Consider the following 72,089-nt stretch of genomic DNA (forward strand, 5'->3'; position numbering starts at 1 on the left):
TTTGTGGGTCTATTTCTAGGATCTCTATTCTCTTACATTGGTATTTGTCTATTCTTTTGTCATTACTACACTGTCTTAAATACTGCAGCTTTATAGTAAGTCTTGATGTTGGACAATGCCAGTCCTCTGACTTTATTCTGCTCCTTCAAAGTCGTCTTGCCTATTCTGGTCTTTTACCTGTCCATATATATTATAGAATCAGTTTGTCAATATCCATGAAGTAACTTGCTGGGGTTTTGATTGGGATTGTGTTAAATCTGTAGATCAACTTGGGAAGAACTGACATCTTACCAATATTGAGTCTTCCTATCAATAAACATGGAATATCTTTCAATTTATTTAATTCTTCTTTGATTTCTTTCATTAGAGTTTTGCAGTTTTACTCATATAGATCTTGTATTTATTTTTTTAGATTTATACCTAAGTATTTCATTTTGGGGAAGTGCTAGTATAAATGGTATTGTGTTTTTAAATTGAAATTCTGTTTTTCATTGCTGACATGTAGAGAAGTGATGGTCTTTTGTATACTAACCTTGTATATTGCAACTGTGCTATAATCACTTATGAGTTTCAGGAGTTTTGGGGGGGGGTTTTGTCAATTCTTTGTAACTTTCTACATAGACATCATGTTATCTACAGACAAAGACAGTTTTATTTCTTCCTTCTCAGTGTGTATACCTTTTATCTCCTTTTCTTGTTTTATTGCATTAGCTAGGATTTCCAATTCAATGTTAAAAAGGACGGGCAAGAAAGGACATCCTTGCTTTGTTTCTAATCTCGGTGGAAAAGGTCCTGGTTTCTCACCCTTAAGTAGGATGATAGCTGTAGGTTTTTTGTAGTTGTTCTATTTCAAGTTGAGGAAGTTCTTCTCTATTCCTAGTTTACTAAGAGTTTTTATCTGAATGAGTTTTGGATTTTGTCATATGCTTTTTCTGCATCTATTGATATGATATGGTCATGTGATTTTTTTTTTTATAGTTAGCCTGTTGATGTGATGGATTACATTAATTGATTTTTGAATGTTGAACCAGCCTTGCATACCTGGAATAAATTCCATTTGATCGTGGTGTATAATTTTTATACATCATTGTATTCAATTGGCTAGCATTTTGTTGAGAATTTTTGCATCTATGTTCATGGGAGATATTATTCTATAGTTTTCTTGTAATGCCTTTGTCTGGTTTTGGTATTAGGGTAATTCTGGCTTCATATAGTGTGTTAGGAAATATTCTCTCTGCATCTATCTTCTGAAAGAAATTGTAGAGAATTGGTATAATTTCCTCCTTAGCCGTTTTGTTGAATTCACCAGTGAACCCATCTGGGCCTTGTGCTTTCTGGTTTGGAAGGTTATTAATTATTGATTCAGTTTATTTTGTGGATATGGCCTATTTAGATTGTCTGTTTCTTCTGATGTGAGTTTTGGCAGACTGTCTTTCAAGGAATTGACCTATTTCATCTATGTTATCAAACTTATGGGCATAGAGTTGTTCATAGTATTCCTTAATTATCCTTTTAATGTTCATGTGATATGTAGTGATGTTCCCTCTCTCAATTTTGATATTAGTAATTTGTGTCCTCTTATTTTCTTAGTTAGACTGGCTAGAGGCTTATCAGTTTTATTGATCTTTTCAAAGAACCAGCTTTTGGTTTTTGTTGATTTTCTCTATTGATTCTCTGTTTTCAGTTTCCTTGATTTCTGCTCTTTTTAAATTATTATTTCTTTTCTTCTGCTTGCTTTGGATTTAATTTTCTCTTCTTTTTCTAGTTTCTTCTGAGATTTTTTTCTTTGATCTATGTGTTATTTAGAGGTGTGTTATTTAATCTCCACGTATTTTGAGATTGTCCAGTTCTTTCTGCTATTGATTTCTTGCTTAATTTCACTGTGGTCTTAAAGCAGAAATTGTATGATTTCTTGTCTTATAAATTTGTTAAGGTGTGTTTTAATGGCCCAGAACATGGTCTATCTTGGGGAATGTTTCATGTGAGCTTTAGAAGAACATGTTTTCTACTCTTGTTGGATGAAGCAGTCTATAGATGTTTATTATATCGAGTTAGTTGAGGGTGCTGTTGAATTCAATTGTGTTCTTACTGATTTACAGCTTGCCATATCTGTTCATTTTTGTTAAAGGGGTGTTGAAGTTTCCATATGGTAGTGGATTAATCTATTTCTCCTTGCAGTTCTATCAGTTTTTGCCTCACATATTTTGATGCTCTGTCAGGTGCATACACATTAAGGATTGTTATGTTTTCTTGGAAAATTGACCACTCTTTATATTTATGTAATGCCCCTCTGTATCCATGATAGCTTTCTTGTTTTAAAGTCTGCTCTGTTTGAAATTGATTAGCTACTCCAGCATTCTTTTGATTAGTGTTAGCATGTTATATTTTTGTTCATGTATTTAGTTTAAATCTACATGTGTTTTATATTTAAAGTGTATTTCTTGTACACAACAGATAATTAGGTCTTGTTTTTTGATCTACTTTGACAATCTCTGTCTTTTAATTGGTGCATTTAGACCATTGGTGTTCAAAGTGGTTATTGATGTGGTTGAATTAAAACCTAACATAATTTTTACTGTTTTCTATTTGTTGTTCTTGCTCTTTGTTCTTATTTTTGTCTTCCACTCTTAATATGCATATTGTGGTTTTATTTGAGCATTTTATCTGATTCCATTTTCTCTCTTTTCTTAGCATGTCAGTTATACTTATTTTTTTAGTGGTTGCTCTAGAGTTTGCAACGTACATTTACGACTAATCCAAACCTACTTCCATATACCATTGTACCACTTTGTGGGTAGTGTGAGTACCTTATAATGACAAATAATCATAATTCTTTTCTCCCATCCCTTGTATCATTGCTTTCATTCATTTCACTTAAATATAAGCATACATAAGTGTATGTGTGTGTATAAAAGCATAGATAATCAAATACATTGTTGCTATTATTATTTTATCATTTTGTTATCTGTTAGATTAATTAAGCATAAGAAAAATAAAAGTTTTTATTTTATTTTCACTTATTTCTTCTTTGATGTTCTTCTTTTCTTTATGTAGATCCAAATTTCTGACCTATAGTATTTTCCTTCTCTCTAAAGAACTTCTTTTAACATTTTTCACAAGGCAGGTCTACTGACAACAAATTCCCTCAGTTTTTGTTTGTCTGAGAAAGTCTTTATTCCTCCTTTACCTTGGAAGGATACTTTAGCAGGGTACAGAATTCTAGGTTAGTGGATCTTTCTCTCAACACTTTAAATATTTCACTCCATTCTTTTGCTTGTATGGTTTCTGAGAAGTTGGATGTAATTTTTATCTGTGCTCCTCTATAGGTAAGGTGTTTTTTTCCTCTGGCTTCTTTCAGAACTTTATCTTTAATTTTCTGTAGCTTGAAAATAATATGCCTAGATATAGTTTGGGGGGGCATCTATCCTGCTTGATGTTCTCTGAGCTTCTTGGGTCTGTGGTTTGGCATCTAACACTAATTTGGGGGAATTCTCAGTCATTATTGTTCCAAATATTTCTTCTGTTCTTTTAGCTGTTTCTTCTCATTCTGGTATTCCCGTTGCACATATTTACATCTGTTGTAGTTGTCCCACTACAACTAGTTCTTCTTGAATATTCTAATTTTCATTCCTTTTGGGTAAAATGTTTTTTCTCTGAGAGTTTTAAGGGTTGTTTTCTGTTTCTTAAGTTTCCCTATGATGTTTTTAGGATATATTTATTTTTATTTCTTCTGTTCAGAATTCATAATGTACTTTTGCTGTATCAATTCATGTCTTTTTTCAATTCTGGAAATTCTCAGCAATCACTGTTTGAAATTTGGCTTCTCTGTCATTTCCTCTATTATCTTCTTATGAAATTTCTAATATATGAATGTTGGAGCATCTCAATCTGTCACCCACACTTCTTAATTTTGTTGTTTATTATTTTTGTCTCATTTTATGTTTTTGAATGGGTTCTTCAGTGCTCTTTTCTAATCACTAATTTGATCTCTAACTGTATCTGTTCTATACCATTTTTCTAGGTTATCTCACCTATTACATTTATAAAAATATTTTAGTAAATTTTCTTTTCCAGATTTTTAAACTAGGGTTTTTTCATATCCGCATGTTTGTATTTCATGTCTGCTTTTTGTTTCACAATTTCTTCAAATGGAGTGGATATTGATTTGAACAAGTCAGGTATGAGAGATTTTTGAGGGAATCAGAAAAAATTTGAATAGGGTTTGGGTATTAGGAAATATTAAGAAAATATTGGTAATTATTTTATGCAGTATGATAATAGTATTGTGGATTTGAAAGAAAATGTTTTTGTTTTTAAAGAATTAGCAAAGAATTTAGTGGTGAAAAGACATAATGTCAGATTTGCTTTAGAATTGTACTGTAATTAAAAGAAAAAATAGTGATAGATGAATTAAATGAGTTAAAAGTGTTAACTGTTGGATTGGGGGTATGAGTACATAGGGTTCATTTTGCTATTCTCTCTACTTTTGTATGTGTTCGAAAACTTTTGTAATAAAAATCTAAAGAATATATTTATTCCCTGCCCAGGAAAAAAAATCATGGCTTGCTTCACCTGGTTTATTCAACCACAGATAAACTTTATTTTATTTATGTCAGGATCAGAGTCAAAGTATGTAATAAAATGTTTGGAGGTGAACACGAATTATAAAACAATTCAAGATTTTCTATATGCCCCATCACAATATTTTCTTGAATTCCCTGCCAATAGAGCTTCTTTCATTTGCCATGACAATCCACATTAAAAAAAAAAATGAAGTTCAAGATATTTCTCTATGACCTAATCAATATCTGTATCGCCTTTTTGTGGTGTTCTTGACATATTGCAGTCAATAGCTCTTTGCACAAAACACTGTCAAGAGCCTAACCCTTGTGGAATAAAGGGGGCGACGACGTCAAACACTTTACTCCCTTCTCTCCTATCGTCTCACTTCTTTTTTCTTTTTTAAAATTTTATCAACATACAATGTAGTTGATTTTCGTGTCTCTTTACCAATTCCTCCATTTCCTCCCTCCTTCTCTCCCCTCCCCACCATCAACATATCTTCCCTTTTCCCTTTCCACGGCCGCATTTTTTTTTTAAAATCGCAATTATTTTCTCTTGAGCTTTAAGAAATGAATAAAACTTTTGTTTATCTGACAGTAAAATCTCCAGAGAAGTGACTCAAGCTGAACCGGCTATTTAGTCAAAACAAAAACTCGCGGGTGGGACGCACTGTCTTTCGGGCATTCTGGGAAATGTAGTCCAGGAGGCGCGAAAACGCCCAGGCGCTTGCTCTCAGGGCGTCTGGGAAGTGTAGTCCAGGACCTGTGGGTAGCCGGAGGCACTTCCGCTCCGGGAAGGCGAGGTCGCGTCTGAGATTACTCCGGTGGAGCCGAGGCAGCCCCGGATCCCTGCCACCTCTCCGAGCCTCTCGGCCTGGGCGCGGGGCCAGCAGTGACCCGGACCTCTCGGCCTGGGCAAGATAAGCCGCGGCCAGCGGCGGAGGGCGGAGTTGGGAGGCGGCGGCCGTCTGCGTCCCCTTGGCGGAACCTCCGTCGTTGGGGGTGGGCTCGCGCCCTGCATCGAGTTTAAGGTCTCCTGCGCTCTCCGAGGCTCCCACCCTCCTCCCCGATTTACCAGCCAGCTCTGCCTCTTCCTCGCGGCACAGTATTGGGCAAGTTACTTAATCTTTCCTGTCTCAGTTTCCTTATGGCAATAAAAGATGAGTGCCTTCCCAATGGTGTTCTTGTGAGAGATAAATGAGATTTTATGTATATTTGTAAAGCTTAAGAGCAGTGCCTAGTACGTAATAAAATGTTGGATGCTGCCAACAGTCATAATAATCAGAGAGGCACCTGTTTAGAAGCCCCTGTGAGCCCGGGATGGAGTCGGAGCTCCAGCTGCAGAGCTACTCTTTTCCCTAATCCTTTCCTGACGTGGGGTTGTTCCTGGGTTCCTGGACTTTTCTAGCCCCTTGCTGAGGAAGGAGGAGAGGGTCGCTTCCAGCAGGAGCCTGGGGAGTGTCCTCTGTGTCTTTTCCCGGACAGAGAAACGATCGTGATCACAGATTTGCAGGGTGCCTGACGTCATGAGGCCTTAATAAGTGTTCGGTATTGTTATTACTAATAATATTGTGTTGTTAATTTAAATTCAACACCATTTTTTAGAGTATTTTAGGTTTTTATTAATCATTGTCTTCATGCATATTTGGAAAGAGACTTTGTTGAGGCTCTTCCAACTTAATGTTTGCAAGTAGTTATATCTATTAGGGGAAAAAAATTAATGGTAACTTAATTGTCATTACCAACAGAACAAATTTTATGTGAGACAACCAGTCACAATTACAGACTTTTTGGAGGGTAATGGTAACTCACATGACAGAGCAATCATCTCTGAGTTCTGAGTTTCTTAAAAGGTTCATTTTCTGGAAAGCACATTCCCAAGGGCAGTTTTGTGAAGCAAAATAGCACCTGCTCGTCTGAAGCTGCAGGAAGTAGAAAATACAGGCATTATTATTATTACAATTTACAGGTGACTGAGTTGAGGCACAGAGATTAATAAATTGCTCAAGCTTTACACTGCTAGTTACAGTAGAAAATAAGTAGAAATGTGAGAATTTGAACCCAGGTATTTTGGTCCTATAATGTTACACTGCCTTTCTGCCTCTCATTTCCTCTGACACCCAGGTTCAGAAGGAGAATTAAGAAAGCTACGAGAAGCATTTGGGTTAGGACAGTTATACAGATTGTTCATGAACATAGGTAGCTGTCTGAGGAGGCCTCAGTGGCAGCTGGAATCCAGCTCCTATTCTCACTTAGCTGTGCAACTAACTGCATCTGCCTCGAGAAAGGGGCACCTCTTTCTGTTCACATAAAGTGCCGTGTGTACTAATGACATCCCTAGTGTGTCTCTTATAATGTCTTTCCCTTTCCTTATTTCTTTTCCCAGAACGCTGCCTTTTCCTAGAAGGAAGAGGAGAAAAATGACCAAGTTCCAGGTAAGCTGGGTTTGCCTTTCCGTTTCTTAAAATGACAGCTCATTTCACAAAGATTGGATACATTTTTCTCTTGCTTGGGAAGCATAAAAGGGACCAAAGGCACTCGAGGCACTGTTATATTCCAGGCTGTTGCCTTTTACTTCCAAATAATAGTATAAAAATTAACAGATTTTTTAAAATTGAAAAACAACTCCTACATTATAAACCTGTTTACAAATCATTCCTTTTCATTTGCATTTACAGGTTCATAGTCATACATTAAATAAAATTTTGAATTTTTAAAACAGAATTTTATATCACCTGTATTTTAACTGGTCACATCATTTTCCATAGTTTACCTAATTTTATTTTTACTCATTCTCCATATTTACGTGGTTTATGAATTTTGCCATTTTAAAGACATTTGCAATGACAGTTTTCCTACATATAACTTTTCTTCCCAAATAGGAATTCTGAGAACTCCACCATTTTTTTAGTTCTTAATATTTTAGAGACTCAATTATTTTCTCATATGTGGTGCCTCATTCTGTGGACAGAATGAAAAATGGCTTGGTACAATAGGATTGAACTGATACTAAACTCAGAGAAAATAATTTTAGTTGTTTCAGACAAGAAGAGCTAGATATTTTTCTTCAGTTCTAAGTTAAACCATGTATTACAGTTAAGTGTCTGTTTTATTCATTAGCATGTTTGTATATTTTAAAGAAGTACATAGTTTTAAAAGTCCAGTTGGGGCCAAGCCCGTGGCGCACTCGGGAGAGTGCAGCGCTGGGAGCGCAGCGACGCTTCCGCCACGGGTTCAGATCCTATATTGGACTGGCCAGTGCACTCACTGGCTGAGTGCCGGCCATGAAAAAGACAAAAATAAATAAATAAATAAATAAATAAAAAAGTCCAGTTGCACTAGGGGATCTTCCAGGCATTTACTCCATAGAGCGGCTTTGTGAAGATGTAGATGGTCCTACCTCTATTTTAAACATAAAGAGACAGGTTTGTGAACCTTCACATATCTATTGAAGTACCCAGCTGACACTAACGTTTCCAGTGCCTAAGCCAGAAGTTTCTGGGGTTCAGTTCAGGTGAATAAAGAGACTCAGAAGAAAAGAGTTCTCCATTCAGGGACCTGAGGCCACATTGCATGTTTGCCCAGCATGTCCTGGTGGATGAAGGACTCCAAAAATAACATTGCCACTCACCTGGTTCCCTTGCTTTGTACCCAGATCTTTGCCAGATGTGTCATCTGGTTGTTTAGTGCATATATGCTTAGAACTCCAGCTAAAACAAATGCAGAGATGAGCAGAGTCTTTAGATAAAAAATATTAATTTCCATACAGAAAAGTTTCCATACATAAAGTTGTGAAACAAATAGGAAACAGGAGTGGGGGGGGGATTTATACATGCTAGAAAAAGCCTTAATATTCTTAATAGGAAATTTACTGATGCATAAGATACCCCAGTAGGATTGAGCAAAGGAAATGAACAAGCAATATGTGAAAAAATATATATATATCAAAAGGTAACTTTTTAAAAAAAATGAATGGAAAATTTTTAAAAGAGTTATTTTTATCACTTATCAAATTACCCAAAATTTAAAAAGTAAGATTATGTACTATTGACCAGAATATGGAGAATCAGGGGTTCTTATAATCTCTCACAGGAAAAGTTAATTGGGAAAACAGCCATTATACTAGCAAAATAAAGGTGCGTATTTTTTAACAATGGAATTACCACTTCTTGGAACTTGTCCTAAGGAATTAACCAGTCAAGTTGGCTGTGATCTATGTAAAAATATGTTTTTTTGCAGCATTGGTTATAGTTTTAAAATTTTTAATGATTGAATTATGCTTTATTCAGAATAGATTATAGATCATCACTTTTATGGAATACCATGCAGCCACGAGTGGGATGAAATAGATGGCGGTGATGATGATAATAAATGGCTGATATTTATTGAATACTTACTATATGTCATCAGATAATGTCTGAAGTCCTTTACATGTATTCACTCATTTAATCCCTTCAAGGTTCCAACAGTATAGTACTATCATACAGATGAGGAAATTCAGGTATTGAGAAGTTAGGTGACTTGTCCAAGGTCACAAAGCTTGTAATGGACAGAGCCTTGGGATGTGAACTGAGGCCGTCCATCTCCAAAGCCTGTGTTCTTAACCTCGATCCAGAATGCTGCTGCAGTTGACAGATAGTGGTTTGTTCCTGAGAACACAGAGAGGGAACTACATACCTGCCTCAGGGGTTAGTGAAGGCCTGTTAGATTGGCAGACATTGACAAAATAGTCGTACAACCAGTGAGAGAAGGAGATAGGCACTATCAAGTACTGCTGGTATGAAATTAACGCAAAATTTCTTACAAAATTTGGTACTGTGAGTCAAATAGTAAAATGTGTGAACACTGTGCTCTAACAGTGACAGTTCTAGGCTCTTAACTATATATATATAAGGGTACCTAAAAAGGCCATGGAAAAATGAAAGATAATACAAATCTTTCCATGAACTTTTTGAAGTACCCTCATAAAAGGGGCACCATGTTACATGTACAAGGTATTTTTCTTTTTCTGTTCTTTTCATTTTTTCTCCCTAGCATTTTTGGTGTAATTGTGGAAGGGGAAGAATAGGAACTCTACTGAAAGAGCTGCTCAGGTCCCAGTGGCTGTTGGGTGTAAGATTGAGGTAACATATGCTTGATGTTGTAGGAGGTGGTGACATTCAAGGACGTGGCTGTGGTCTTCAATGAGGAGGAGTTGGGGCTGCTGGATTCTGCCCAGAGGAAGATGTACCGAGATGTGATGCTGGAGAACTTCAGGAATCTAGTCTCAGTCGGTGAGGACAGGAGCCCTCTGGAACTTGACATCCTTGACATCATCTCCTCGAGCAGGGTTTCTCAACCTCGGCACTATTGACATTTTGACCAGATAATTCTTTATTGTGGGGGGCTATTCTGTGCATTTTATGATTTGTGGTAGCACCCCTGGCCTCTACCCACTAGTTCAAGGCTTTGGGACTCCTCAGAGACCAGAGTTTTCCAGTACCTTTGGAGCATAGAGATGAGATGTTTCTGGTCTTTGCTCCAAGGCAAACTTGTCTTTTGTAAATGAACAGTTGAACTTGGCTGCTCCTGACTCTTTATTTTATATAGGTGTTATAAACTTGTGGGATAAAAATTTTGTAAGTTGCATCAGCATTTTTGTAATGAAATAGAGTAACAATATCAGAGTGCCCTAGCAAAAATGGTGCACGTTGTAGCAGTACCTGCAGCTACTTGCAACAAGGGATAGAGACTCTGGAAGGGATGTGGTGAAAACAGATATTGGTTAGAAACAGGTCATTTAATCTTTTGTTTCAATAGTTTATATATGATAAAGTATTTCTAATGATTGTAAATGTATTTCTTACAATGTCTCAGGATGAAAAGTGTTTGATAAACACTGCTAGGTAGGGAAGGCAGAGCAGAACCTTACATTGTGGGATTGGAACCAAAATCTTTTAGTACTCTTTGCCTTTAACGTTTTCACTAAAAACTTATCTTTTCATAGGACATCAGTCCTTCAAACCAGATATGATATCTCAGTTGGAGAGAGAGGAAAACCTTTGGATGAAGGAGCTCCAAACCCAAAGAGGTAGGCATTCAGGTGAGAACCTTGCAGCTGGAGTTATTGTAGGTAACGGCCCAGTTATTCTGCCTCTCTTCAGGATAATCTCTTCTCTACCTAGCCATCAGAGATCCTTTTGAAAACATCAGTCACATCGTGTCACTTCTCTGCTTCAGACCCTCCACTGGCTTCCCATTTAACTCAGAGTAAAAGCCAACCTGTTTAAGGGGCTTGTAAGGCTGTGTTTGCTCATTCACCATTCTACATTTTTCTGCTGTCATTTCCCCCTCCCTTTGTCTCTCCAAGCCTCACTTGTTCCTTAAATATGATGACTGTGGTTCTGCATCAGAGCCTTTTGCTTTCTTTTCTCTGGCCGGAATGCTGTTATCCATAAACCTGCAATATAGCGTTCATATCTCTGGTCAGAAGTCATTTCATGAGAGGTCTTTTCTGACCAGCCTGTTTAAAATATCTTCTTCTCTTCATTTTCCGTATCCTTAACTTTCCTAAACTTGTGTCTAAGCACTACCCTACCAGACTTACTAGCATATATTTATTTTTAAATTGTGTTAAAATATACATAACATAAACTTTAACATTTTAACCATCTTTTAGTATGTGGTGGCATTAAGTACATTTTCATGTTGTGCAACCATCACCACTGTCCATCTCCAGAACATTTTTATTGTTCCAGGTGAAACTCTGGAACAATGACTCCACATTCTGCCCCTCCCTCCAGCCCTTTTTAACCACTATTCTAATTTATGCTTCTGTGAGTTTGACTATTCCAGGTACTTCATTTAAGTGGGATCATATAGTTGTCCTTTTGTGCCCGGCTTATTTCACATAGATAATATCTTTGACATTCATCTATGTTGTAGCATGTGTCAGAATTTCCTTCCTTTTTAAGGCTAAATAATATTACATTGTAGTATATACCACATTTTCTTTATCCATTCATCTGTTGGTGTACATTTGGGTTGTCTTCACCTTTTGGCTACTGTGAATAATGCTGTTATGAACAATGGCATACAAATATCTGTTCAAGTACCTGCTTTCACTTATTTTGGGTACATACCCAGAAGTAGAATTACCAGATCACATGATAATTTGATTTTTAATTTTTGAGGAACAGCCACACCATTTTCCATAACAGCCATACCATTTTACATTCCCACCAGCAATGCACAAGGGTTCCAACTTCTCCACATCGTTGCCAACACTTATTCTCTGTTTTTTTGATAATAGCCATTTTAGTGGGTGTGAAGTGGTATCTCATCATGGTTTTGGTTTTCATCTTTGTAATGACTAGTGATGTTAGGTATCTTGTCAACATCCTTATTGGCCATTTGTATATCTTCTTTGAAGAAATGTCTATTCAAGTCCTTCGCCCATTTTTGAGTCAGGTTTTTTTGTTGTTGTTGAGTTTTGAGCATTCTTTATATATTCTGGATATTAATCCTTTATCAGATATGTGGTTTGAAAATCTTTTCTTCCATTCTGTTTATTGCCTTTTTACTCTGTTGATGGTATCTTCTGATGCACAAAAATTTTTAATTTCCATGAAGTCCATTTGACTATTTTCCTTTTGTTGCCTGTGGTTTTATTATCACATTCAAGAAATCATTGCCAAATCCAATGTCATGAAGCTTTTGCTATATGGTTTCTTCTATGAGTTTTCTTCTATACAGTTTTAGGTCTTTGATGCATTTTGAGTTGATTTTTGTATATGTTTGTAAAGTAGGTGTCCAACTTCATTCTTTTATATGTGGATATTCAATTTTCTCAAAACCATTTGTAGAAAAGACTGTCCTTTCCCATTGAATGGTCTTGGCACCCTTGTGAAAAATCATTTGACCATCTATGCCAGGGTTTATTTCTGGGCCCTCTAGTCTATTTTATTGGTCTGTATGTCTTTATGCCAGCACCACATGTTTTGATTACCATAGCTTTGTATTAAGTTTTGAAATCAGGAAATGTGATTCCTTCAACTTTTTTCTTTTCAAGATTGCTTTGACTATTTGGAGTCTCTCAAGATTTTATGTAAATTTTAGGGTGAGTTTTTCTATTTCTGAAAAAAAAAGGTGGAATTTTAGTCGGGATTGCATTGAATCTGTAGATTGCTTTGGATGGTATTGATAACAGTATTAAATCTTCTAATCTGTGAACATGGAATTCTTTCCATTTATTTGTTGTCTTTAATTTCTCTCAACAACATTTTGTAGTTTTCAGTGAGCAGGACTTTCACTTCCTGGTTAATTCCTAAGTATTTTATTATTTTTAATGATATTTTAAGTGGAATTTTTTAAAATTTCATTTTTGTGTAGTTTATTATTAGTGTATAGAATGCAACTGATTTTTGTGTGATCTATGGCCATATGACCCTGATACACCTGATCTGGTCTGACTTTTGTGTGTTGACTTTGTATCCTGCTACTTTTCTGAATTTATTTATTAATTCTAACAGTTTTTTTTTTTTTGAGTATGTGTGGAATCTCTAGGATTTTCTACATACATCATTTGTAAATAGAGATTTCTTTTTTTCCAATTTAGGTACCTTTTTTAATTTTTTTAAAAAATATTTATTTATTTATTTAGCCTAATTGTTCTGGCTGGTATTTCCAGTACCTTGTTGACTAGAACTGGTGAAAATAGGCATCTTTGCCTTGTTCTAATACTAGAGGGAAAACTTTGTCTTTCACCAGTGAGTCTGATGTTTGCTGTGGGGTTTTCATTCGTGGCTTTTATTATGTTGAGGTAGATTACTTCTATTCTTAGTTTGTTTAGTGTTTTTGTCATGAAAGGGTTTTTAATTTTGTCAGAATGCTTTTTGTGCATCAATTGAGATGATTATGTGTGTTTTTGTCCTTCATTCTGCTAATGTGGTGTATTACAGTAGTTGATTTTCCCATGTTGAATCATACTTGCGTTTCAGGAGTAAATCCCATTTGATCATGGTATATAATCCTTTTAATGTGCTGCTGAATTAAGTTTACTAGTATTTTGTTGAGGAATTTTGCAGCAATATTTATAAGGGATATTGGTCTGTAGTTTCTTGTAGTATCTTTGGCTTTGGTATTGGGGCAATGCTGACCTCATAGAATGAGTTAGAAAGTGTTCCCTCCTCTTCATTTTTTTGGAAGAGTGAGAAGGATTTGTGTTAATTGAATGTTTAATGTTTGATAGAATTCACGAGTGAAGCCCTGGTTCAGGACTTTTCTTTGCTGGGAGGCTTTTGATCACTGATTCAATCTCTGGTAGTTATAGGTCTATTCATATTTTCTGCTTCTACCTGCTTCAATCTTAGTAGGTTGTATATTTCTAGGAATTTGTCCATTTCATCTAGGGGATTTTTAGGTCCATTTTCATCTAGGGAATTTGTAGGGGTACAATTGTTCACAGTACTCTCAGAATCCTTTTTGTTTCTATAAGGTCAGTAGTAATGTACCTACTTTCATTTCTGATTTTAGTTGAGTCTTCTTTTTTCCTAGTCAGTCTACCTAATGTTTGTCAATTTTGTTAATCTTTTTGAGAAACTAACTCTTGTTTTTGTTGATTTTCTCTATTGTTTTTTATTCTGTATATTATTTATTTCTGCTTTAATGTTTATTAGATTAGATTCCCTTCTCCTGCTAGCTTTGGGTTTAGTTTGTTGCTCTTTTCCCAGTTCCTTAAGGTGTAATTTATGTCATTGTTTTGAGATCTTTCTTCTTTTTCAATGTAAGCATTTACAGCTATAAATTTCCCTCTTAGCACTGCTTTTGCTGCATCTCATAAATTTTGGCATGTTATATTTTCATTGTTATTTGTCTCAAGATATTTTCTGACTTAGTTTGTGATTTCTTTTTGATATATTGGTAAAAAGTGTGTTGTTTCATTTCCACGTATTTATGCATTTTCCAGGTTTCCTTCTGCTATTTCTAGTTTTATTCCATTGTGATTGGAAAAGATATTTTGTATGATTCTAATCTTTTAAAATCTACTGAGATTTTTTTTGTGTGGTTTAACATGTGATGTATCCTTGAGAATGTTCCATGTAACTTGAGAAAAATGTGTATTCTGCTTTTGTTGGGTGGAATGCTCTGTATATGTCTATATATTATCTGTTAGGTTCATTTGATTTATAGTATTCAATATAGACTCAAGTCTCTGTCTCTTTGTTCATCTTTTGTCTGCTTGTTCTATCCATTATTGACAGTGGGATATTTCATCTCTTATCATAATAGAGGTGTCTATTTGTTCCTTCAATTCTTTCAATGTTTGCTTTATATATTTTGGAACTCTGATGTTTATAATTGTTGTATCTTCTTAGTGAATTGACCCTTTTATCAATATGTAATGTTCGTTGTCTCTCATAGTAGTGTTGTCTTAACATCTGTTTTCTCTGGTAATATAGTCACTCTTGCTATCTTTCTGTTAATATATGCACAGTATCTTTTTCTATCCTTTCACTTTCAGCCTATGCGTGTTGTTACATCTAAAGTGAGTCCCTTGTGCAAAGAATATAATTCGGTTCTGTTTTTAAAATCATTTTGCCAACCTGTGTCTTTAGATTGCAGAGTTTAATTCATTTATATTTAATTACTCATAGGGAAGGACTTCTGCCATTTTGTTATTGTTTTCTGTGTGTCTTATTCCTTTTTTGGTCTCTTATTTCCTCCATTATTGCCTTCCTTTGTATTTAATTGATGTTTTGGTACTAACACATTTTGATTCCCATCTCATTTCCATTGTATATTCTATAGATATTTTCTTTGAGGTTACTATTGGGATTGTGTATAATATTGTAAAGTTACAACGGTCTGTTTTGAATTTATATCAACTTAGATTCAGTCACTTACAAGAACTGTATTCCTTTATAGCAAGCATATATTTTTGCTTGCTTGTTTATCATCTGTCTTTCCTCATTGGATTGCAATCTCTGTGAAAGCAGAATTTTTATCTATTCACTGCTGATTCATGGTTTCTTGAACAAGCCGGGTACATTGTAGGTACTCAGGAAATATTTAATATATGAATGAATGAATGAATGAATGAATAGGGGCTTATATATATATATGGACTTCACAGTCACCATTACTCTTGTAAGCAATTAATAGGTGAAGTATCAACAGTATGATTGAAGCACAGTCTAGCACATTTCTAATGAATTCCTAACTTAATTCTAATGTCCTGTGTGCATCTGATTATTAGACAACTCCCTAACTGGTGAGACCTGCCTCATCAGTGTTACCAGCCAGCCAGTTACCTTGTCACTTCCATATCCATCCTATCCTCTATCCCTCTGTCCTAATACTTAAACAATCACATGACCTAAGTAATGTTTTCTGATAGAAATTTCAAATTGGACAGTTATAGAAATCGCTGATGAAGCTATGTGCATAAGGAGAATCCCATGTGGGAAAAGAGAAGAAATTACAGAACGTTGATCCTTTTGTGATTCTGAGTAAGTTCCAGTATAATTTTCATACTTATGGTAATACTTTTTGTGAAGCAGATTCATTGTGTACTGGTTACCACATCAGCCCACTGCATCTTGGGCTGCAATTTCTACTATTTATACTACTTATACAAATACAGTTGAGACAGAACACTCACACAACAAGTTAAGTGAAGCAGCTTTATTTCTCACAGTCAGTGAGGAATAGTAGGAGCCTAGGATTTATGGTGAGCTGGTCCTTCAAGTCTCAGAAAAGCTTCCTTGGGAGGCTGGAATCTTGTCTGCATGGGTCCCACTTGCACCACAGCTGAGAGACCCCAGAAGGCAGTTTGCCCTGGATTTCACACGCCAGGGGCAACATGACACTGTGAGCTAAAGTGTTGAAGGACATTATGTTCTAGAAAGGACAAGAACAGAGTCCAGACTGTTCTGGAAAGTTCTTCCTTATCTCAGGAGGTTGCATTTCTGGCACATTCTACAGTTATTGTGAGAACTACAAGTGAAAAAAGGGGGAAAACCTGGGTCACCAAGGCCATCTGGGAACTTGTCTTCCACTTTTAACCAACATTTATCACAGGTAATATAATAAGCACTTTATATGCATTAATCCTCACATAGTCCTGACCACCTAGGTGATGTAATTCTCTGGTGTATTTTAAAGAATAAAACTCATGCCTGAGCAAAAAGTTACATAGCTTGTTAAATGGGCAAGTAAGGATTTAAAGCCTGTTTACTCTTTCTAGAGCCCTTGATTTAATGCCTGTTAACATTTTGGTAAATACCTGATCCTCCAACTTGTCATTCTCCTGCAAGTGCTACAAAAATGGAAGAAATAAAAAAAAAGTATAAAACAGAAAATTAGTTAATTCTAAAATTGTGTATGTCCTCTATTAAGATAATCATGTAGTAAACCACCAAACGGAGGGACATATGTAATAAAAATTATTTAATGGGATACCATTTATAATCCTATAGTTCAGCTCACTTTTAACATTTATCCTTACATTTTTTGTTGAAAATTGAACTGACAATTTAATAAGTTAATTCTCTGCCCATCCACCCCTCCCCGCTACATACACACAGTCTGTACTCAAATCTTTACCCATATTTTAAAAATTGGTTTATCTTATTGAATTGTTAGAATTCTTAATATATTCTGGGTACACACAGCTGTATCTTTGCAGGTATTTTATACCAGTCTTTGCTTTGCCTTTTCATTTTCTTAATGGTGTTTTTCCAAGAGTCAGTATCTTTTAATGAGGTTCAGTCTATCAACCTTTTTATTTTATATTTTTTAAATTTTATTTTATTTTCTCAATATACAATGTGGTTGATTACTGTGGCCCATCACCGAAACCTCCCTCCGTCCTCCCTCTCCCCTCTCCCTCCCAACAATGTCCTTTCTGTTCACTTGTCATATCAACTTCAAGGAGTTGTAATTGTTCTGTCTTCTTCCCTCCCCCCTACAGGTTATTTGTGTATTTATTTATTTATTTTTAACTCTCATAAATAAGTGAGAACATGTAATATTTCTCTTTCCGTGCCTGACTCATTTCACTTAATATAATTCTCTCTAGGTCCATCCATGTTGTTGCAAATGGCAGTATTTCATTCTTTTTTTATAGCTGAGTAGTATTCCATTGTGTAGATGTACCACATTTTCCGTATCCACTCATCTGATGATGGACATTTGGGCTGATTCCAGCTCTTAGCCATTGTAAAGAGTGCTACAGTGAACATTGGGGAACAGGTATACCTTTGACTTGATGATTTCCATTCCTCTGGGTATATTCTCAGCAGTGGGATAGCTGGGTCATATGGTAGATCTATCTGCAATTGTTTGAGGAACCTCCATACCATTTTCCATAGAGGCTGCACCATTTTGCAGTCCCACCAGCAATGTATGAGAGTTCCTTTTTCTCTGTAACCTTGCCAGCATTTATCATTCACAGTCTTTTGGATATAAGCCATACTAACAGGGGTGAGATGGTATCTCAGTGTGGTTTTGATTTGCATTTCCCAAATGCTGAGTGATGTTGAGCATTTTTTCATGTGTCTTTTGGCCATTCGTGTATCTTCCTTTGAGATATGCCTGTTTAGCTCTTTTGCCCATTTTTTAATTGGGTTCCTTGGTTTTTTGTTGTAAAGTTGTTTCAGTTCCTTGTATATTCTGGATATTAATCCTTTGTCAGATGTATATTTTGCAAATATTTTCTCCCACTCTGTTGGTTGTCTTTTAACTCTGTTAATTGTTTCTTTTGCTGGGCAGAAGCTTTTTAGTTTGATATAATCCCATTTGTTTATTTTTCGTTTGGTTGCCCGTGCTTTTGGGGTCGTATTCATGAAGTCTGTGCCCAGTCCTACTTCCTTAAGTGTTTCTCCTATGTTTTCTTTAAGAAGTTTTATTGTTTCAGGGTGTATATTTAATTCTTTAATCCCCTTTGAGTTGATTTTAGTATATGGTGAGAGGTATGGGTCTAGTTTCATTCTCCTGCATATGGATATCCAGTTCTCCCAGCACCATTTGCTGAAGAGGCAGTCTCTTCCCCAGTGTATAGGCTTAGTCCCTTTGTCAAAGATCAGATGGTTGTAGGTGTGTTGGTTGATTTCTGGATTCTCTATTCTATTCCATTGATCAGTGTGTCTGTTTTTATGCCAGTACCATACTGTTTTGGTTATTATAGGTTTGTAGTATAGTTTAAAGTCAGGTAGTGTTATGTCTCCAGCTTTATTTTTTTTGCTCAGCATTGCTTTGGCTATGCGTGGTCTTTTGTTATTCCATATAAATGTCTGGATAGTTCTTTCCATTTCTGAGAAAAATGTCATTGGAATTTTGATGGGGATTGTATTGAATTTATATATCACTTTGGGTAGTATGGACATTTTTACTATGTTGATTCTTCCAATCCAAAAGCATGGGATATCTTTCCATCTTCTTGTATCCTCTCTATTTTCTCTCAGCAGTGGTTTGTAGTTCTCATTATAGAGATTTTTCACCTCCTTGGTTAACTCAATTCCTAAGTATTTTATTTTTTTGGTGGCTATTGTAAATGGTCAGGCTTTCTTGATTTCTCTTTCTGCATGTTCACTATTGGAGAATAGAAATGCTACTGATTTTTGTGTGTTGATTTTGTATCCTGCTACTGTGCTGAAATCATTTATCAACTCCAAGAGTTTTTTGGGGGAGGCTTTAGGCTGTTCGATATATAGAATCATGTCATCTGCAAACAGGGACAGTTTGATTTCATCTTTTCTAATCTGGATGCCCTTTATTTCCTTCTCTTCTTGATTGCTTTGGCTAGTACTTCCAACACTGTGTTGAATAGGAGTGGTGAGAGTGGGCATACTTGTCTAGTTCCTGTTCTTAAGGATATCATTCAGGATGATATTGGCAGTGGGTTTATCATATATGGCTTTAATTATGTTGAGATACTTTCCATCTATACCTAACTTATACCTATCATGAATGAGTGTTGAATTTTATCAAATGCTTTTTCAGCATCTATAGAGATGATCATATGGTCCTTGTGTTTGATTTTATTGATATCGTGCATCACATTTATTGATTTGCGTATGTTGAACCAACCTTGCATCCCTGGGATTAATCCTACTTGATCATGGTGTATAATTTTGTGTATGTGTTGCTATGTTCTGTTAGCTAGTATTTTATTGAGGATTTTTGCATCTATATTCATCAAGGATATTGGCCTTTAGTTTTCTTTTTTAGTTGTATCTTTACCTGGTTTTGGTATCAAGGTGATGTTTGCTTCATAGAATGAGCTTGGGAGAATTGCCTCTGTTTCAATCTTTTGGAATAGTTTGTAGAGAATTGGTGTCAATTCCTCTTTGAATGGTAGAATTCTGCTGTGAATCCATCTGGTCCTGGGCTTTTCTTTGTTGGGAGCCTTCTGATAACAGCTTCAATCTCCTTTATTGTTATTGGTCTGTTCAAATTTTCTCCATCTTCTTGGCTCAGTTTTGGTAGTTTATGTGTGTCCAGAAATTTATCCATTTCCTCCAGATTTTCAAATTTGTTGGCGTATAGTTGTTTATAGTAGTCTTGAATGATTCCTTGTATTTCAGAGGTATCAGTCGCAATATCACCTTTTTCATTTCTAAGTTTTGTTATTTGGGTCTTCTCCTTTTTTAATTAGCTGTGCTAATGGTTTGTCAATTTTATTTATCTTTTCAAAAAACCAGCTGTTTGATTCATTGATCTTTCGTATCGTTTTTTGGGTTTCAGTTTCATTAAGTTCTGCTCTGATCTTAATGATTTCTTTCCATCTGCTAACTTTGGGTTTGGATTGTTCTTGTTTTTCTAGTTCAAAAGGTGAATTATTAGGTTGTTCACTTGCCATCTTTCCATTCTTCTGAAGTAAGCATTTAATGTGATAAATTTCCCCCTTAGTACTGCTTTTGCAGTATCCCACAGGTTTTGGTATGATGTATCATTGTTTTCATTAGTTTCAATAAATTTTTTGATTTCCTGTTTGATTTCCTCTTGGACCCATATTTCATTAAGTAGAATGCTGTGTAATTTCCATGTGTTTGTATAGTTTCCAGAATTTTGTTTGTTATTGATTTCTAATTTTGATCCATTGTGGTCTGAAAAAATACATGAGATCATTGCAATTTTTTTGAATTTGTTGAGACTTCATTTGTGACCTAACATGATTTATCCTGGAGAATGATCCATGTGCTGATGAGAAGAATGAATATTCTGAGGTTGTTGGATGGAATGTTCTGTAGATATCTGCCAAGTCCAATTGTTCTAGAGTGTTGTTTAGATCTTTTGTTTCTCTGCTGATTCTTTGCCTAGATGATCTGTCCAGTATTGATAGTGAGGTGTTCAGGTCTCCCTGCTATTACTGTATTAGTGTTCTGTTTCCTTCTTAATGTCTAATATAGTTTGCTTTATAAATCTTGCTGCTCCGACTTTGGGTGCATATATATTTATGATTGTTAGGTCTTCTTTATGGATGAATCCTTTTATCATTATGTAGTGGCCCTCATTATCTCTTTTTATGGTGTTTAGTTTAAAGTCTATTTTATCATATATGAGAATAGCTACTTCAGCTCAATTTTCATTTGTTTGCATGGGAAATCTTTTTCCATCCTTTCACTCTTAGTCTATGTGAGTCTTTATAGGTGAGGTGGGTCCCTTGAAGGCAACATATAGTTGGGTCCTCCTTTTTAATCCAGTTAGCCAGTCTGTGTCTTTTTAATGGAGAATTTAATCCTTTTACATTGAGTTGTTATTGAAAAGTGTTGATTTACTCCTAGCATTTTATTGATTTTTGTTTGGATGTCTTAAGTGTCTTTTGTTCTTTTCTTTCTGATTTACTGTTTGTCTTCTGTATTTGTCGGTTCCTTGGGTTGTAAATTAACTTTTTTTTTCTCTCTTCATTTGTTTTACTAGTGGGTTTTGATTTTTCTTGAGTTTTTATGGCAGTGGTAGTTATTTTTCAGGTACCAAACCCAGTACTCCCCTGAGAATTTCTTGTAAGGTTGGTCATGTGGTAGTGAACTCCCGCAGTTTTTGTTTGTCTGAGAAATATACTATTTGCCCTTCATTTCGGAAGGATAGCCTTGCGGGATAGAGTATTCTTGGCTGGCAATCTCTGTCTTTAGTATTTTGAATATATCATCGCATTCCTTTCTGGCTTTTAGTGTTTGTGATGAAAAGTCTGATGTTAGTCTGATTGGGGCTCCTTTATAGGTGATCTGACGCTTCTTGTGGCTTTTAAGATTCTCTCTTTGTCTTTGAGTTTTGCCAATTTGAATATAACATGTCTTGGGAAAGACCTTTTTGGGTTGAGTACAGTTGGGGATCTTTGAGCTTCCTGGATCTGAAGATCTGTGTCTTTTCCTATACCTGGGAAGTTTTCTGCCACTATTTTGTTGAATATGTTTTCAATGCAATCTCCTTTTTTCCTCCCCTTCTGGAATACCCATGACTCGGATATTTGAATGCTTAAGGTTGTCTGATATCTCTCTTAGATTTTCTTCAATGTTTTTAATTCTTTTTTCCTTTTTTTTTGTCTTCCTGTGTTATTTTAGCCCATCTTCAAGTTCAGAGGTTCTCTCTTCAACTTCTGCAAATCTGCTGGTTAAACTCTCTGTTGTGTTTTTTATTTCATTGAATGAATTCTTGAGCTCCGCAAGCTCTGCTACATTCTTTTTCATGGCATTGATTTCCTTGAACATTTCTTCTTTCAGGTCCTGTATACTTTTCCTCATTTCATCATGTTGTCTAGCTGAGTTTTCTTGTATCTCATTTAGTTTCCTTAGAATTATCACTTGAAATTCCTTGTCAGACACTTCAAGGGCTTCTTGTTCTATAGGATCTAGAGCTTGAGAGTTATTACCCTTTAGTGGTGTACTTTCTTGATTTTTCATATTTCTGGTATCTTTCCTTTGATGTTTATCATTGTGGCGGGGGATTTCATGGTCCATTGGCTTGACGCTATTGTCTGGCTAGTATGCTGCTGGGGCTGCCAATTTGGCATGGCTGCCTCAATGTCTGCTTGGTTGCCCACTGGTGCCTCGGGTGCGTGGTCACCTCGGGTCTTGGGCCTCTCCAGGGAGGTGCCTCTCTGGTCAGTACGTCCTTGGCCAGGGTGGAGGTGAAGTCGGGCAGCGGCAGCAAGGCCTACCTGCTGGGTTGCACACTGGCACCACAGGGTGCATGGTCTCCACAGATCTTGGGCCCCTCCAGCTGGGTGCCCCTCTGATTGGCGTGCACTCGGCTGGGCTGGGGATGAAGTTGGGCAGTGGCAAGGTGTGCCTGCTGGGTCACATGCTGGCACTGCAGGGTGCGTGGTCTCCACAGATCTTGGGCCCCTCAGGCTGGGTGCCTCTCTGATCGGCACGCACTCCCTATCAACCTTTCCTTACAGTGTTGTTTTGATTTGAATGTGTCCCCGGTGTTTTGGAAACTTAATCCTCAATGCAACAATGTTGGGAGGTGGGGCCTAATAAGCAGTAATTAGGTCATGAGGGCAAAAGAGCAGGTTAGTTATCACAAGAGGGGGTTGTTATAAAGTGAGTCTGGCCCCAGTGCCTTTCTCTATCTTGTGCACTCACTTTTGCCTTCCACCCTTCTGCCATGGGAAACCAGCACAAGACCCAAACCAGATGCTGGCAGCATGCTCTTGAACTTTCAGGCCTTGAGCACTGTGTGCTAAAAAAGTTTCTGTTTGTTATAAATTACCCAGTCTCAGATATTCTGTTATAGCAACATAAAACAGCTTAAAATACGTGTATTATTTTTTTGTGTGTCTTAAGAAATATTTACCTATCTAAAGGTTGCTTTATATAGTTTAAATTGTGGTCTGTTTTTAGTTAATTATTATGTATGGTGTGAGGTAAAGGTAAGGTTCATTTTTTTCCATAGTGATGTCCATTTTTTTCCAGCTCCATTTGTTGAAATGACCGCATTTTCCACATTGAATTACCTTGGCACCTCTGTTGAAACAAATTGGTCACATATGGGTCTGTTTCTGGACTCTGTTCTTTTCCATTGATCTTTATGTTTATGTCAGTACCACCACCCTGTCTTGATTACCATAGCTTTGTAGTAATTCTTGAAATCAGGTATTGTAAGTTCTCCAGCTTTTCTTAAAAATTGTTTTGGCTATTCTAGGTCTTTCATGATTCTATATAGTTCTAAGAATAAGGTTTCTACAAAAAAGTCTGATGAGGTTTTTTGATTCAGAATACATTGAATCTATAGACTAATTTGAAAATATGACAAGACTGAGTCTACCAGTCTATCAATACTATTATGTATCTCTCCATTTATTTAAGCCTTTTAAAATTATTCCCAGCAGTGTTTTACAGTGTTCCATGTAGGGATAATATATCTTTAATTTCTGAGAAGTGTTTCTTTTTCTTGATGCTACATAAATGGAATTGTGTTTTAATTTTATTTTTCAATATTTGCTTCTACCATATAGGAATAAACTGATTTTTATATATCAGCCTTGTAGCTTGCAATCTTCCTAAATTGACCTATTAGTTTTAGGAGCATCTTTGTAAATTCCTAAAGATTTTCTATGCGTAAAATCATGACCTCTGCAAGTAAAGATAGTTTTACTTCTTCCTTTCCAATCTGTATACGTTTTGTTTCTTTTTATCTGAATGCAAGTATAAAGCATTTGGTCTTTTACATTGAGTATAGTTTAGACTTTTTATAGGTGCCCTTCTGTTCCTAGTTTACAGAGAGTTTTTATCATGAATGTATGTGGTACTTTGTCAAATGCTTATTCTGCATTTATTGAGATGTTCATATGATTTTCTCCTTTATGCTGTTAATGTGAAATGCATTTATTGCACATGTTAAAACAACCCTGCATTCTTGGGATTAACCCCACTTATTCACGATGTAGTACCCTTTTTGTTATGTTTCTAGAACAAAATTTGCTTTTTTAAAAAAGATTTTTGCATCTGTGTTGAAGAGAGATCTTGATATGTAATTTTCTTTGCATTTGATATCTTTGTCTCATTTTGACATACTGGCCTTAAATGATAACTTGGGAAGTGTACCCTCTTCTATTTTATAAAATGGTTTGCATAGGACTAGTATTTTTACTTCTGTAAGTGTAGTTTATTGAATGCATCAGTTCAGTTGTCTAGTCATGGGAGTTCCTTTGTGAGAATGCTTTTATTTTTGAATTCAATTCATGACTTAGATTTTCTGCTTTTCTTTTAACAGATTTGATAAATTGTATGTTATGGGGAATTAGTCCATTTTATCAAGGTGTTGAATTTATCCCCTTATTTTAATGCTTCTAAGATTTATAGTATCTTTCGTGCCTGATGTTGGTAATATTTGTCTTTTCTATTGATTAATCTAGAGGTTTCTCACTTTCATTTGTTTTTTCAAAGACCCAGCTTTTGGTTTCCATGACTTTTCCCTATTGTTTCTGTTTTTAAATTTGACTCTTTATTTCCTTCCCTCTTACTTAATTTCCTCTGCTTTTTATGGCTTCTTGAGATGGGACCTTAGGTTACTGATTTTAGACCTTTCTTGTTTTCTAATATAAACACTTAAATCTATAAATTTATGTGAGTACTGTTTAACTGCATCCCAGAAATTTTGATATGATCTTTCATTATTTAGCTGAAAATATTTTCTAATTTCCAATGTGATTTCTTGTTTGATGTATGGGTTCAATTTTGTGTGTTCAATTTCCAAATTAGGACTTTTCTAGAGATATCTTATTGTTATTGATCTGGAATTTATTTCCACTATGGTCAGAGAATATAAATTCTTTAATATTCTGGTCTTTTGAAATTTTTTGTAACTTGTTTTATAGCTCAGGATATGGTGTATCTTGATGGATGTTGCATGTGCATCTGGAAAAAAGTACTTTCTGCTGTTGGATGCGGTGTATATTGTGGTTCAGATCTTGTATGGCTTTATTAATTTTTAAAATAGTCTAATTGTTCTATCTTGTTAAAATCTCCAACTCTGATTGTAGATTTGTTCATTTAGTTCTGTTTTTGCTTCACGTATTTTGGAGCCTTAATTAGACACATATACATTTATAATTGTTATATCTTCTTGATATATTGACCCATTTGTTATTATAACATGTCTTTCTCTGTCTCTAGTATTACTCTTTTGTAAAGCGTGTTTTGTCTGATGTTAGTTTAGCCACTCAAGCTTTCTTAGGCTTTGCATGATATGTTTGCAAATATATCTTTTCCTACCCTGTTTAACTATTTTTCTTTGTATTTAAAATGTGTTTCCTGTTGGATTTTGCTTTTTACCTACTGTGAGAGTCTCCATCTTTTAATCTAACGTAGTCTGTTTACATGTATTTATTCATATGTGTCTTTACCTTTATCTCTTGCTTTTTTTCCCCCTAATCTCTTTTTGTTGTTGCTCATCAGTTCTTTTCTGCATCTTTTGGGTAAATCAAATATTTTTTACTATTTCACTTTGATGTCTCTATTGGCTTCTAAGAGCTGCTGCTTTTTCAGTCCAGGCCCTTGGAGTCTTTCCTGTTTCTGCATAATTGAGAGATCTGCCAAGGATTTGGGCAAACTGGATACTCAGAGTTGGGGACTGACCCTCTGTCGTTCCCTTGCCTTTGCTTTTTCTCCCCTAAATTTCTGATGGTTTTTCCAGGCCTGAGTTCTGACCTCTGACAACTAAAACTGTGTGTGGGTTAAGGGATGCACTCAGTGCGGTGAGCGTCAGACTCGCCTCACAGATCTCACTCTGTGCGGGTAGTGGTCAGCCAGAGATGTGGGCAGAACTTGTACTTAGGTGGATCTCACACCTTCTGTGACTCTCTTGCTCTAGCATTTCTGCTGTAAATTTCCAACCATCTCATAGCCCTGAACTCTGCTTTTTGTCACCTTGAGCTTATAAATTGTGACTTTTTGCTCAGATCTGGGAGGGAAGGGGAGAGGGTCAATTTGCAGAATACACCAAGGCTCCTTGGTGCTTTTTAAGAAAACATCCTTAAAAACCTTACAAAATCCTGTATCACTTGCATTCTCCCCCCATTCGTCCCCTCTTCTTGTCCCAGGCAACCATGGATCTATTTCCTGTCACTTACTTAGTGTGCATTTTTTGTAAATGAAATCATACAGCATGTATTCTTTTTTGTTTGTTTTATCTCACTCAGCAAGATTTCAGATTCACCGTTGTTGTTGTATCAGTATTTGATTTCTTTTTATTGCTATATTGACTCATTTGTTATTATAACATGTCTTTTTCTCTAGTAATGGTCTTTTGTAAAGTGTTTTTGTCTGATATTAGTTTAGTCACTCAAGCTTTCTTTTTCTATCCTTTAGTAAGTAAAAAATGAGCTGTCAAGCCATGAAAAGACACAGAGGAAGCTTAAATGCATGTTACTCAGTAAAAGAAACCAATGGAAAAGACTACATACTGTATGATTCTGACTGTGTGACTTTCTGGAAAAAGCAAAGCTATGGAGGCAGTTAAAAGATCAGTGGTTGCCAGGGGTTCGTGGGAGATAGGGATGTCTAGGCGGGGCACAGAGAATTTTTAGGGCAAGAAACCTATTCTGTATGATACTGTAATAATGGATGCATGACTTATACATTTTTAAAAAGCCATAGAATATAGAGCACCAAGAATGAGCCCTAATGTAAACTATGGACTTTGGTTGATAATGAAATGTCAATGTAAATTCATAGAGTGTGACAAATGTACCACTCTAGTGTGGGATGTTGATAGTGGGGAAGCCTGTGTAGGGGCAGGGAATGTATGGAGAGTTTCCATACATCCCCTGCTCAATTTGCTATGAACCTAAACCTAAAACTGCTCCAAAAAATAAAATTTTATATATATATACACACACACACACACACACACACACACACACACACACACACACACACACACACACACACACACAGACATATGTATATATGTGTGTGTGTAATGTTATCTTCTAGGAGTTCTGCAGTTTTGCATTTTTCATTTAGATCTGTGATACATTTTGAGTTAATTTTCCAGAAAGGTGTACAGTCTACATCTAGATTCGTTTTTTTGCATGTGAATGTCTAGTTGTTCGAGCACCATTTGTTGAAAATGCTGCCTTTTCTCCATTGTATTGCCTTTGCATCTTGTCAAAGATTGGTTGACTAAATTTATATGGATCTATTTCTGGTCTCTATACTGTTCCATTCATCTTTGTCTTTTCTTTTACCAACACCACATTGTCTTGATTACTGTAGCTTTATAGTAAGTCTCAAAGTCGGATAATGTGTCTTTCCACTTTGTTCAATATTTTGTTTGCTAATTTTGGGTCATATAAGTTTTAGAATGAGTTTTTCTATTTCTTCAAAACACACCATTGGGATTTTGATAGGGATTGCATTCAATATGTAGATTGCTTTCGGTAGTACTGACATCATAACAATATGAAGCTTTCCGATCCACAGACACAGGATATCATTCCATTTATTTATGTCTTCTTTAATTTCAGCAACATTTTGTAGTTTTCAGTGTCCAAATCTTTTGCCTCATTAAGTTTATTCATAAGTATTTTATTCTTTTTGATGCTATTGTAAATGGAATTATTTCTAAACGTCTTTTCTGCATTGTTTAGTGTTGGTGCATAGAAACAAATGATTTTGTGTATAAGTTTTGTATTCTGCACCTTTGCTGAATTTGGCTCTTGGTTCTTAACAGATTTTTTTGTGGCGTGTTTAGAATTTTCTACATATAAAGATCATGTCATCTGTGAACAGAGATAAATTTACTTCTTCCTTTCCAAGTTTGATGCTTTTTGTTTCTTTTTCTTGCCTAATTTCTCTGGCTAGGACTCCCAGAACTACGTTAAATAAAAGTGATAAAAGCAAGCATCCTTGCCTTGTTCCTGACACTAGAGGAAAAGCTTTCAGTCTTTCACCACTGGGTATAATGTTTTCTGTGGGCTTTTCATATATAGTCTTTATTATGTTGAAATAGTTTCCTTCTGATCTTGGTTTGTTGAGTGTTTTTGTCATGCCAGGCTGTTAAATTTAGCCAAATGCTCTTTCTACATCAATTGAGGTGATTATGTGGGTTTTTTTCCTTTCATTCTGTTAATGTGGTATATGTTTTATAGTGATTGATTTTTGTATGTTGAGCCATCCTTGAATTGCAGGAATAAATCCCACATGATCATGGTATATAATCCTTCTACTTTGCTGTTGAATTCTGTTTGCTAGTATTTTGTTGAGGATTTTTTGTACCAATATTCCTCAGTGTTATCAGTCTGTAGTCTGTCTTTCTTCTGGTGTCTTTGTCTGGCTTTGGAATAAGAATTTGGCCTCATAGATGAGTTAGGAAGTGTTCCTTCCGTGTAAGTTCTTTAAATGTTTGGCAAAATTGAAGTAGGACCACAGTTAGGTCTGTTCAGCCAATGTACATATAAAGCCAAAACACTGACACCAAGTTGCAGCAGGAAAAAAATGAAGCTTTAATTATAAGGTTAGGTAATGGAGATCAGGTGGCTAACACTCAGAAACACCCTGATCTCATCAAGGGCTGGCATGTGAGGGTTTTTAAAAGAAAAGGGTCAAGGGATGGGGAGGGGGCTGCATGGGTAGCTGGTGTACAGTTCTGATTGGCAGAGTCTCAAGGACAAAGAAGCAACTGTTGGTTTCACTCTTATCAATGTCTTTCTCCTGACAGTTCGTCCCCAGTTAGCACATTCTGAGGGATGGGAAAGTTCCGGTCTTTGTCCTGTAAAGACATCTGACAGATATATGTTGAGACAATGTCTCTTATCCCCACAATGGAGTGACTTTGTTTTATGGTCCTTCTGATTGCTTAGGTAACGTTCCATTCTGCCCAGCTGCCTTCTTTAACTCCTGTTCCCAGAGCTTAGATCAGCATTACTTTGAGGGCCCAAGGCCACAACCTGCCTTTATAAAACTTTTGAGGGGGAGCTTCATCCAAATGGGGCATCTGCTCAGCCTCAACTGTATTCCTCAATCCTGAGGGGAGGGGTCGAAGACCACTCTAGCTGCTTCCTTCTGGGGAGGAGCGGAGTTTAATATTGAAGATTGGAGGAGAGGAAATTATATGCATTCATTTCAAGAAATTCATGAGTCCCTGACCTTACACTGGATGACAGTAGGGCTGGCTTTGACAGTCTTAGGATAGCATTTAGATCACCAACAAAATTATTATGATTGTTAGACCCATTTTTGCAAGTCCCAACAATATGAATTTAAATTATTCTGAGATCCAGGAAAATAAGGAAGAAAAGTTTTCTGTGTTAGGCTCTTCTGGGGAAATCTGCTGTAACATTACAAACGGCTTGTTCTGATTTTTCCCAGGTGTGTTTTCTACTTGAAAGGATACGCTTATGTGTGTGCAGCAGGTGGTGTTAGTGACTATACGTACAGCTCCTTGCTCTGCCAAAATATAATCTACAGGCATTCTACTAATACCGCTTTGACCAGCGAATTGATCTCTTTCTGTTGAGCTACAATTGCTTGTGCAGTTTCGTCAACTATTGTTGCCAAGGTTACAGACAGATTCCTTATCATATATTCATGAGATAATTCTCATTGACCAGAGGAGACCTCTTAAGAAAGTCCAACCAACACCCTATTCTGAGCTGCTGGTAATAATCTTTTCATTCTGGAAAACAGTTTTAAAGCATTAGTCCAATGTTTCGTTTCCTCAGAGGAATGGATAGACAGTGGGGTTACTAATTGTCCCAATAAACAAGTCTAAATAAGGATGTGCCCAGGGAGTTCCCAGTTTCCCTCCACAAACAAATACATATCCTGGGGGCACAGAGTATTCCTGAGAGATTATGTGTATTTAGTTGGGCATCTCAAGGAATGGCTCTTGAAGCAGATGTAAACCAAGGATCTGTATTTGGTAAAGTCCAAACCTGGGGACACCAGGCCCACTCTTGTGAGGCAAGAAACAAGGCGGAGGAATATCAGTTGGAGTAATCTGAACTTAACAGGCAATTGGGGAAGTCTTAATTAACAGTAAAATTGGGGACTTGAGAAAAATGAAAAACTGGTTATATATCAAAGGAGTCAAAGATGAGGGTTTCAGGTGACATATCCAGCACTGAGATAAATTCCCAGTACTTGCCAATGCTTGGGAGATTCTGTTCATAGAGTTATCTATCCATGCATTTGTAAAGGTAAGGAAACAAAAAATGTAAGGAAAAATCATGGTTACTAACAACTAGGGGAAACTTATAATATAGGACAGATAACACAATCCTATTAAAATCTAAGTATCTAGACTCTCTTTTACATTATATCAATCCTTCTATTAAATTTCCACTATAGTCCCCTAATAAGGATACTATGATTCCAACAGTTTCAGGGTAAATAGCAGGTTTGGTTAACAATAATACATCTACAGCTAAGATGATTTAGATAATCAGAAAGTAGACACAAAGAACTAAGCAAGTATTAAAAATATGCTTCAGCCAATAAAGTATATTTGAACATACGGCCAAGAGTCTGTCATTACTTACCCAACGTCGTCGTCTTAAACTTCAATTTGAGCCCTCGTCCTTGCTTACATGTGTACCGGTTCTGGCCAATAGATGTCCCTGTTGCTTCAGGAAGACTGTTCTTTCCAGGCAAGGCTGTCTGGGCAATTCTCCACAGGAAGTATTTTCATGCAATACTGAATCCATGATATTATTCCTGATAGTTTAATAGAAGAATGGGTTACAAACAAAACCTGATAAGGTTCCACCCACTACGGTTGGAGTTGATCCTCAGGATGGGCATCTCTCCAAGTCTTTAAAAGTACCCAATCCCCTGGTTTTATATGGTGTGAGGGGAATATCAGTGAGGTATGACAGTCTATTGGAAGCAAATTTATGAATAGCATTTAAAATTAATCCCAGTGATTGTACATACCTGACAGTATCTAACTACTTTACCTTCAGGTCAGTTGCCTGCCCACTCAGTTGCTCAGAATAGAGGAAGGGTCTCCCATATAATATTTCATAAGGTCTCAATTGAAGCTCGTTTTTAGGGACTACTTTAATTCTAAGTAATGCAATTGGTAATACTTTGTCCCATCTTAAATTGGTCTCTTGGCAAATTTTTGCTACAGTCTTCTTTAAAGTATGGTTCATTTTCTCAGTTTTCCCCATGGATTGAGGTTTCCAAGAGGCATGTGATTTCCATTTTATCCCAAGTTGTTTATAAGTTTCCTGTGTTATACTGGCAATAAAAGCACTACTGTTGTCACTTTGAATAGAGAAATACCATACAAATCTGGGAATGATTTCTTTGAGCAAAACTTTCACCACTTCAGAAGCTCTTTCAGAATGGCAGGGAAATGCTTCTTTTACAGGGAAACCCACCCTGTAAAAGTGTCTTATCCCCAGAACTTAGTGACTCTATTTTATGGTCCATCTTATCACTTAGGTAACATCCCATTCTGCCCAGCTGCCTCCTTTCACTCCTTTCCTCAATTGCTGGTTGTAAATCCTAACTTCCTAATCGGAGAGTCCTGTTCCCAGAACCTAATTCAGCATTAGCTTGAGGGAACAAAGCCACAGCTCACTTTTATAAATCTTTTTGGGAGAGGCTTCATCTGAATGGGATACCCACTCAGTCTCAGAATTCACCATCGAAGCCATCTCTGGTTGTGGACCTTTCTTTTTTGGGAGTGTTTTTGTTATTGGTCCAATATCCTTACTAGTTCTCTTCAGATTTTCTATCAATTCATGATTCAGTCTTGATAGGTTGCATTCATTTCACCTAGTTTATTTGATGTATTCATAGTACTCTCTTATCATCCCTATTTTTTTTGTAAGGTTAGTAATGTCTGTACTTTCATTTATGATTTTAGTCATTTGAATTTTCTCTTTTTAGGCAATCTAGCTCAAGTCTAGATCTGTTGATCTTTTTGAATAAACAACTCTAAGATTTGTTGATTTTGTCTATTATTTTTCTATTCTCTATTTTATTTTTCTCTGCTGTAATCTTTATTATTTCCTTCCTTCTGCTAGCTTTTGGTTTATTGTTTTCCAAGTATAATATGGAATATCTTCTTTTATCCTTTCGCTGTCAACTTATGTGTCCTTAGATCTGAAGTCTTAGATCTCTTGTAGATAACATATAGTTGGATCCTGTTTGTTTTTTTAAAAAATCTATCCTGCCAATCTATGTCTTTTCATTGGGGAATTTAGCCCATTAATATTTAATGTAATTACTTACAAGGCAGGACTTACTGTTGTTCTTTTAATTGTTTTTTGAATATCTTAAAGCTTTTTTGTCTTTCATCTCCTCCTTTATTGTTTTTCTTGTGTTTAGTTGATTTTTATAAACAAATTTTTATTTCCTTCTCATCTCCTCTTGTGTATTTTTTATAGGTTTTTTTTTTTTGTGTGTGTGTGTGTGTGTGTGTGTGTGTGTGTGGTTACCATGGGATTACATAAAACGTTCTAAAGTTATAACAATCTATTTTTAACTAACTTCAAATGAATACAAAAACCCTATTCTTTTACGGCTCTGTCCCCCTCCTTTATGTTATCAGTGTCACAAATTACATCTTTATATATTGTGTGCCCATTAACATAGGTTTATAATTATTTTATATTGCTTTTGTGTTAAAAATCCTATAACAGCATTGAAAGTGAAGTTAGGAAGCAAAACTACAATAATACAATATAATGTTTTTATATTTGTCCATAGGTTTACCTTTAGTAACTTTCTATTTTCATATTGCTTCAAGTTACTGTTTAGTGTTCCTTCATTACAATTTGTAGGTGTCCCTTTAGCATTTCTTTTAGGGCAGGTCTAGTGATAACTCCCTCAGGTTTTGTTTATCTGGGAATGTCTTAGTTTTACCCACATTTTTGAAACACAGTTTTGCTGGATATAATATTCTCAGTTGACAGGGATTTTTTCTTCCGCACTATAAATATATCATCCTATTGCCTTCCACCCTGCAAGGTTACTACTAGAGAAATCCACTGATAATCTTATTAAGTATCCTTGTATGTGATGAGTTGCCTTTCTCTTGCTGCTTTCATGAGTCTCTCTTTGTCTTTGAACAGTTTGATTATAGAGTGTTTCAGTGTGGTTCTCTAGGTTTATCCTACTTGGATTTACAAATACAAGAAGCTCAACGAACTCCATTTCTTTTCTCGATTTGTGGGAGTATCAGCAATTATGTCTTCATATTAGGTCTCTTCCTTTTTCTCTTTTTATTCTCCTCTGGGATTCCCATTATGTGTACACTCATCTACTTGATGATATCCCATGAGTCCCTTAAGCTCTGTTCACTTTCCTTCATTCTTTTTTCTTTTTGCTTCTTGGACTTGATCATTTCAAATGACCAGTCTTTAAATTTGCTGATTGTTCTGCCTCTTCTGGTTTTCAATTCTGTTATTATATTTTTCAGCTTCAGAATTCTCTTGGTTCTTTTTTTATAGTTTCTGTCTTTGTCGATGCTCTCATTTTGTTCATGGATTATTTTCCTGATTTCATTGAGTGGTCTGTCAATATTCTCCTATAGCTCATTGGGTATGTTTAAAATAGTTTTAAAATCTTTGTCAATTAAGTCAGAGGCCTGTACCTCTTTAGGGTTGGTTGCTGGAAATTATTTTGTTCTTTTGAATGGGTTCTCTTTCCCTGTTTCTTCATATGCCTTATGATATTTTGTTGAAATTAGGCATTTGAGAAAATAGCCACCTCTTCCAATCTTTGCAGACTGGCTGTCCTCCAGAGAAGACCTTTGCTAGTTAGCAGAGTGTGTTCTGAGCCATGGGATCTGCCTGGGGTGAGATGCATGTGCAGAAAAGACCTGAGAATACCTTAGGCCCTCACCCTGGCCTGATCCCAAGTTTCCTATCATTTTAAATGTGTTTTTTCTTCATTTGACATTTCATTTTCTTCATTTAATGTTCTCTTGGTTGCAACTGTTTTTAAGAACTGCTATAAATTTATTTTAACCAGTCTGTAATTGTTTCTTAATGTTTCTGTGGGGGAAACGAGGTTTGGAGCTTTCTAGTTCACCACTTTGCTGACAGTCTCTAGGTTCCTTAATTCCTCATTCTCTATCATTTCAGGAGACAGGAATCAAAACAAGATGGAGACCTTTCATGAAGCAGGATTAAGGTGCCTTTCACTGGGAGACCTTTCATGCTGGCAAATCAGGAGACATGTTGTGAATAAATTAATTGGAAGTCAAGACTCCATGATAAATATTCAAGGAAAGAGTTCTCAGATCCCCAAGCAACGTGATTCTCCCTGCCAGGTGGGAGCAGGGGAATCCATTCAGCCTTCTGTAGATGACAGCTGTGTAGTGAATCTTATAGGGGATCATTCCAATGTTATTGAAAATCAAGAATTTCCAACTATGAGAGCTCAAAATTCTTGGAGTAAACTATATCTGAACGAGACACAGAATTATCAGAGAAGTTGTAAGCAGACTCAGATGAAAAACAACTTATGTGTATTTGCTCCATGTGTTGACATTTTCAGTAGCATTTCACACTACTGTGATGATAATATACTGCACAAAAGAGATAAAGCCCACAGCAACAATGATTGTTATAAAGACATCTTGAAGGTATCACCTCTTACCCAGCATAGTATTCACACGGGACAGAAAACCTACCAGTGTAATGAATGTGAAAAAGCTTTCCGTGATAGCTCCAGTTTTGAACTTCATCAGCAGGTACACTTGGGAAAGAAGTCCCCTACATGTCCTATACACGAGAAGGATACCAGTTATAGCTCTTGTATTCCTGTTCAACAAAACGTTCGCACAGGAAAAAAACGCTATTGGTGTCATGAATGTGGTAAGGGTTTCAGTCAGAGCTCAAATCTGCAAACTCACCAGAGAGTCCACACAGGGGAAAAACCCTATACATGCCATGAGTGTGGTAAGAGCTTTAATCAGAGCTCACATCTTTATGCTCATTTGCCTATTCACACGGGAGAGAAGCCCTACAGATGTGACAGCTGTGGAAAAGGCTTCAGTCGTAGCACAGATCTTAACATTCATTGCAGAGTTCACACCGGAGAGAAACCTTATAAATGTGAGGTGTGTGGCAAGGGCTTCACTCAGAGATCACATCTTCAGGCCCATGAAAGAATCCACACTGGAGAGAAACCATATAAATGTGGGGATTGTGGTAAACGCTTTAGTTGTAGCTCAAATCTTCATACCCACCAGAGAGTCCACACGGAAGAGAAGCCATACAGATGTGAGGAGTGTGGGAAGTGCTTCAGTCTGAGCTTCAATCTTCACAGTCATCAGCGAGTCCACACAGGGGAGAAACCGTACAAATGTGAGGAGTGCGGTAAAGGTTTCAGCTCAGCCTCGAGTTTCCAGAGCCATCAGAGGGTCCACACAGGAGAGAAACCATTTCGATGCAATGTGTGTGGGAAGGGCTTCAGTCAGAGTTCGTATTTTCAAGCCCATCAGCGAGTCCACACCGGAGAAAAACCGTACAAATGTGACGTGTGTGGGAAGCGCTTCAACTGGAGCTTGAATCTTAACAACCATCAGAGGGTCCACACAGGAGAGAAGCCCTATAAATGTGAGGAGTGTGGGAAGGGCTTCAGTCAGGCCTCAAATCTTCAGGCCCATCAGAGTGTCCACACTGGGGAAAAGCCATTCAAATGTGAAGCATGTCAGAAGCGATTCAGTCAGGCCTCACACCTGCAAGCCCATCAGAGAGTCCACACTGGAGAGAAACCATATAAGTGTGATACGTGTGGTAAGGCCTTCAGCCAGAGGTCAAATCTTCAAGTCCACCAGATCATTCACACTGGAGAGAAACCATTCAGATGTGAGGAGTGTGGGAAAGAATTCAGTTGGAGTGCCGGCCTCAGTGCTCACCAGCGGGTCCACACGGGAGAGAAACCCTATACCTGTCAGCAGTGTGGGAAGGGCTTCAGTCAGGCCTCACATTTTCACACACATCAGCGGGTCCACACTGGAGAGAGGCCTTACATATGTGATGTCTGTTGTAAGGGCTTCAGTCAGAGGTCACATCTCGTCTACCATCAGAGGGTCCACACCGGAGGGAATCTGTAGAAATGTGAGGGGTGCTGAAGCCTTCCGTGAGATCACATCTTCCTCTTTAGAAAACCCACGCTGATGATCGTGGAAAGTTCCTTCAGAACTCAGGATGTTCAGAGAGTCTTCATGGGAAAGACGCTCTCTGAAATGCTCTGGTTTAAGGACTCAGTTGGGAGGTAAATTCTTTACCAAACCTTAGATTTCACAGAGGAGAGAAAACTGTTTGTTCTATAAATATGATCATTATTTATACAACAGCTGTAAAGTGTCCCAGTTCTCAAGATGTGACACAGCAGAAGAATCTTGACATTCCAGGAGAAAGAGGCCTTAGAAATGAAGATTATTGGCAGGACTTCAGCAAAAGTTTAATGATTAACAAAACTGACATCAACTAAAATGTAACCTCCACGTAGGGAAACGTTTTTCACCACTGTATCTCTACCCTGTAGAACTGTGCATCCTAAAGGGTGCAGCAATCACTGAAGAAAGTGGAGAAAAATCCCTATAATTAGGACAGATATTTGAAAATTCTAGTCAGTTTCCTAACCTAAATTCGTGTTAATTTATATTCAAATGGAGTCCTGCAAGTAGCCTTAATAACATTAGTTTTAAAATATATTAAAGTGCAAAAAATCATGTAATACTGCCATCCACTTTAATACAAACTCAGCCAAAGACTTGTGAATGGCACCCATCCTTCATACAGCCTCAGTTCCTTGTACATTCTATCATCAAATGTGTACATTGTTATATTTAGCATCATTGGTTTTACTTTATATACTGAGAAATACTGTTTTTATTAATCCAGTAACGTGATATACAAGTTACATGATTGGAATTTTTGGACCCTAATTCATCATGGCAGGGTTTTACTGTAACTCTATGAAAGTGTTAAAAGTAGTTTACTGATAACAAAAAGTTTCTTAGTAAACTTAAATTGTTAATAACTGATTTCTTGTCATTATTTCCATTCAGACTTTGAACAACTTGCCTTTCTATGTGTAATTCTCCATCTAGAACTCTTAAGGAGGGGCTTTGGCAGATTTGAAGGATGTTAATTTTGTCACATTCCTCACCCCTATTGCTATTTCTCTCCCTAAAATGGCGGGGGAGACTCCAGCCCCGGAAAGCCCTGCTCACTGCCAGAACAGGCTCCAAGGTGGTGTACCACAGCCACTGCCAGAACTACTGTCATGGCAAGGATGGTTCATCACCACAGTAGCAGCCAGGGCCACTCTATTGGCAGCTCACTGCACACTTGGCTATATTGATACAAGAGTCACCAGTGGAGCCTGCAATTAGAAGAGTAAATCTTTATCCTAATAACCAACCCAAGAGTAACAGAAGAAGCAAATGCTCTAGCAGATGACCAAACATCAATGAAAAATACTAGAACTATGAGCAAACAAGAAGATATGACACCACTGAAGGAGTATAGTAATGCTCAAATACCAGACCCCATAGAATAGGAAACCCTTGAGATGTCAGAGAAGGAATTCTGAGCAATGATCTTAAGAAAACTCAGAGATAAGAGAAGACTCAATTAGGGAACACAATGAGACAAGAAAAAAATATCCAGGATACAAAGGAGAAAATTTATGAAGAGATTAATACCTTTAAAAAAAGAATGTAGCAGAACTCCTAGAAATAAAAGATTCACTCAATGAAATAAAAAATACAACAGAGACCTTGAGTAGCAGGGTAGAGCAAGTGGAAGAAAGAATTCCAGATATTGAAGATCATCTTTTTGAAATAATCTGGGCAGACAAAAAAAGGGAAAAAATAATTTAAAATAATTAAGAAAATCTAAGAGAGCTAACAGACAACTGTAAGCACTCAAACATCTAAATCATGGATATTCCAGAAGGGGAGGAGAAAGGAAAAGGCATTGAAAATGTATTCAAAGAAATAACAGCAGAAAACGTCCCAGGCATATGAAGAGATGAAAACCTTCAGATCCAGGAAGCCCAAAGATCCCCAAGCAGATTCAATCCAACAAAATCCTCTCCAAGACACATTACAGTCAAATTTTGCAAAGCTCAAAGACAAAGATAATTCTAAAAGCAGCAAGAGAAAAGCATCAAGTCACCTGTAAGGGAGCCCCCACCAGACTAACAGCAGACTTTTCAATGGAAACCCTAGAGGCCAGAAGAAAGTGGATGGTATACTCAAAATACTAAAAGAAAAAAAAAATTGCCAGCCAAGAATTCTATACCCAGCAAGGCTCTCCTTCAGAAATGAGGGAGAAATAGTATATTTCCCAGACAAACAAAACTTGTGGGAGTTCACTACCACACAACCAGCCCTGCAAGAAATTCTCAAGGGAGTCCTGTATCTGGTATCTAAATAATAATGATCACTATCATGGATACACCAGAAAGAGCAAAACCTGCCATTAAAAATGCAAACAAGAAAGAAAATGAGCTAAATCATGCCACCTCAAATTTCCAACTAACATTGAAGATGAAAATAAAAGAAGGGAACAAAAAATATTTAAAACATCTAAACAGAAAGCAATAAAATGACAGGCTATATATACTGTTATTGACAGTACTTGTCAATAACAACTCTAAATGTAAATGGATTAAACTCCCCATTCAAAAGACAAAGACTGACTGATTGGATTAAAAAGCTAGACCCAAGTTATGTCACCTGTAAAGATACACACAGATTAAAAGTAAAGGGATGGAAAAAGATATACCATGCAAATGAAAACCAAAAATGAGCAGGAGTAGCTATTCTTATATTGAATAAAATAGACTTTAAACTGAAAACCATAAAAAGAAATAAAGAAGGCAGCTATATAATGGTAAAGTGATCTATCCAGTTAGAAGACATAACAATCATAAATATGTATGCACCCAACATTGGAGCACCCAAATATATAAAGCAAACACTCCTAGACCTAAAGAAGGAAGTAGACCATAATAATGATAATAGTGGGTCTCCTAAATACCCCTCTCTCAGCATGGGACAGACCTTCCAGGCAACAAATCAACAAAGAGACATAGGACTTAAACTACACCTTAGACAAACTGGACCTGGCAGATATATACAGAACATTTCATCCAACAACTACAGAATATACATTCTTCTGCTCAGCACATGGAACATTCTCCAGGATAGACCACATGTTAGGTCACAAATCTAGTCTTAGCAAATTTTAAAAAACTGAAATCTTTCCAAGTATCTTTTCAGACCAAAATGGACTAAAACTGGAAATCAATAACAAGTAAAACCTGGAAACTATACAAATGCATGGAAAATAAACAATAGGTTCCTGAACGATCTATAGGTCCAAGAGGAAATTAAGTGGGAAATAAAAAAATTTCTTGAAACTAACAAAAATAAAGATACATCATATAACCTGTGTGATACTGCAAAAGCAGTACTAAGAGGGAAGTTTACTGCAATAAATGCTTACATCAAAAGAATAGAAAGCCTTCAAATAAACAACCTAATGCTACACCCCAAAGAACTAGAAAAACAATAATCCAATCCTAATAGTAGTAGATGGAAAGAAAGAATTAAGATCAGAGCAGAACTAAGTGAAATAGAGACCCTGCAAATGATCAAAAGATCAATGAAACAATAAGTTGGTTTTTTGAGGAGATAAATAAAACAGACAAACCATTAGCTAGGGGAGAGAGGGAGAGAGATTAGAAACTTAGCCCTCACTGTGACTGTTAAGAGGGTGGGAAATCCTATTCTAGTAATCAAAAGGTGGAGCCTTGAAGAGGTGATTAGACTGTAGGAACATGCAGTAGTGAATGGATTAAAAATGGTGGTCAGGGAAGTGATTCTGAGGGCTCTCTCTGCTTCCACCATCTCGCAATGTGAGACCCCGGAGTCACTGTCACCATCACCAGATGGACTTTGGACTTCCCAGCCTCAGAAACTGTAAGCAATAAATTTTGTTTTCTTTATAAATCACCCAGTTTCAAGTACTTTGTTATAAGTGACAGAAACAGACTAATACAAGCAATAATCAGCAATCTTCCAAAGAAAAGCCCAGGACTGGATGGCTGTATAGGTGAATTCTATCAACCCTTTAAAGAGGAATTTATACCAATTATTCTCAAACTATTCCAAAAAATTGAAATTGTGGAGGATACTAACATTAATAAGCACCTGTATTTCACAGGGCATAACTTATAGCTTAGTAAGACCACAGTCCTTTGTTTTAGAAGGGCCAAAGCCCTTAGCATAGATTGTAGCTTAGTAGGGCAACAGCCCTCAGTTTTAGCAGGGCCAAAGCCCTGTAGTTTAAGGAATAGCCTAACTTTTTAGTATTGTACATAGAAATGTTAAACTTGGGAAAAAGAGAAAACTTTCCCAGGACTAAAGTCTCTGTTATAGATATAAAAAATTGTAACACAGCAAAAATGCTTGCTCTGAGGGCAGTCGTCCTTGGTGCAGCTAAACCTAATGATGGGAAAGTATGTGGGCTAAAGGTTTCAAGGTTGATGGTTGGGGGATGTTCCTCATCTCGCCTTCAGCTGTTTGAGTTTCTTAGGGAACTAAGTGTTGTATAATGATTATCTCATTCTTTTTGTAACCACCTGTGTTCTTTTTCTGTAACTTTCTTGTCTGGACAATAAGAACTGAGAGAAAACCTGATTCAGCATTATTCCTAGGAAATCTTCTCTCTTGAAGGAATTGCTCCTGGAATTAACCCCTTCTGGGCCTCTCACTGCTCAGGAGAAATGGGCTTTGAGTAATCCTTTGCATCTCTGTCACCCTGGGAGAGGTGACAGAAACAGAAGCCATTCTCCCAAACTCGTTCTATGAGGCCAGCATCACCCTGATGCCAAAACCAGATAAACATACAACAAAAAAAGAAAATTACAGGCCAATATTCTTGATGAACATAGATGCAAAAATCCTCAACAAAATATTAGCAATCAGAATACCAAAAAATTTGTATAATCAAATGTTTCGTATAGTCAAAAAAAATTATATACCATGATCAAGTGGGATTCATACCAACATTTGAAAGTCAAAAAAACGTGATACACCACATCAACAAAATCAAAGACAAAAACAATATGATTATCTTACTAGATGCAGAAAAAGCATTTGACAGAATTTAACATCCCTTCATGATATAGAATCTCAACAAGTTAGGTATAGGAAAGTATCTCAACAAAATAAAAGCCATTTATGACAAGCCCACCACCAATATTATCCTGAATGTGGAAAAACCGAAGGCTTTTCCCTTAAGGACAGGAACAAGACAAAGATGTCCACTCTCACAACTTCTATTTAACATAGTACTAGAGATACTAGTCAGAGCAATCAGGCAAGAGAAAGAAATAAAGGGCACCCAGATTGGAAAAGATGAAGTCGAACTGTCCCTATTTGCAGATGACATGATATTCTATATAGAAAAACCTAAAGACTCTATCAAAAAACTCTTAGAGCTGGTTAATAATTTTAGTAATGTTGCAGGATACAAAATCAATGCATCCAAGTCAGTTGCATTTATACTCTCCAATAATGAGCTAACAGAAAGAGAAATCAAGAAAGTAAGTGTATTAGTCAGGGTTCTCTAGAAAGAATCAATAGGATATGTTATAATTAGATGAGAGAGATTTATTAGGGAAATTAGCTCATGTGACTATGAGGACAAGTTCCGTGATAGGCCATCTATAAACTGGATGCCAGTAGCGTGGCTCAGTCCAAGTACAACCACTATGGAAAACAATATGGAGGTTTCTCAAACAACTACAGATAGATCTACCACACAAACCAGCAATTCCACTGCTGGGTATATATCCAAAGGAATGGAGATCATCGTGTTGAAGGAATACCTGCACTCCGATGTTCATCACAGCTCTATTTACAATAGAGCTGCAGGTGGGCGCTAGACTCGGTCCATACCGGGGGATACAAAGGTGAACAAGTCCCGAGAAAGATCTACACAGTGCTACAAAGGCACCCAGAGCGACCGGTCGTCTGTGCCTACCAGAAACCTGGTAGACTTCCTGGGCGAGGTGGTGCCGAGCAGGGTCTTGAAGGCCCAGCTGATAGACGAGGGTTGCAGAAGACACGTCCCAGCCCAGCCCAGTGCGCACAGAGCGGGGAGACGTGCGGCCAGGGAGGCGGAGACTCGACAGGAACCACACACCCTGTGGGGTCGCCACTGCACGATCCAACAGCCCGGGCCAGAGCACACGGAACAGGGAGAAGTCCTGCATGGGAAGTGAAAGCTCAACAGAGATCACACACCCTGTGGTACGTGATCCAGCAGCCCAGCAGAGTCCAAGCTGACCAGAAAGGTGGCTCCCCGGAGAAGCCCAAGACCCTAGGCAACCATACACACAAGGCACTAGAGGCCAACTGAGCAGTCACGGAGGTAGCCATACCAAATTGGCAACCACAGCAACATCTTAGTTAGTCAATAGTCTCAAACCGCTGGACTGTGAAACCCCCTGCCACAATGAATAAACATGAAAAAAAAGATACCAGAAATACAAAAAATCAAGAAAGTACACCACCAAAAGTTAATAAATCTCAAACTCTAGATCCTATAGAACAAGAAGCCCTTGAAATGACTGACAAGGAATTTCGAGTGATAATTCTAAGGAAACTGAATGAGATACAAGAAAACTCAGCTAGACATCATGATGAAATGAGGAAAAGTATACAGGATCTGAAAGAGGAAATGTACAAAGAAATCAATGTCCTGAAAAAAAATGTAGCGGAACTTGCTGAACCGAAGAAGTTATTCAGCGAAATAAAAAACACAATGGAGAGTTCAACCAGCAGGCTTGTCGAAGTTGAAGAGAGAACCTCTGAACTTGAAGATGGGCTGTTTGAAATAACACAAGCAGACAAAAAAAAGAAAAAAGAATCAAAGACATTGACGAAAATCTAGAGAGATATCAGACAACCTTAAACGCTCAAATATCCGAGTCATGGGGATTCCAGAAGGGGAGGAAAATGGAGATTCCATTGAAAACATATTCAACAAAATAGTGGCAGAAAACTTCCCAGGTATAGGAAAAATCACAGATCTTCAGATCCAGGAAGCTCAATGATCTCCAAACGTATTCAACCCAAAAAGGCCTTCTCCAAGACATGTCATAGTCAAATTGGCAAAACTCAGAGACAAAGAGAGAATCTTAAAAGCTGCAAGAGAGAAGCGTCAAATCACCTATAAGGGAGCCCCAATCAGGCTAACATCAGACTTTTCATCACAAACCCTAAAAGCGAGAAAGGAATGGGATGATATATTCAAAATACTAAAAGACAAAGATTGCCAGCCAAGAATACTCTACCCTGCAAGGCTATCCTTCCGAAATGAAGGGCAAATAGTATATTTCGCAGACAAACCAAAACTGCGGGAGTTCACTACCACACGACCACCCTTACAAGAAATCCTCAAGGGAGTACTGGGTTTGGTTCCTGAAAAATAGCTACCACTGCCATAAAAACCCAAGAAAAATCAAAACCCACTAGTATAATAAAAATGGCATTCATGAAGAGAAAACAAACAAACAAAAAGGTATCTACAACCTAAGGAACCAACAAACACAGAAAACAAACAGTAAATCAGAAAACAAGGAACAAAAGACACCTAAGACAACCAAACAACCAATAAAATACTAGGAATAAATCAACACCTTTCAATAACAACTCTTAATGTAAAAGGCTTAAATTCGCCAATCAAAAGACACAGACTGGCTGACTGGATCAAAAAGGAGGACCCAACTATATGCTGCCTACAAGAGACCCACCTCACCCATAAAGACTCACATAGACTAAGAGTGAAAGGATGGAAAAAGATTTACCATGCAAACAGAAAAGAAAAACGAGCTGGAGTAGCTATTCTTATATTTGATAAAATAGACTTTAAACTAAAAACCATAAAAAGAGACAATTAGGGACACTACTTAATGATAAAAGGACTGATGCATCAAGAAGACATAACAATCATAAATATGTACACACCCAATGTTGGAGGAGCCAGGTTTATAAAACAAACTCTATTAGACCTAAAGAAGGAAATAGAAACTAATACCATAATAACAGGGGACCTGAACACCCCACTGTCAATATTAGACAAATCATCTAGGCAAAGAATCAGTAGAGAAACACAAGATCTAAACAAGACTCTAGACCAATTGGAATTGGCAGATATCTACAGAACATTCCATCCAACAACCTCAGAATATTCATTCTTCTCATCAGCACATGGATCATTCTCCAGGATAGATCACATATTAGGTCACATATCAAGTCTCAATAAATTGAAAAAAATTGGAATTATCCCATGTATTTTCTCAGACCACAATGGATTAAAACTAGAAATTATTAACAAATGAAACTCTGGAAACTATACAAACACATGGAAATTAAACAGCATTCTACTTAATGACATATGGGTCCAAGAAGAAATCAAGCAGGAAATCAAAATATTTATTGAAACTAATGAAAATAATGATACATCATACCAAAACCTGTGGGATACTGCAAAAGCAGTATTAAGGGGGAAATTTATTGCATTAAGTGCTCACCTCAGAAGAATGGAAAGATGGCAAATGAACAACCTAACACTTCACCTTAAAGAACTAGAAAAACAAGAACAATCCAAACCTAAAGTTAGCAGACAGAAAGAAATCATTAAGATCAGAGCAGAACTGAATGAAATTGAAACCAAAAAAACAATTCAAAAGATCAATGAATCAAAAAGTTGGTTTTTTGAAAAGATAAATAAAATTGACAAACCATTAGCATGGCTAACAAAAAACAGAAGAGAGAAGACTCAATTAACAAAAATTAGAAATGAAAAAGGCGATATTACAACTGATTCATCTGAAATACAAGGAATCATTCGAGACTACTATAAACAACTATACGCCAACAAATTTGAAAATCGGGATGGCCGTTTCTTAGGGCTGTAGGAGAGGGTGCCTGGGTTCAAATTCCCAGTTCGGGTTCTTTCCTGTTGTTTGACGCTGGGAAAATAAATTATTTACCTATCAATGCTCTCATCTGTAAAATAGGAATAAAACAGTATTATCTGTTATGAGGATTAAGCTAATTAATGCATATAAAGCCTATAGAATAGTATCTGGCACTCAACATGTTAACAAATTATTATTCATTCATCAGGTCTCATCCTATCTCCCGTTTATTCTACAAATATTTAAACATTTGCTCAGCAGAAAAAAAAATGCTAACGAGCCAAGGACGTCTGTTCTCCAAAGGGGCAGAAACGACACACAGCATGCTAATCTCACGGTGAGACGATGTTAACCAGGAGCCAAGGGTCAACTCCCTCCCTCCCTGGGGCCCTCTCTGAGAAATCAGGGCTGAGGAAGGACAAAGGGCTCGAAGATATCACGACTGTGTCTCTGGTCCAGGACAAATCAGAGTGGACATCCCCAGGCACCAGCTGGAGGTGAGACACACTCCTACCTTAAAAAAAAAAAAAAAAAAAGAGTGAGAGGGAGAGGGAGAGTGCAGGCATCATTAGGGCTCAAACAAGGGCCAGCGGCGCCGCAGCTGGAGCTCGGAATCTGCCTCTGGCTAACGAAGCTTCCAGGGACTGAGCGCTTCTTGGGGAAAAATAACAAATCGGCAACACCAGGCCACCTTTTAGCATGTGCCAAGACCGATCTCTAAGCATTTTCCCACGTATTTATTTCACGTAGGCCCCACAAGACTCCTACTAGGTAGGTACTATATTAAACCCACTTGAGGGCTGCAGTTAGCGGAGCTGCTCAGGGCTCAGCCTTGTAACACCAAGGTCACGGTTCCGATCCTCCTACCGACCAGCCGCCCAAAAAATAAACAAACCCACTTTACAGAAGAGGAGCGGAGAAATGAAAAAATTCTACCAAGATTATATCCCTAGAAAGCGGCAGAGCACATGGAAGGTGGGAGAAGCGAGGGAACTCGAGTGCCCGGGAGACCCTCAAACGGACCTGGGGACTCGCGAACCGCCCTAAAAGCTAAGGGCACGCAAACCGTCGTCCCCGCCCTCCGCGGCTTCTCCTCCCCGAGGGCGAGGGCTGGCACCTGCTGGTCCCACGCCAGGACAGGAAAGCTCGCAGTAGACGCGGGAATTTGGCGTTGACTCGCCTCCCAGAGGGGACTGATAACCGCCTCGCCCTCCTGCAGCAGAAGCCCTCAGCGCTGTACACAGCTCCTGGACTACACTTCCCAGAATCCCGAAGAGGAACACGGCTGCAGCCCCTCCCTCCTAGAGCGGAAGCGGTTCTGACTACCCGGCGCTCCTGGACCACACTTCCCAGAGTCCACGGCAAGGTAACGCTAGGGTGCCTACTCCTCACCCCCCTTTTAAAAAAAATATAGCCGGGTTCAGTTCAGAGTTCTCAGGAGCTATTAGCGACTGCTGCCTTCTGTGCTCATGTGTCAGAACTAGATCTTTCTAACCATAAGCTATAAGACTGGCAAGAGGTCTTATGGTAAGAGGTCAAAAGGCTGTCAAACATTCCCTACTTGGAATTTCTAAACTTGGGTTCCAGCCCTCCAAAGTTTCTGGGTTTTTTTGGAGCCCCATACTGGCCAGCCACCAAAAAAAAAAAAAAAAAAAAAGGAACGGGAAAAAAAAGAAAAAACCCTCAAATTTCTCAGTTTTAGAAAGAGTATGTGCTAGGTCCTTCTCTGGGCTTTGCAAACAACATGAATGCTTAGCAAAGCCATTTGCAACTCCATCTTAGCCTTCACTTTTCGCTTATACTGAACCAAAGGTCAGTCAGAGGTGAAAGCTTGGGGTCTTCTTGGTCATTTCTGAGAATGTGTCCTCTTCTGAGTATGTGCACAACTTTCTAAATTTCCCAGTATATGTGAAGAATTTTTTGATGCCCTACTTCCTCACAGAACCTCTCTCCCCAGCTTTTCTTCCCAGGCTTTCAGCCTATTGTTTGCCTCAACTGCAATCTCTTGCCTTAAGCAGCAATGGGTTGTTCATTTGCCTTTCAATGTTTTTGAGAAATGTACTCCATTAACCACTTTTCCACCATGAAAGAGTTTCAGGGTAGGTGGAGCAAAATCAAGCACCTTGCATTAGTCCTTCGGGTCGGGTAGCCCTCAGACAATGAAAAACAAATAAACACAATTCTTTGAGAGCAGGGTTTGCTTCACTTATTCTGGAGCCCAGGGATCAGTGCTCTACACTGGGAATGTAGGTTGTCACCTTCAAGACCACCATTGAGGTGAGGAGGAGAGTCAATCAACAGCAAGTGGAAATGCCACAAAGTTCCCCTGCTATTTTTAAGGTTTTTTTTCTCTATTCAGTATTCTCTGGGTTGCTGTAAACATTTGATTATTTTTCTTACTTCTGATGAAGTTTATTCTGACAGTTTTTAATCATTTTTTGTTGTCATTGTTTCTGTGGAGGGATGGGCCCTTGGAGCTACCTACTCCATCGTTTCACTGATATCACTCTGCCATTCTTAGAGCAGTTTAACATTAATGAGTTTAAAATGGGAATATTTTCAAGTACAGTTGCAGTGGAATGGGAAGCAGAATGTAGCGATAACTGCTGTAGTTCAAAACCATATAAGAGGTCTCTGTAATCCCTGGGGTGGAGGGGAGGTGGAGACAACGGGGTGAGGGGAAACGCAGGCTTGGATAAGTGAGCTAGTGCTGGGGAGAAGAAAATGAACTAAAGTCCACGATATGAACAGCAAGTTAGTTGTGATAATGGAATTCGGGGAAAAGAAACTATGTCTGCACTGTTGCTCATTGTGAAGGCTGGGGTTATTGGGCCTTGAAGGCTTTCACTCTGGATGAAAGCAGGACTAGGGAAACAGGCCTTCCTGAAAAATAGTGGATCGGGGTGAAAAAAGAGAAAAACTACTGATGAGAATAAAAGGCATAGTAACCCCTCAGGGATAAAAATACCATCCTGAGTAGCAGCAGATCAGACTTACGCGGCCTGTGTACTGGGTCTTCCTTAGGTTTCAGCTGTGTTGTTAAAAGTGTGTTAAATATTTGCTTTTCCAACGGGAAGTCAACACACAGAGGCTGGTTAACAATGTTGTTTCTGTAGGGTAATGCTATAAAAAAGTGTAACAATCTAAATTTGTGTAAATATAAAAATATGCATGTTTATCTGTCTACATGTTTTATAAAGGAGGGAATACTGAGACTCTAATCAAATAATTAAACTGTTCAAATGGAAAAATAAGCTCCGCTAATGCAATTTTGGGAAAATTGCTTTTTTTGAAAAAAGTTTTTCTATACCAGGTAATATAGTCACATGGTTCAAAATTAAAATGATATAAACAATGTACATCAAGAACTCTTATCCCATCCTGACCCCAGGTTTGCCTGTGCTGAATATCCATGCACCACATGTAATATTTTTGTTAGTTTTTTGGGTATGCTTCCAGTGGCTCTTCATGCACATAAAACAAATTCAAGAAGTATATATTCACTTAAATTAAAACTCAATTTTAAAGCTTTAATAATGCATACTATTTTATGTAAAAGTATGAGTTATTTTTCTGAATTGTCTAGTTGTGAGTTAAAGTACAAGGATTTGAATATCAATGAATTACTGAAATACAAAATTTAACCAAAGACAAAGGGTATATAAATGAGGCTCTTCTAATGTGTTAAAATATATACCCATCAGTCCTTTGATTCATTACATAAAGAGCCTAATTAGTAAGGAACAAGAGTGTCTAAGTGAATGAGTATTTTTCTGTGGATTTTCCACAGCTGTATGTGTATTTCTTAAAATAACAAAATGGCTTAAAAAACACACCTAAGCACATCATATTCAAACTGCAGGAAATTCAAAATAAAAAGAAAGGTTTGAAGGAAGCCAAAGGGGAACAAAAGACACAATACATACAAAGGAACAAAGGTGAGAATTACAGGACTCTTCTCATCAGAAACTATGCAAACTTGGACTGGCCGGTTAACTCAGTTGGTTAGAGTGCAGTGTTAAAATACCAAGGTCAAGGGTTTGGATCCCCATACAGCCAGCTGCCAACCCCTCCCCAAAAACAAAAAACAAAAAGACCAAAAAACAACAAAACTATGCAAACCAGAAGACAATGAAGTATCTAAAGAAAAAAGAAAATTGTCACCCCAGAATTCCATACTCAGCAAATATACCACTCAAAAATGAATGCACAATGAAGACAGACTTCTTAAGACAAACAAAAACTTACAGAATTCATTAGCAGCAGACCAGCATTATAAGAAATATTAAAGGAAGTTCTTCAGGCAGAAGGAATACGATACCATACAGAAATATGGAACTACATACAAAGAAATGCAGATTTCCAGAAGCAGTTAAAAAATTTTTTATTTTTAATTGCTCTGAAAGATAATCGATTCACTAAAGCAAAAAGAGTAGCAGTGTATTGTGGCTTTATAGCATATGCAAAAGAAAAATGAAAATAATTTCACAAAAGTTTGGAGGAAGGAATTGGGGATACATGGTTGTATAAGTAGTATATGTTATTTGAAGACATTGTGATTAATTAAAGATGTATACTGTAAATCTTACAAAACATATATTGTAAATCCATATTATGTTCACCTCTGATCCCAGAGGTATAAATAATAGGCCAACTGTGAACATAATATGGAATTATAAAAAGTGTTCACACTAGTCAGCAAAAAGGCATAAGAAGAGAAAAAGAAAAAACAAAAGGAAACTAAAATATAGATTTATATCTGACCATATTAACAACTACGTGAAATGTAAATGACATAATACACCAATTACAAGACAGAAATAGTCAGATTAGAGAATAAAGCAACAATAATCAAAATAAAGCTGAAGTGGATATATTAATAGCAGGCAAATACTTATAAAAACCTGGAGGTGGATTTTCAAAGCAAAGTAGACATCAAAACAAGAAATATTACCAAGGAAAAGAGGAATATTAAATAATAACAAAGAGGCAATTTCACCAAAAAGACATAAAATTAAATGTGTATGTACAAAACAACGCAGCTTCAAAATACATAAAGCAAAAAACTGAAAAGACTGAAAAACTAAACACAATTATTGTTGGAGACTTCACTCTCATTAATCAATAGAACAAGTAGAAAGAACACCAATAAGGATATAGAAGACCTCAACAACAGTGCTGATGAACGTCACTGAACTGACATTATAGAATGCCCTACTCGAAACAGCAGAATACACTTTATTTTCAAGGGCACATGGAACGTACACCAAGATGGATTATATTCTGGGCCATATAACCAACTGCAACCAATTTAAAAGAATTGAAACCACACAAAGTACATTCTCAGACCACAACAAAATTAAATGAGAATCAATAACAAAAAGCTCTCAGGAAAATACCCAAATATCTATAAATTAAATAATTCATGAGTCAAAAAAGGAAGTCACAGGGGGAAATGAAAAATAATTTAAATCAAATCAGAATAAAGACAACGTATTAGAACTTGTGGAATGCAGCTGAGACAGCATTTAGAGGGAAATTTAGAGCACTTATACTAGAAGAGAAGAAGTATTGGAGTGAGCAGGACTGAAGCCATGTTGGGACCTAAAGCTGCCTGGGCTGCAGAGGGGGGGGGGATTTTAAAAGGACAGTTTTTTTCTCTCCACTCTTGCTTCCCCTCCCCTGACTTTCTTATCTCGCTCGCTCGCTAAGTAGGAATACAAGGCCGAGAAGATAATTAGCACTTTGCAAGCTAACAGTTCTTTCTTTGAGATTTGTAGAGTTTTGAGAAATGATCAAGGCCAAATGACTGAAGCTGACCTTGGGCACCAGCCAAGTACACTGGCACAAATCAAAATCTTGCAGGGTCCTGAGATAACAGCAAAGATGAGAACAGAATCCAGATGAGGCCTTGGCGAGACCTTTTACCTGGCTCACAGACACAGACCCCTTGTAACTCACATCTCCTGCTTTTCACCTCCCACATTCCATTCCCTCAACCCTCCCTTAAAAAGCCCCTCAGTAAATGTAAATCTTTGAGATGGGATAGCCTACCATCTCCTGCAGCTGAATACATCTGCTTTTCTAACACCAACCATTTGACTTCTGAGTTTTTTTTTTCTTTCCTTTTCAAAGGGGCGGGCAGCCAGACCTGAGTCCAGTAACAGAACAGAAGGATCTTAAGTCAATTATCTAAGCTCCTACCTTAAGAAACCAAAAGAGAGAGAGAGAGAGAGAAAGTTAAACCCAAAGCAAGCAGAAGGAAGAAAATAATAAAGATGAAGGCAGAAATCAAAGAAACTGAAAGGAGAAAAATAGTGAAAAATGAATAAACTGAAAAGAACAAGAGAAACAAGATAAAGCAGAAATTACCAACTGCAGGACTGAGAGGACATAACTACAGATTCTAACAACATTAAAATGCTAAGAGGAGAATATGATGAATGACTTTATGCCATGTGTGACAACTTAAGTGGAATGGAAGAATTCCTTAAAAGACACAAACTCCCAAAACTCATTCAAGAAGAAACAAACTAAATATTCCTATATCTATTAATGACACCAAATTCAGGTTTAAAAATCTTCCAAAACAACCCTAACACCGCCACTAGACATAGACCTCTTATATCTACCAAGTATATAAGGAAAAAAATACCAATCTACACAAACATTTTGAGAGAACAGAAGAGACAACACTTCCCAACTTTATGAGGGCAGCATTATTTTGTTACCAAACTGAGATAAAGACATTACACGAAGAAAGAAGACCAATATCCCTCATAAACATAGATGCAAAATTCCTCACAAGTACTATCAAGTAGAGCATATGAAAAGAATAATATATAAAAAGAATAATACATCATGATCAAGTGGGTTTTTCTCAGAAATACAGTGTTGTTCCAACATTTGAAAATGAACGTAATTCACCATATTAATAGACTAAGGAAGAAAAACTATTCAACAGTATTAATAGAATCCATTTATGATGAAAAACTTTCAGCAAACTAGGGATAGAAAGGATTTTTCTCGACTTCATAAAAGGTATCTACAAAAACCCACAGTTAATAAAACACTTAAAAGACTAAATGATGGGCTGGCCGGTTAGCTCACTTGGTTAGAGCATGGAGCTAATAACACCAGGGTCAAGGGTTCAGATCCCCTACTGGCCAGCCACTGAAAAAAAATAAATAAATAAAAGAAAGCAAAGAAAAAGACTAAATACTTTCCCCTAAGCTCAAGAAAAAGACAAGGATGGATGTCTGCTCTTAACACTCCCATTCATCAACTGTCTGGAAGGTCCAGACAGTACAATAAGGAAGCAAGCAAACAAAAACCAGGTTGGAAAAGAAGAAATAACTGTCGGCATTTACAGATGACACGATTATAAAAAATCTATGTAAAATGTACCAGAATAAGTGAGTTTATAAAGGTCTTGAGGTGCAGTGTTAACATACAATGTTAATATAAATAAGTTGCATTTTTATATACTGTAAGGAACAAATAGAAACTTACAATAGGACAAAAACTTCAGGAAAAATTTAAATATAGATCTAACAAAACACATGCACTATCTGTGTAACTAAAAATCACTGATGAAATAAAAGACCTAAATAAACAGAGAGAGATATGCCATGTCCATGAATTGGAAGACTCAAAATAAGATGCCCAATCTCCCAACATACTTCCCATCAAAAGCCCTAAAATACTTTTTTTCTTTTAATCAGCAAGATGATTCTTCAACTTATATGGAAAAGCAAAAGAACTAGAATAACTAAAGCAATTTTGAAAAAGCAAAGTTGAAGGACTCATGCTACCTGATTTAGAAATTTATTATAAAGTAACAGTAATCAAGAACAAGTAGTACTGGTGAAAGGGTAGACACATAAAGATCAGTGGGACAGAATGAAGAGGTTAGAAGTAGAAACACTCATATAAGATCAATTGATTTTTGACACAAGTGCCAGGTCAATTCAATGGAGAAAGGATACTCTTTTGAACAAATGGTGTTGGAATAACTGACATCTGTATTTTTAAATATCTTAAAGTACATATCTTGTACCATACACAAATAATAATTCAAAATGATCATACAACTAAATGTAAAAACTAAGCTTACAAAACTGGAAGAAAACATAGGAGAAAATTTTTGTGACCCTGGATTAGGCAAAAATTTCTTAAATATGACACCAAGAACATAATACATTTTTTAAAAATCTGATAAATTAAAGTTCATAAAAATTTTAAACTTCTGCTTAAGCAAAGACTGAGTGAAAACCTTTGCAAATCACATACCTGATAAAGGACTTGTATCAAGAATATACAATGAACCTACAAAACTCAGTAATCAGAAAACAAGCAACCAAATAAAAAATGGGCAAAGTATTTGAACAAACTTTATCAAGGATTAGGTACTGGAAAATAAGAACATGAAAATCATGTGTTTAGGGAATGCAAATTAAAATCACAATGAGATACTACTACTCTAGGATGGCTAAAATTAAAAATACTGACCATTACAAGTGTTGAAAACGATGTGAAAGAAACTCATACACTGCTGGTGGGAATGTAAAATAGTACCACCACTCTGGAAAACAATATGGCAGTTTCTCAAAAAGTTCAAAAAGTTTGTGGAAGAGGAAGTGACAAAAGTTTGGAGCGATGGATATGCTAAGTACCCTGATAAGACCTTTGCACGCTGTATGAATGTACCCAAATATCATATTGTTCTCCAGAAGTATATACAATTATCATAGGTCACATAAGAAAAATAAATTTGGAAAAAAAAAGAGAGAGAAGAAAAGAGAATAGTAGTTACCAGAGGAAGAGAAGAGGGAGTTGGTGGAAAGGTTGGTAGACTGGTACAAAGTTGCAAAGTTACAGTCAGATAGGAAGAATAAGTTCTGGTGCTCTAGGGTGACAATAGCTTAGAATACTGTATTGTATAGTTCGAGACAGCCATAAAAGAGCATCTAGAATGTTACAACCACAAAGAAATAATAAATGTTTACAGGACAGACATGCTAAGTCTTCTGATCAGATCATTATACAATATAAGCATGTATTGAAACAACAAACTGTATCCTATAAACATGTACAATGAAAAAAAAATTAGCCTTGTATACCTACCATATGATTCAGCTATTCCTAAATTACTTATCCCAGAGGAAAAATATACATTTATACATATATATATAAGATAGATAGATAGATAGATAGATAGATAGATAGATAGATAGATAGATAGATAGATAGATAGACTATAGACTATACATACACACTAGATTACTTCAAAAAGTTCATGGAAAATGAAATTCAAAGATAATACTAATCTTTCTATGAGCTTTTTAAAGACCCCTCATATGTATCCATACAAAGACTTGTATACAAATAATTGTTCATAGCATGTTTATTTGTAATAGCCAAAGCTTAAAAACAACCCAAATGTCCATCATCAGGTGAATGGATTTTTTTAAAGTTGTGGTATATCACACAATTCACATCCTACTCAGCAATGAAGAATGAACTTGAAACATATAAAAAGAATGAATCTCTTCAAGAAGTCAGAAGAAAAAAAAAAAGACTATATGCTCTATGGTTTCATTTGTTAGAATTCAAGAAAATGCAAACTAATCTCTAGTGACAGCGGATCAGTGGTTGCCTGGGGATGGGAGAAGAACAGGATGGAGATATTAAAAAGGAATAGGAGGTGACTGGGGAATTATGGATATGTCTGCTATCTTGACTGTGGTGATGACTTCAAGAATACACACACATCAAAAACTTAAAAATTGAACATCTTAAATATGTACATCTTATTCTACGTCAATTATACCTCAAAAATTAAAAGGGGGTGGGCAACCAGAAGGGATGTGGGACTGAATTGCAAAGAAGTTTAGCAACTTAGAATTTTCATGTGGATGGCTACCATAAAAGCTGCATATTTTTAAAGAAACCTGATTTTCCAGAGAATTACCAACTAAAGAGTTTTGAATAAGTCCTTTAAAAAAGGATTCTTTGCCCAAGTGGATTGCAAAATTAGCGGGGAGAGGTGCATTCAGTTAGGTTAAAACTGCCATGTTAAAGCTTCAACCATGCCTGTTCTTTTTAAAGTTTAAGTTAATTTTCAGAATTGGCTCTTCAGTCATCAAACAAAAGAAAGATTTGAAAATTAATGGCATCAGTGAGGTCACAAATGCAATCAAGGAAATAGGGAATACAGAACATGCTCTCTAGACTACTGATTTATTACAGCAAAACCCTGAGTAGAAATGGAGCAAAAGGCTTCCTAGGCAAATTTTTCTATGTATTTTCCATTCTTACATTTGTACTTCATTTGTGTGGGAAAGGGTGCATGCTCTACAAAATGTAATTTTAGGGGTTCTGGTCTTAAAATTTAATTCATGCAGATGGCAGTTCAGAGTAGTTTTAAGTAAGTCAGACAGACCTGAGTTCTAACTCTGGTTATGCCATTAACTACCTGCTGTCTCGAGGAAGGTATTTATCCCCATAAACCCTAAATTTTCTTACATGTAAAAATGGAGAAATAAATAACATTTATTAATATTACTACAGATTACACATTAACACATATCACATTACTTCATATATCAATAATAGAATTTTATATAAAAAATGTGGCTGTTTTCTGATGTCAATTCGAGCATTTTTTAAACCTGAAGAATTTGAGCAGTGCCAAATTGAGATGATAAATATTTGTATTATCATGTATTACATATGTATCTCAGAAGCAAGGGTTTCTAAGAAACTGAAATTTGTTTAGAACAAGGGATGGCAAGCTTCCTATAAAAAGCCAGACAGTAAATGTTTCAGGCTTTATTGGCCACATATGGTAGCATATTCTTTCCTTTTTCTCACATCTCTTAAAAAATGTAAAATCTCAGCTCTCAGACTACAAAAATAGAATATAGCCTGGATTTGGCTGGCAGGCTACATTTTACTAATCCTTGGCTTAGACATTTATAATAATATAAATTATTATTCAGAATTGGCTCTTCAATCATCAAAAGATTTAAAAATTAATGGCATCCAGTATAGTAAGAATGACACCTATGTTGAAAATAATAGTTAACACTATACAGCTTTTATTATATGCCAGGCATATAGTTTTAACCCTTACAACAGAACTAAGAGATACTGTCATCATCAACATTGAAGACAACAGCAAATTGAGGAACAGAGGTTAAGCATCTTGTCTGAGTTTACCCAACTAGCAAATGGTTGAAATGAATCAGAAGTCTAATTCTAGAGTCTGGTGTTAAACATGACACTATACTGCTTGGTAACCAATATTCTGGTTTGGTCTCTGTAACATGTTTCTCCTAAAGTGCCTTGGTCCTCTCAAGAAGCAATGAGGGGAGGAGGCCCTTGATGATCTGAGAACTTTGTTAAATTCCCTCTGAGAAGTATGAGGGGAGACTGAGAGGTAAATAGTACATGAAATAAAGCAGTACTGATCAATGGCATTAGTTGTACCTACAGGTGAGAGCGCCCCAACTACACTTCAAAAGGTACCTCGCCTTCACATTAGCTGTACTATATCTGCAAAGAAACATTAATTGCAGGGTTCTCACCTGGATACACCTATCTTTGGATTTTTCTATCAGCTACTTCTCTTCGTGGTCCTCCTGGGATATTTTATTTGATTTAAAGGGTCAATGCCCTGACAATAAGGGCCATTCAAAAATCATCTCTGGCACTAGTGGTCCAATTCTCCATTCTCTTTCCTTGGACAACTAAACCCTGCAGTTCTAGCTGGGTGCATGTCCACATTCCCCAGTAAATATATGAATGATATTGGGAGCCAAATGTATGATTCCTGGAGAATGAAGATGCAATACGGAATGGAGGAAGGCTAGAACACTATGAAGTTGATGTAAGAATTCCTTTCCTTCCTATCTATCATCTCTATCATTCCCATTCCCCTAGTAGTAAAAGAGCACATCTATTACCCAGATCTTGATTTCTAAGTATTGTTCCCCAATATGGGGAACCAGGGTTCCCAAAGAAAAATAGCAAATGCCATGTCTGGGGCAAGAAGAGTACAAGATAAGCCTGGATCACACTTTGCCAGAGTAAGGATGTGGTCAAACAAATGAAAAACACATAATGCACAAACAGGAGAGAAGGGAAACTCTTCCATAGAGTAAAATAACACTAACAAATGTTGAAGGAATGATGAAGGTAGAAAAACCTCCTTCTGCAAACATCAGGGCAATAATTGATTTAGGCCAGACTCGGCACCGGATGCTAAAACTAGTGAAGGAAAATTTGTTGAAAAACAAACCATTTACAGAGCCAGAGAGTATCTCCCCACAGGTTATTAATTATAAATGGAAAAATAGTAACTTCACAGTGGAAAAGCCCAGCACACGCCTACTTTTAATCAAGTGATCCAAGTTAATCTCACCTAAAATGGCACAAAAATGTTTTCTAACATGGCACACAAAGGACAGACACATCACTTAGTCTTCATGCCAAAAAATGCACAATTTAACAATCATGAGAAAACCTCAGACAAATCCAAATTAAGAAACATTCTACAAAATAACTTCAAAAATATCAAGGTCATTAAAAACAACAAATGAGGTAGTGATCCCGATTAAGGGAGTCTAAAACAACGTATAATCTTTGATTGGACTCTGGACCAGAAAAAAAAAAATGTAATAATTATTGAGATAACATTTAAATAAGGTCTATAGGTTGCATAGTGTTATGTCTCAATACTAAATTTTCCTTAATATTATACTTTACCTGTGCAAGTAGATATCTTTGTTATTAGAAAAACATACTTAAATATCTAGTGTAAGGGGCAAGATGTCTGTAATGTACTCTTTGGTTAAAAAAAAAAGTATGTCTATAACATAGGTATCAATATTCATGTGTATACACATTCATATATATGGAGAGAGTGATGATACAAGCATGTTAAAAATTAACAAGTGGGTAAAGAGTGTAAGAGATTTTATATAATTTTTACAATTTTGTGAAAGTTTTAAACTATTTCAAAATAAGTTTAGAAAATGTAAAAATATATATGAAGCAAACTCTCATAATTTAGAGATAACTAGAAGTAAATACCTATTCATCTATACTTTTAAAACATGGGATCACACACACAAAATCTTGTTCTGCGATGCAATAAACATCCTTTGATATGCAGTCGATCCCTGAGTTAATGGTTCCATTTGATTTTTCAACTTTATAATGGTATCAAAGTGATACACATTCAGTAGAAACCAAACTGTACTTGAAGTGTTCATACAACCACTGCTTTCCACTTTTAGTATTCGATAAACTGATACTAAACCATTTATTATAAAATAGGCTTTATGTCAGATGATTTTGTCAACTGTGGGCTAGTGTAAGTGTTCTGAGCATGTTTAAGGTAGGCTTAGCTATGTTTGGTTGTTTAGGTGTACTAAATATGCTTTCAACTTGGTATTTTCAACTTGTGATGGGTTGATTGGCCTAACTGCACTGTAGATCAAAGAGGATCTGTATATCTGTGGCAGACACAAGTTTACTTTTGAAGATCAAAGATTCATCTCTGGGGATCTATTAATTTTAATGCTATACACCAAATGAAATAATCATATTATAACTCCTTAGCTACAGGAGAATTTTAGTCAGCAATTTTATTCATTTTTCAGTTTTACAGCTTTCATAAAAATGGTAACTCTAGGTATAAAATGAAAGTTAAAAGAAAAAATAATCCAAAACCCTCCCTGACAAAAAAAAAAAAAAAAAAATCTTGTTAGCATATGTCAAATATCCTTTCACACATTATCTTTAGGTATATATTCACACTGAAAGATGATCATTTATATTAATTGGATCTTACCATGAGGGCTACAATCACTATTTCTTCCTTAAATATGAGTTCTGTTCCTGTTACTGTGGTTCTATATCATCATTTTAACAAATTTGTTAGTAAGATTCTGAGCCTGAAGAAATACCCTAACACTCTCAACACTTTTATACTGTTTATCACCAGCATGGACTCTCCAAAACTGGAAGATGTGCATTCTGACAAAAGTCAGTAACACACTTCTCATTTCAAACGCTTTTTGCCAGTGTGGACTTTCTGATGGTATGTAAGACGTGAACGGTGACTGAAGTCCTTACCACATACATCACATTTGTATGGCTTTTCTCCAGTGTGGACTCTCTGATGGGCATGAAGACGTGCACTCTGACTAAAGCCCTTACCACACTCCTGACATTTAAAAAGTTTTTCCCGGGTATGAACACTCAGATGGACTCGAAGATTTGAGGGGAGACTGAAGGCCTTACCACACTCCTCACATTTATGGGGTTTCTCTCCCGTGTGGACCCTCTGATGATGGCGAAGATTCAAGTTCCTACCAAAGCCTTTCCCACACTCCTCACATTTGTAAGGTTTTTCCCCAGTGTGGCCTCTCTGATGGTATATAAACTGTGAACTGTACCTAAAGCCCTTTCCACACACATCACATTTGTATGGCTTCTCCCCAGTGTGGACTCTCTGATGGGACTGAAGACCAGAGGACTGACTGAAGCCCTTACCACATACACCACATTTGTATGGTTTCTCTCCAGTATGAACTCTCTGATGTACCCGAAAATCTATGGCCTGACTGAAGCTCTTATCACACTCCTCACATTTATAGGGTTTCTCTCCTGAGTGGACTCTCTGATGAGCATGAAGGTTTGATCTCCAACTGAAGCCCTTTCCACACTCCTCACATTTATATGGTTTTTCTCCAGTGTGAATTACTTGGTGCAGTTTAAGATTTGAACTATAACTGAAGTCCTTACCACACACATCGCATCTGTATGGTTTCTCTCCAGTGTGAACTCTCTGATGGGTTTGAAGTTTTGAGGACTGACTGAAGCCCTTCCCACATGTTACACATTTGAATCGCTTCTCCCCAGTGTGGACATTCTGATGAACTTGAAGATTTGAAGCCTGACTGAAGCCCTTCCCACACTCCTTACATTTGTAGGGTTTTTCTCCTGTATGAACTCTGAAATGGATATGCAGGTCTGTATTACGGGTAAAGCCCTTCCCACACGCCTCACATCTGTATGGCTTCTCCCCAGTGTGGACTCTCCGATGGCATATTAATGGCGAATTGTGACTGAAGCCCTTACCACACACATCACATTTGTAGGGTCTCTCTCCAGTGTGGACCCTCTGATGTATGTAAAAATGTGCAGCCTGAGTGAAGCCCTTCCCACACTCCTCACATTTGTAGGGTTTCTCACCCCTGTGGACCCTCTGATGGACACGAAGATTAACACTCCAACCAAAACCCTTACCACACTCTTCACATTTATATGGTTTTTCTTCAGTGTGGACTCTCTGATGGCATTGGAAATTTGAACTTTGACTAAAGCATTTGCCACATTCCCCGCATTTATAAGGTTTCTCTCCCGTGTGAGTTCTGTAATGAATAATCAGACCTGTGCTACTACTGAATCCCTTGCCACAACTGTCACATCTATAGGACTTCTCTCCTGTATGATTAGACTGATGAGAATGAAAAGAGCTCTTACTGAAGCAATCACCAGATACACAACTTTTATGGAGCTTCTCTCCTGGGTGAATTCTCTGATGAGTTTGCAGAAGTGAGCTTTGACTGAGGCACTTCTCTCCTGTGTGAACATTGTGATGAGGGGGAAGCACTGAGCCATAACTGAAGCCCTTTCCACGTCCACTACATGGATGGTGTTTCTCTAAGGGTAACTGCTGACTGGAGCCATCACTTATGCTTTTGCCATTTTCATTACATTTGTAAGGTTTGTGTTCTGTGCAAGTTTTCATATGCTCAGTAGATGGTGATTTCTTCATGAAGTCTTCACATAAATGCAGCTTATTTTTCACGTCAATTTGTTTACCTCTATTCTGATTCTGTAATTCACTTAGACAAGTATTCATGCAAGAATTCTGGGTCCTCAAAATTGAAAACTCTTGATTTTCAATACAGTTGGAGCTATCTCCTCGATGATTCATTATATCGTTCTCATTTTCAGAAACCTGAAGAAAATCACCTTGTAGGAATTGGGAACTCTTCCTTTGAAGACACCTGGTTAATTCACTTGCAACCTGCTTCCAGATTTGCCAACAGGATAGCTCTTCATATGAAAGATATCTTAATGCAAATTTTTGAAGAAACTCCGTGTCATTTAGATTTTTGCTGCCTATAAAAAAAGTAATATTCAGAAATGAGGACAAGTAAATGCTTTGTTCAGAAATATCAGGATTCACACTTAGGCCACTGGTGAAGGCCTTAATAGACATGAGAAAGGGTCGTCTTATCCTTACATCATCATCTATCCTTTCCTTGTGTTTTTCATGAAGGTGAAAGCAAAGTGGGGTCAACAGGCTCCTATCCACTAAGTGTAAATGTGACCCGTTTAGAACCATACATCTAATAATTTAATAAGACAGCTACAAGGCTGAAATCAGATGGCTGCAGAGTAACAAAAAAGACAACCCACTTTTCAACTTACAGTAACATCAGTTAAAAGCCTACTTACCTTTTCCTCGGTAGGCATATGACAAGTGGAATTCTATACGTAATCAGGCTAGAGAAATGCAGAGAGTCAACAAAAAGTAGTATTTTAGGTCTTGGTAGAAATTATCCTCTAAGAGTAAGTTAGAGAAAGCAGTTGTAATAACATCCACTGTTCTAAAACATGGTAGTAATACAGGTCTCTGTAAAAGTGGAAAAGGGAAAGCTATTCTTGTACAGCTGAGAAAAAACTTGGGAGAAGGAAAGAAATACAGCATAGTGCAGACTCTCAAAGCCAACCCTGAAGAGGAAGACAAGGAGAGTTATATTTGGCTGGGGAAGCTTTCTCGTTCTCTCACTTCTTTCAGGTCTCTGCTCAAATATCACTCTATCAGTGATGTCCTCCATAATATCCAATGTTAAAATAATTCTTCTCCACCCCCGTACACCTTTGATTCTTCTCATTTCCCTTACCCTGCTTTATATCCCCCCACAGCACTATACTTCCTATTGTTTTTTGTCTTTTTAGATCCACTAGAATGTAATGGTCATGAGGAAAACATGTACTTTGTGTTCTTGTTTTATCCCCAATGTAAATAATTTTTCAAATTGCTGGGATGCATTAGTGTACCATTAAACCAACTGTGTAACTTGTGACAAATACTTTTAAAAAAAAAAAGAATAAAAACATGGTAAGGGTATCATAATAAGAGTACCACTAAATGAAATACTTGCTTACGTTATAAACATACACATAAATGTGCACATATTTATGCTTGGTCAAGATGTAAAATGCACTTCTTATTGAGGGTCATGGTTCAAAACCTGAAAGACACTGGCTTAAAATGTTTGGGGGTGGGGACCAAGTTCTTACTCAAACACAGTCATGAGTTGCTTAATGATGGCGATACATTCTGAGAAATGCTGCATTAGGTGATTTCTTTCTTGTGTAAACATCACAGAGTATACTTAAACAAACCTATATGGTATAGCCTATTGCACCTAGTCTACAAACCTGTATAGCATATTACTATACTGAATACTAGAGCAACTGTAACACAATGATAGGTTCTTGTCTATCTAAACGTAGAAAAGGTACAATAAAAATACAGTATTATAATCTTATGGGACCACCTACATATATGTGGCCCATCATTGACCAAAACTTTGCTATGCAGTGCAAGACTGTAATTAATTTGATTAAATGAGTTCCTAATAATACAAACTTTGAAAAAAAAAAAGTCAACACGTATGCACACATTTCTAGATATGGCAGAATGTATAACTGCACCCCAAAGATGTCGATGTCCTGAACCCTGGAACCCATAAATATGTTAATGGACATAGCAAAAAGGGCTTTACAGATGTGATTAAATTAAGCATCTGGAGATGGGGAGATTATCCGGATGGGCCCAAGGTAATCACAAGAGACCTTATAAGAGGGAGGCAGAGGGAATCTTCTCAGATTATACCATATAAATCTCTCCCTTTTACTGGTTTCTATTTGTATCCTGTTTGCTATAATAAAACTGTAATTGTAAGTACAGCACCTTCCTGAGTTCTGTGAATCATGAGTCATTCTAGCAAATTATCATACAAACCCTGGAATCTGCAGTATTTGGTCAGAAGGGAGCATGGTTCTGTGAACCCCCAAACTTACAGCTGGTAATAAGGGCAGACTGTGCCCTTAACCTATAAATTCTGCCCTAACTTCAGGTATTTGCTGTCAGAAGTCACTGCAACATGTAAAGAGCCTCTCACATTGCCTGTGCCATCAGCTAAGATTAACACCGTTAGGATTTAAATTATACTGGAAAACTCATTTTTAAATTCTGTAGTTTTCTTTTCCTAATAAGGACTCACCTAATCTCTCCAGGTAAGTTAATGCCTTTGGACTTGTGGAAGTGTCCAATTCAAAACCGCTAAACAACTACCGTACACAGGTTATATGATTATTTCGGTATTAGAGGGAAGAGAGGGTGGTAAAGTGTGAAGTAGGTTGTATGAATGAGGCAGTTTTCCCCAATGAGTAGTCAACTTGAAACCGCTACATGGGAACTAGTGATTTGTAATGCCTGGCATATCGGCACTGATAATTTTTTATAGTTCAGTTATACATTGAGCTAATTATGAATAGCTTTTTTCTTCTAAGATAAATAGGTTTGAATCTTTACATATCCAAAGATGTCTAAGAAATGAGAATTATGTTAGACATTCACTGGAAGATAATGTTCCAAAATAATCCATTAATCACACTAGTGTGCTCTAAACCTATGAGCCATCTCTAGGAGTAACAGGGATGTGAGGTCCATTTGTCTCCATTCTTTTTTTTTAAAAAATATTTTAAAAACAAGCCCTTTAATTTGTGCTTCTGTGACCTATAAAGAAAGTTTTAGGATATTATTTGTACATGGAGCACGGTTGCAAAATCCTGAAACGTATTGATATTGATGAAGTCAATATCCACCTTTGAGGAAGGGTGGCAGAAAATGCTACAAGATTGTTAAAAGAGGGACCTGGTTTATTATACAAAAATAAAAAATGACAATACTCAGGATCATAATTCCCGAGGTTAAGTTTGCACATGAAAATGAGACCTAGTAAAGTGAAGCAAGTAACTGACATTTCTGAACACATCAAACGTGTAGCAGCAGCATGTAGACCTAAAAAGGGAGGTGGACAAAAGAAGAGAGATTATATCCATCAACTACCTACAGAATTCGGGGCTTAGTCTATCATGTGAGAAGACAAGCTTCTCTTTCATTTTTGGGGTAGGAGGAGAGAATATAAATTTACATCCTCTAGGAATACCTAATTCTTACTTTTAATTTTTAAATGGGTAGAACACAAGAATATGCAAATTCAAGAGAAAGGAAAGAAAGGGAGAGAAAGGAAAGGGGAGCAGAAAGTGAAGTGGAAAGTGATGAAGCGGGAGAGGGCAGGAGAAGGGAGGGCAGGGAAAGGCCAGGTGGAAAAGGAAACCAGCCAGCTGGGCAGGTGTATGGATGAGGCCCTCACTGTAAATGGACAAGGCCGGGATCACAGGTGAGGAGGAGCTGTGAGAACTTCCTCACTCCTCTTCAAAAGAAAAGTCACTACAGCTGACCCATGAACAACATGGGTTTGAAGTGTGTGGGTCCACTTACATGTGGATTTTTAAAAAATAAGTATATGTATAGTATTATAAATGTACTTTCTCTTCTTTATGATTTTCTTAATAACATTTTCTTTTCTCTATCTCACTTTATTACAAAAATACATTATATAATACAAATAACACACAAAATTGTGTTAATAGACTATTTATGTTATTGGTAAGCCTTCCTCCCAGTCAACAGTAGGCTATTAGTAAAGTTTTTGGGGAGTCAAAAGTTATAGGTGGATTTCTGACTGCATGGGGGGGGGGTTAGTGCCCCTAACACCCACGTTGTTCATGGGTCAACTATATTTAAATAATTAATTCATTTAATAAGTATTTAGTGAGTACCTACTACGCAAAAGGCCCATTGCAGGCTTTGAGCACACAGCTGTAAACAAAACTGCCAAAATTCCTATTCTCATGGGGAGAGATAGATGATGAACAAGCAAATTAAAATATATATGTTATCAGGTCAGGGGGTGATCAGTGCTTAGACATAAAATAAAGCAGGGTAACGGGATGGAGAATAGAAGGAAGATGGTATTTTAACAGGACAGACACAGAAGGCCTTGCTGATAAGATGAAATTTGAGCAAAGACCTGAGTGGAGTAAGGAAGGGGCTAGGGGGACTCGATACCAAGGCAGAGAGGAGAGCTAGTCAAACGCCATGAAATAGGTTGGCTGGCTAGCTCAGCTGGTTAGAGTGTATGTTATAACACCAAGGTCAAGGGTACAGATCCCTATACTGGCCAGTCACCAAAAAAAAAAAAACCCACAAGAACACTAAAAAAGGCCATGAAACAGAACAGAACTCAGCATGTCTGAGAAACACTCCAAGGGCAGTCAGTATGGCCAGAACGATCTAGGGGAAAAAGGACAGGAGATCAAAGAGAAACCTGATGAGGAAACAGATCAGGTAGAGTCTTGCAGTATGGTTATAAAGACTTTGAGTGGAATGGGAAGGCTTTGGAGGGTTCTGAGCAAAAGAATGGCAGATATCTAACTTGCTTTTTTAAAGAATCACCCCAGCCACGATATAGAGAATAAATTATAGGAGTGCATGGGAGAAAGCATGAAGACCGGTGTGGAAGCTGTTGTCCTAATCTAGGTGAGAGGTGATGGCACCCAGACAAGGGTGTGATCATGGACGTGGAAAGAAGCTGACTAGCTAGTACCCAAAAGAACAGCCACATAGCTCTCACCAGAATACCCACTTCTTTGGGTTTCTGCTTCCATCATCCAAAGCTTTTCTTCTGCTTCCAACTGAGATACCATATCTGGTTTGAAGGGAAGATGCCCTATAAAAAAGGTAGAGAGAGAGATATATACGTTTAAAGTGACTGGAATACATTTTTAGTCCAAATCCTATAATCCTCAGAACCTCTACAGTGATATTTTAAGAATTTTTTCATCATGAACCATTATAAGAAATTCAGGTCGTGGCCTACTTCATGTGTATATATAGATCAAATTAGATTTAGCCAATGTTTGTTTTCATCACATTTCCAAAACTGTGTCTCACACCACTCACAGAAAATGGTCACAGTTTTTGCTGCAATGTGTGCAGTTCTTGGTAAAGAACTTTGATATTTTCTAATCTTATCTACTTCAAATGCCAGTACAATGCACTAAGTTGATTTCATAACCCACCAATGGGTCACAACCATAATGTGAAAGACAAAGTATTTGAAAGACAAAGCATAGAAGTTAAGTTACCCATTTACAGTTCATTTAAATCAGGATTTCTCAACTGCAGCACTACTGATATTTTGAACTAATTCTCTGATATTTTGGCTAATTCTCTGTTGTGGGGAGCTGTCCTGTGCACTGCAGGAAGTTTACCAGCATCCCTGGCCACCAGATGTGAGTAGCACCCCTCCCTCCAGTTGTGACAACCAACTGCCTCCAAACATTTCCAAAGACCAGAAAAACCTATCCCTTTTGTCCCAGGGATCAAAAAAGCTTTTGTCTTCAAGAGTAGGGAACCATTTCAAAAGGTTCAAAGCCTTGAACAACTGGGACACAGACTCTCAAGGAAGCTGAGGTTCAGTCTCAGCCTATCCTCACCCACTGCAACCAGGTTCTTGAAATTCTCCACCATTACATCTTGGTATAGCTTCCTCTGGGCAAGGTCCAGCAGCCCCAGCTCCTCCCTGGTGAAGACCACAGCCACATCCTTGAATGTCACTGCCCCCTACAACATCAAACACATATACGTTCGATCTTACAACCAACCTCCACTGGATGAAGGGCAACACAGATTAGAATAAAAAGGATTATAAAAAAAATTGTTGCAGATTCTGAGATCCCAGTCAGTTTACAGTTCTGACAGTTGCCCCTCTCTCACTGTCTCCTCCCCACCTCCCCACAATTTCTAGATGTTATCACTGTTTTTAGTGTTTGCAAAGTGCACAGGCCTTTGGTAACCCTCCAGGACAGGTATATAGCTCTTCCATGTTTTCAAGACATATTCATCTACTACAGCATTCACAGTTGGTTAAGGCACAGGCTCTGGAGTCAGGCTATTTGAGTTCAAATTTCAAGATTCTGGTTTTCGCTAGTTATAGGACCTTTGACAAATTCCTAACCTCTCACTGTCTCAATTTCCTCTTCTCTATGATGGTACCTAAAAAATAAGGTGCTTGAAAGAATTAGATGAGTGAATATATGTAAAGCACTTAGAATGGCACCTAGCACTTCACAAGTGTTCGATAAATTTGAACAATTAATATTATTGTTATGATCTCATCCATTCCATTTTGTGACTGCATAGAACAGTATTCCTTGGAACTGACGATTTACCTTTAACCAATCTAAATAATATACAATCAGTTACAGATTTTTACTTATAATCAATGCTGCAAAGAACGTTTTACAGAGATCTTAGCCAAAAAGTAGCAATTGGAAAGTCACAGAATATTCACTTTTAAAATTTTGAAAGCATAACAGCAGATTTTCTTCTCAAAAGGTTTTCCTAATTTGCTTTTCATTGAAGAGTACAAGCTTTCCTGAATCTCTAGACGTGGCAGAATAGGACTTAATTCTTTTTTATTCTTCACTTTTTATTTTTATGGCTTTCTGATATGGGGATCTGAACCCCTGACTCTGGTGTTATAACATCGCCATATAACCAGCTGAGCTAACCATCCCACCCTTTAATTCCTTTTTTATAAAGTTTTTTTTGACAATTTAAATGAAAAAAATAAATATCTCTTTTATTAACATTTGCACAGATGTAATTATTAATAAAGATTACTATTCTTTCATACACTTGCTTCCTTTTCTTCATGACACTCATTCATTTCTTCATATTCCAGTTGGGTTTTGGGGGAGGCAGCTGGCTGGTACAGGGATCAAACCCTGGACCTCGGTGTTATCAGCACCTGCTCTCACCAACTGAGCTAACTGGCCAGCCCCTTGGGTTTTTCTTTATCTTACTAATCTTAACCAAGAATTTAAGTTATTAAACCTTTATCTAATGTAAACATATCCCACAAAGTATATCCCACCAATTGGCTATTATCTTGTACTATTGTGCCTGATATATTTTGCTGCAAGGAAATTTATTTAACATATATATCAAAACTATGCTTGAACATCTAGGTTCACGGAATCACTGAGAGACACAACTAGGAGAGAAGAGATAGGCACTGAGATGGAAACTGAGATGGGACATTGTTGGTGTCTACCTCTCAAAAGTCATGTGAGGTGCTTCCATGATATTCATTCAGGTCTCCTAAAGGAAAACTCTTGCCTTCTCTACCTTTCCATGAAAATGGAATGCTAGATATTCCTAACCTAATAATCAGAAACTTCAGAGTCCCATGAATCAGCTACCTGGAAGAATTTGAGCAATTATAAGAAATTCCCACATTTGTTTCTTCATGTTTAAAATGCAGATAAATCACCGATGTCCTCACACAGTGCTCTGAATAATGCAATGTCAGATGGAAAGCGCTGGCAAAGCAGTTAAGTACTACTAGACCTTAAGCTATGAACATGTAGTTACTTTGATAAAATTAACATAAGAGATAAAATAGATGAATGAAGAAAATATATACACACACAGGGAAGAAAAAATATAGCTCTCCTTCTATAAAAACATTTGGATGTACTGTTTACAAAACATCTGAGGGAACCAACATGAAACTTACACATGAAACTCTTCAATTTAGAATTCCTAAAACTTTAAGGACAAATAATGTAGAATTCCAACTGAATGGTTTTTTGAGGACAAAGCTTACATGTGGAAAAAATCTTGCTGCATTTATTTTAAAGTAGTAAAATTCTTAAATTCTCTGAAAGTCTGAATAAGGAATAGTTTTTTATTGTTTTTTAAAGATACTGCAATTTAATGGACTGTGATGTAACCACTTAAAATGACAGTTAAATAATAAAGTGAAGAAAGCACAATTCAAAATTTCATCTATTCCATTAATGCAAATATATAGTTTCAAATATATATGAAGCAAGAACATAGGAAAACGAAATAAGCCAGTTTATAAACAGCATGATAGAGATTATTTGTGGTCATTCAAAATTTCTGTTATTTTTCCAACAATTGTTTGGTAAAATAGTAAGGGTGATAAGCTAAAACAAAACAAAATGCGCACGCGCACACATGCATATCTGGTACTCAACACGCACTGAAGATCTGTTGTTTTCCATGAATCTTCTCAAGAGAAAAAAGATGTACCTTATCTTTGAGAAATAAAATTACATCTTAAAAGACAGAAAGAAATACCTTACTTACCCGAAATTTGGTCATTACCTCTTGATCTTTCTGGGGAAGGTCAAAGTCCTGAGAAGGCATAACTGGAGAAGACCAAAGAAGCCATGAGACACAGGCCAGAGCTGCCATTAGCCCATGTGGATCTTTACAAAAATTATACAAGAGTACCCCTACATCCAGACAGATGCAGCCACATACAGTTTAATAAGCAACCAGAGCATGGACTAGATTCCAGCTACTAATAGGCCTGTCAGCTCAGTGCTGTTGGATAGTGAACAATGTGCATAATCAATGCAGTATCCCTACTGTAAAGATTTCTGATCATGGGGATGGTAGGAAATAAAAGGCAGTGTAACCACACGTGGGCTGTAAAAACAAAAAGGGGGCTCTAGAGTCAAGTGCCTGGGTTTAGTTCCTAGAAATGACGCCTACCATCTGTGATCTGTGTAACCTTGGAAATGTTAAAAGCTTCCCTGGGTCTCACTTCTGCCTTCTGTACAGTGAGGATAGGATAAGAATCATAAATCATACCTACCTCATAGGGTTGCTCCAAGGAGTAAATCAGTAGATGGAAAATTCTAAGAACCAGGAGTCCCTTTCTTTGATAGCTACCAAAAAAGCAGATGATACTTTGCATCATAAACTGTTTTTGCAAATATTGTTCGGCTATAAAAGTCACCTTTAATTTCTGAAAAGCCTAATTCTGACTTTAAATTTCTTCTTACTAGTAATTTCTTGCCTAACTAGTAATATTTTATTGACATTGGTATTAGTTTTCAGGTCAATTTACATCAAGAAGCCCGAAAAGGCTCATTGGTAAATCCCTCTTGTCCTATGTGCATGGAGATAAAGGAAAACACATTGCAAAGAGATAAAGACACAACAGAAAAACCAAGAAACACAAAGATGAAGTGAAAAGTTGCAACATTTGTCTAAGGAGCAAAAGAAGAGAATGAAGGAAATGGCAGGGAGGTCTTATTTCAAGAGATAATTGCTGAAAATTTCCCACAATTGATAAAAGATATGACTTTACAGATAGAAATTATGAACAGTATGAGTAAAAATAAATACACTTCTAAACTAACAAATCATTGTAAAACTCAGGAATGCAAAAGACTAAGCAAACGTTAAGAATTGAAAAAAACAACAATAATCTTAAAGTTCCCAGGAAGAAAAATATAGTGTACCTGAAAGAAATGACAACTGGTTTGACAGAAACAGGGTAACAGAATGGAGACCTAAACAACTGAATATTTTCTCCAGATGAAGAAAGAAATCATCAACCTTGAATTCGATGCTCAACTAAATATTTACATGAGGAAGAAACAAAGATATTTTAGCCAAACAAAAACAAAGAAAATTTATAACTACACGAACCCTAAAAGATGAATGACAAGAAGCAATGGGAAGAAAACATTTGTAAATATGTTGATAATATAATAATCTGTTTAAAAAAAAAGAGCCCAAGAACTATAATGACAAATTTTGAGGGTGGTTATAATAAAAAGTAGACCTATAACCTAGCCCACAACTGAAGAATAAAAAACAAAAAGAAAAGGGGAACATCATCAAATTTTAAGTATTATTTTAGTCTCTATATTTTTCAGAATGAGAATATATGCTAATTAAATTATGTATTTGCTGAGATAATAATTTTTAAAAGTTAAAAATGACACAAGACCATATAAATTCCAAAACAGTTAAGCACAAGTAAAAGGGAATAAAGTGAACTAAAGACAAGAAAAGAGAACAAAAGGAAGCAACGCAAAGCACGATAATATTTTTTTAATTTACCATGCTTTGCATTGCTTCCTTTTGCTCTCTTTTAATATATTTTAAAAAATATATATAGTAAAAATTTCCATATACATATACAAGCAAATTAAACATCCCAGACTGCATTTTAAAAAATCCAAATATATTCTAATTATAAGAGACCTATAAAAACATAATGACAAAAGATTGAAAGAAAACGGATGAAAAAAGATATACTAAGCAAATATCAAAAGAAAGCTTCAGTCACAGAGGTCATGGCAGAATTTTTTAAACACCTGACCTGATGTCTGTGATATGCTTTAAAATGCTCAAGTCAAAAAAAAGGCGGGGTGGAGCAGATAGTTCACAGCAAATGTTGAAATTAAGTGTTCATTAAATAAAAATTCACTATGCTCTATATTTGTATATGCTTGGAAATTTCCATGTGTAAGAAAAAAATAACATACAATACCAAAC

The 72,089-nt window shown here is 36.9% G+C and overlaps 2 protein-coding genes across 5 annotated transcripts in view; one reads left to right on the forward strand and one right to left on the reverse strand.

The window, feature by feature from the left end:
- Positions 1-6,953: 6,953 nt before the first annotated feature.
- ZNF235 (zinc finger protein 235) lies at positions 6,954-37,337 on the forward strand. The gene is made up of 4 exons (XM_063111845.1): positions 6,954-6,997; positions 9,709-9,835; positions 10,549-10,632; positions 34,594-37,337. The coding sequence occupies exons 1-4, from the start codon at positions 6,983-6,985 to the stop codon at positions 36,570-36,572; spliced, it is 2,205 nt and encodes a 734-aa protein (XP_062967915.1). The 5' UTR covers positions 6,954-6,982; the 3' UTR covers positions 36,573-37,337.
- Positions 37,338-59,457: 22,120 nt separating this feature from the next.
- The window catches only part of LOC134388639 (zinc finger protein 227), a 14,382-nt gene continuing 1,750 nt past the window's right edge, over positions 59,458-72,089 (reverse strand). For 2 of the 4 annotated variants that reach the window (XM_063111837.1, XM_063111836.1), the window contains exons 3-7: positions 70,393-70,465; positions 69,879-69,940; positions 67,193-67,319; positions 66,340-66,423; positions 59,458-61,672 (exon numbers count right to left, since the gene is read on the reverse strand). In XM_063111837.1, the coding sequence (XP_062967907.1) occupies positions 59,541-61,672; positions 66,340-66,423; positions 67,193-67,319; positions 69,879-69,938 (2,403 nt within the window). In that variant the 5' untranslated portion in view covers positions 69,939-69,940; positions 70,393-70,465 and the 3' untranslated portion in view covers positions 59,458-59,540. Of the gene's footprint in view, positions 61,673-66,327; positions 66,424-67,192; positions 67,320-69,878; positions 69,941-70,392; positions 70,466-72,089 lie in introns of all 4 variants that reach the window. The other 2 variants (XM_063111840.1, XM_063111839.1) reach the window with 2 other exon arrangements.

This window comes from Cynocephalus volans, chromosome 10 (genome assembly GCF_027409185.1).
Source record: "Cynocephalus volans isolate mCynVol1 chromosome 10, mCynVol1.pri, whole genome shotgun sequence".
NCBI classification, from domain to species: Eukaryota; Metazoa; Chordata; class Mammalia; order Dermoptera; family Cynocephalidae; genus Cynocephalus; species Cynocephalus volans.

Bases quoted from the DNA above. Each gene is read 5' to 3' on its own strand.
- ZNF235 (XM_063111845.1), top strand. The intron at 9,836-10,548 runs GTGAGGACAGGA...ATCTTTTCATAG, and splicing joins CAGGAATCTAGTCTCAGTCG to GACATCAGTCCTTCAAACCA. The intron at 10,633-34,593 runs GTAGGCATTCAG...CTATCATTTCAG, and splicing joins GGAGCTCCAAACCCAAAGAG to GAGACAGGAATCAAAACAAG.